The sequence below is a fragment of the Chamaea fasciata genome, unplaced genomic scaffold (assembly GCF_029207755.1).
Source record: "Chamaea fasciata isolate MVZ Bird 193981 ecotype frontalis unplaced genomic scaffold, bChaFas1.0.hap1 SCAF_17, whole genome shotgun sequence".
NCBI classification, from domain to species: Eukaryota; Metazoa; Chordata; class Aves; order Passeriformes; family Sylviidae; genus Chamaea; species Chamaea fasciata.
In genome coordinates this window covers 1,989,844-2,060,536 of record NW_027094102.1, presented here as the reverse complement: position 1 = coordinate 2,060,536, position 70,693 = coordinate 1,989,844, and the positions used below count along the sequence as shown (strand labels likewise).

Sequence of the window (70,693 nt, the reverse complement as noted above, 5' to 3'; positions counted from 1 at the left end):
TATTTCAGTCTTACAATGGGCTGGGATGTGATGAAGAATGCAGATGGTGTCACATGACCTTTATGGATCCAGCCTGCATTAAATGGATATAGTCGTGACCTTGGATCTCAGGAAAAACCGACAAAAAGCTTGGCTTAATCTCCTGGAATCTTCAAAACACCATTTTGGCGCCCACCCGTGCCCTTGGAATACAAGGGAATGTGTATAGAGGGCTGGGTTTTCTCCCACATAACATAAAAGTATTACAGAGGGTGCCGCGGACATGAATTGATGACACTGCTGGGTAATAAGATGGAAAGGGACTTCTTTTAAAGAGCGTGTGATGACAGGACAAGGAGGAATGGATCCAAAGCGACAGGCAGAAGGTTTAGATTAGATATCAGGGAAATACTCTTCTCTGGCACAGAGAGCCCAGAGAAGCTGTGGCTGCCCCGAACCCCTGGCAGTGTCCCAGGCCAGGCTGGAACACGCAGGGACGGTGGGAGGTGTCCCTGCCCATGGCAGGGGTGGCACTGGGTGAGCTTTAAGGTCCATTTCCACCCAAACCATTCCATGTTGGAATGTCTTGAGGACAGAATGTTGTCATTGCCATGGAGCACAGAGCCGATCCCACCAATTTTTGCCATGGCAGCGTGTTCGTTGCAAAATCAAATGCTTTTACTTTGCTAACCTTTGATTCCAATCAAACGCATTACGGTTAGACCGCAGAGAAATCTGCCTTAATTCCAATTTGCTAAACCCGCAAAACGCTTCATAGCAACGGAGGGGATGTACGTGTAAACACTGCCATTATCACTCCGGTGAATTCCGCCTTTTATCTGCTGGTCCCGAGGAGTTTATCAGCACTGAAGGGTGCCCTCACAGCATCGCTGTGCCATCTTGTAAATAACTGAGATAATATAAAAGAATAGAAAGAGCTTTATAACAGCCCCGTGCTTTTTAAACAAGCTGTAATAAATTGCGCCTCGCCAGGTGCATAAACCCTACACAAATGCCTCTCCTTTGCCTCCTCCTGGTGCATACGATTTCGATTTAATGTCACTTATTGCTGAAGTCTATTAAACCAATTGTCTTAATCTCAGTTATTCTGCAGTGTGTTTGCTGCGCGTAGCAGCAGCATTAATAAAAATCCCTCTGTAAACACAGACCAGCTGGAGCGAGCGCCACAGGAACTGAGCGGGGCGACCCAGATGTGCAGCATTACCCGTGTTCTTTTTTTACGAGAGATAAACATTTTGTCTGGTCCCTCTCAGGAATGCCTTTCCCCCCGGTGTCCCGCTCTCCCCAGCCCAGCCAGCAGCTGCACTAAATCAGCCTCTTTCCATCCCACTCCCCAGCGCAGTGAGGAAGGGGAAATTTCTCCTGCCCTCCCCTTTTCCTCTGTGTTCAGCCGGAGGTGATAATCCCCACGGAATGCAGCATTTAGCACTTGTCAGGTATATGGTAATTGCTACATTCCCAGGGGATTAAATCCGTGGAATCTAATTACAGCGGAGGGAAGCCTCCCTATAAGAGAGGAGCTTTGCTGGGTAGAAGTGAAAGTCTCCGGCGGAGCGGCGGGGAGCTGAGGGCAGGCAGGGCCTTTGCCTCCATCCCAGCAGCATCGGAGAGGTGCTGCTCCAGCTGTCTGTCCATCCATCCATCCTTCTGCAGCTCAGCCTGGGAAAGGCTCTGGGGGCACCTCCTGGACAGGTCAGGGCAGACCCATAGCGTGGAATGGTTTGGGTTGGGAGGGACCTCAAAGCCCACTCAGTGCCACCCCTGCCATGGCAGGGACACCTTCCACTGTCCCAGGTGGCTCCAAGCTCCATCCAACCTGGCCTGGAACACCTCCAGGGATCCAGGAACAGCCACAACTTCTCTAGGAAACTCTGCCAGGGCCTGCCCACCCTCACAGGGAGCAATTCCTGCCCAATATCCCACTTAAACCTCCTGCTGTCAGCTTGGAAACATCAGGCTGTGAAAGACCCTGTTAATCAGGGCTCCACCCTAAGGCTGCAGAAATACTTGGAATATGAAGGACAAGGTTGGTTTTGCCTTAAACAGGAATACAGGGCCAGGCTGGTCCCAGGTAGATGGAGATGGGATTGGGGATGGAATTGGGATGGGATGGGGAGGCAGCAGCAGAGCACTGTGACCAATCCCACCTCCTCAGGCACCATCTGGGGTGAAGCCCCTGCACAGCTCCCCTCACCAGGGTCTTCCATTGCTCCTCACAGCTCCAAACTTCTGCATTTCCCCTTAAGTGTCCCTCTCACACCGTTCTTATGTCCAGCATCCTCCCAAGGACCGTGTGCTCGATGGAATGTCCTCCTGGGTGCCTTCACCCTTCTTGCACTGAGGGTGGGCAGCAGCTTTCACCTTTGGCCTCGCTCCTGGGCTGTTTCATAACTTGGTTATCATGGGTGCAACCCCACTGAAGTCAACTGGGATTTTATAATTGACTCGTAGGCCTTGATCAATCACGATTTTGTGAAATCAGATTGCAGAACGCATCCACAAATACACCCCTATCCCCTCACCTACACAGCTCCAGAAAAACTGTTGTTGTGGATAATCTAAGCCAGCCTCAGTTGCCACTCCCCTGTCACCTAAAAGATTTTAGTTCGTTTTGATGTGATGTCAGCAGAGCACTTTGCAAGGGGGAACAAGAAAATCCATTGCAGAGGGGGGAAAAGAAGATTTAGAAGTAGGTAACACGAATATGCTGATGTCTAGATGATAGCAGAAGAGAATGAGGGAGGCAGGAAGAGGTTTCTTTACGGGAGGAAAGATCTCACACACGCAGAGATGAAACGTGTTTTGTCAAGATACTGAGTGAGATTTTTGCTCTGTTTTATTTAGATCAAAAAAAAAAAGAAAAAGAAAAAAAAAAAGAACAGATGCACTGCAAGCCTGTCTGCATGAGCTGTTTTGCTGCATTCGGTTTTCCAGTGAATAATTTTATTTGGAGAATGAAAAAGAAAATATATATGTATATATATATGTATATATATATATATACCACCTTGATAAGTGAAATCAAAGCCCCCTGCAATGGTGTGTGTGCCTGTGCTGAGGAAAGGGCTCTGCCTTTGATCCCCCAACCCAATCTCCTGCGAAGATGAGTTTCAAGGAGAGGAGTTTCTCCTCTGCTCAAATCCCCACCTGCAGACGCTGGAGCTGCCAGGACACACGTGGGGAGATTTGGAAACGTGCATTATTTGTGTCACACCACCAGGGCTGTGTTGCCAGACAACGGTGGAGGAAACAGTCACGGGAGCGACTTTCCAAAGCTTTGGGGTTTAAAAATACTGCCCCCAGCTCATTTGTTTGGGATTTTTGAGACTTTGGGTATTCTCGGTTCGTATCTTCGAGTTTTTGTTTTTCATTCACAAAGATCAAGAGAAATAAAGAATTAACTTCCAGAAAGTACTTGCAGTTCTCATGGAAACACATGAGAACATTTCTGCCTCCCAGAACTGAATCTTAAAAAAAACCCCACCCCAATATTATCAGGATTGGTGAAGTTCCTGGAGTTGACACACTATGCAAAACATCACTTCTGTTGCCTTTGAAATATTATTTATAAAATAAAGAGATGTACAAACAGTTCTGCAATGAGAATATACAGAAAATATCCAATTCCTCCTATTATCCTTTCTGGAAATGTTTTTATTTTCCTGATTTTGGGGAATGTTCAGTGTTTAAGTCCCAGTGGCCACGGTTAAACAGCAGCAAGAAAAGGTTAATACGAGGAATGGACAGATAAAATAATTCTTTATTCACTTTATTCATAAATTATTGACCCTGGCACACCTATCAGCTGAGCAGCACAACTAATTTGACACTGCCCCACCTGCTCTTTGCAATTGTCTTTGATTTTTCTGCCCTTTGCCTGTGTATATTTAGAACGACATTTTGAGATGCAGCAGTGTCCTTTTGTGGTTTGGTTTTAAATATTTCATCTTTCGTGTTTTCCCGTGGTCACCCTCTGTTACAGAGAACACCAGTTTTAGACGAGAGGATTCACGGAAAACAGAGATGCTCATTCAAACCCAGGCAGAAAAGCAGGAGTGTGTCACAACCCGATCTCCATTAGCCCACGAGTGACAAATTGCGCTGCACTCACCCAGAATTTCCACTGCTATTGCACTGATTTTTTTTTTTTGCCTGTTATTTATGAGCTGTTGCATTCGACTCCAGAAAGTGGCTGCACTTCCCTCGATGAAGAATTCACTGCGCAGTTTTGAAAAGCTCATTAAGTGGGTTCCCATTTATTTGGTCTTTGCTGGGGGCTTGGACTGGGTGTAAAACACCAGTGAGGAGCTGGGACTGGTCCAGAGGGTGAAGGATGGTTCGGGAGAGAGATGCCGCACCAACAGAGAAGGGGCTCTGTGTGCTGTCAGTCCACGTGAAATCCCATGTCCTGGGGAGGGGCTGGGGGATGAGAGGGAGCAGGGGCTGAGGGACACGGGACAGGAAGGATCTGATGGGCTGAACAAAGCCCAGGGGTGGTCGGGTGGTGCTGTGCAGGTGGAGACAGGGCAGCTGCAGCTGCAGGAGGGGCTGGGAGGGCAGGAGGAGGCTGGTGACATCCCTGCAAGGATGGAGAGAAGAGTGGAGAGCAGGAGGAGGCTGGTGACATCCCTGCAAGGATGGGGAAAAGAGTGGAGGGCAGGAGGAGGTTGGTGACATCCCTGCAAGGATGGAGAAGAGTGGAGAGCAGGAGGAGGCTGGTGACATCCCTGCTAGGATGGAGAAAAGAGTGGAGAGCAGGAGGAGGCTGGTGACATCCCTGCAAGGATGGAGAAGAGTGGAGAGCAGGAGGAGGTTGGTGACATCCCTGCAAGGATGGGGAAAAGAGTGGAGGGCAGGAGGAGGCTGGTGGCATCTCTGCAGGGACAAAGCAGAGCGGGAGGGCAGGAAGAGGCTGGTGACATCCCTGCAGGGACGAGGAGCCAGGTGCCGTTTCCCCTCCATCAGCCCCTTCTGCGTGTGCCCCGCCCCAGGTGTAAATTTTGGGGTGGTCTCCATGCTCTCCATGCCCCCAGGGCACGGGGATCTCCAGCCTGGTGCCCTGCCCGGGTCTGTGCCGGGCTCTGCCTCAGCTGCTCTCCCTCCCCAGGAGGATCCCGCTGCTCAGAGCAGGGCTCTGGGTTATGGAGCTGCTCCTCCGACAGCTCCTGATGTTTCTCACACTCCCTGTTCTCAGCTCCACACATTTTTATTTTTTATCCCTTATTTTATATTCCTCTGCCATCAGAAGCCATGGGTTCACATACTGATTCTGAGACCTTCAAAACAGAGTAACTCCTCGGAGACCTGCCCGAGTTCAGGTGCTGAAACCCCCTCAATGTTGACACTGTGTTTAACCTGAGTCCTTCGATCTCTGTGGGGTCAAAGCTGGGCAGTGAGAAGATTTTTGTATTTCTCCACCTCAAGGAAGAGGAACACTTAGTAATTTTGTGGATATCTTCACTCATTTTTCTTTCAGGAGATGCACAGCTATTAAAAATAGTGGAGATTATAAAAAAAATAGTAAAATCACATCCTGAGAAATGATAATTTTTTTTCAGGAAACTTTTGTTCAAGCATTTTTTTTTCCTCTTACTTTTATTGACTACTTAGCTGTTGGCTTTGTGTTTGATTGATTTTATTTTTCATTTCATCTGAGTCACGTAACATTTACCATCAGCAGCAGCAGAGCCTGCTGGGGGAAAAGAACTGCATGTGAATCTAACCCAGAGGAATTCTGATTGGAAAATTGTCACCTATTGATGGAATTGGTCTCTTAATTTAGTGGCTGCAGGAATTGCTGCACCTGGAGGCAACAGCGTGGCCAACTTTGCTAGAACCTGGTGAAGGAATCTGGGAGAGGAGATCCAGAAAAAAAAAACAACAAACCACACCAGGATTCGACCTCTCCAGAGCTGCTGTTTGCAGGTCAAAGCTGAAAGCGTTCAGTGTTAAGAGGCATTTCCTCCTTGCTCTATTTTTAGAGAAGAACTTTATTTCTTAGCGTAGTGATGTTTTAATAAGTATCAGACTTTTTTTTATTCTTTTTTTTTTTTTTTAGCTTTTCTTCCCAGAAGATGAAGCAGAAATTTAATATCTGATTACAGATAGCTGGGGACTGTGACCCAGAATTGTGAGAGCAGAGCACTCTGGAGGGGTCCTACCTCAGATGTGTTTTTTTTATCTTGAGGAAGCACTGGGAGTAAATTCCTGATTAATACTGGGAACACAGAGATGAAATTACCAACTGCCTGCACACGTAACATGAATTCCCCACTAGGAAATGAGCAGTCGCTGTTGAGCTCGGGGTGGCTGCGAATTCAGAAGGCAAAATACAGAAAACCTGGTGCAGTCCAGGCCTCATTTACATGGAAAATATGCAGCCGAATGCCTGTTGGGAAACATCTCCAGATTTCAGCAGTTTAGGGCAAATTTGCAATGCAGGCTGTAATTTATCCGGAGGGGCTGAGAGAGGAGCGGCCATCGGGTGTTTAAACCTCAATTTCCAGCCATGATCCTTCACTGGGCAGCTCCAGAAACACCCAAATCCTCCCTCAGAGAATCCCAAGAGATGGATACACAGGATTAGCAGGGAAAATAACAGGGATGAGCAAGGAATTATCCCAGGTGCTTCACGAGCTTTGCTGCTGAGGCTGGAGGCTGGTGCGGGGTTATTTTAATATCCCCAAATTAAACGTCACTGGGACACTGCATCGGGGGAGTTTTATGTTCCTTTTCCTGAAGAGTTCACCAACTTCTTCATCTCATCACAATCCTTTAGAGCATGACAACAAAGGAGGCTCTTGGCTATTGCCAGACCATCCCACACTCTTGCCAAACTGCGAGACTTCTTTTTTTTTTTTTTTAATGCTTGAAAGTGCATTCAAAAACAGTTTTCAATTTAACCTGAGTGGTGGAAACAGGAGGCAAAAGGGAAGAATTCTTTTATTTGTCAAGTGTAGTGGAAAACAACACCACATTCCTGGACACTGGTTATCAAACCCCGTATTTTAGTAGATTTGTTTGCAGCCATATCACTCTTGTAAGGTTAAAACAATTATTTAATAGATTTGTTTTCCATAAGAAGTCTCCCAGCCAGGTTTTTTTTTTCCCATTCTTTCTCATCACTCTCTTAAGTGCTTTGCTGGAAATACATTACTCTGTTTGCAGACTGTATTTCTGCTGATGAATCTGCGGAGACGTTGGCTCAGCTCTGAGCACGATGCACGAGGAGCTGGATGAAATTTCATGTACTGGTTTATATCTAAATTCAGACAATATGGCCCTTATGTTCCTAATATTGGAAATGCTTCACAAATGCTCACGGCGTACCTGAAATGAAGTTCATGGCACAGAAGCAGGAAAACCCTAAAGCTGAAAATAGAAAAAAATTGTGATTGTGTACATTTGGCTTTAGGTAGATATTGAGGCTACACTTTTTTTTTTAACTATACCTTAATGATATTACAATTTCATATCATCATTAAAAAAACAATCTGTATTTTTAATTTCTTTATTCAGTTCTGAATGGCATCTCTGGCAGAGCTGTGGGTATTCACAGCTGGAATCCTGCCGGCTGAGGTGTCCTGAGGCTCCTGCAATCTCCAGCAGGTACAGCAGTTAATTAGTCCCCCAGTGTGAAGTTTGCAATCAGGTGTCGAAGCAGTTTCAGTTACAGTGTTGTGGTGAATCATTTCCTTCTGATGCTTGTGGTGATCAATCATGTGGGGCCCTCGTCTAGATTTTCACACCGGCTTCAAGACAAAAGACGTTCACAAAGAAAAACAAAATATTATCCATCTGTGGGTGCCCAGCGTGGACCTCAGCCTCCCTTTGCTTGTTTTCAAACCGGGAGGTTATCCAAACATTCTTCTTTTTGAAAATTTACATATTAGTCTGAGACAGGCTCCATGAGGAAATGGCCTAGAAAAAAAAAAAATCAGTCTAAAATACAAAAACTATCTTTAGTTTCAAAATGGTGTTTTTTTTTTTTTTTTCTTTAGTTTTTAATTGCTGGCCTTTCAGAGCATTACAGATCCAGCCCATGTAACAGCCAGGAGAATATCCTGCTTTTCCAGGGGCAGCTTTGAAACTGCAGAACACATTAAAAAAACCCGAAATACTTCCATTTTTGGCCTGAAATAAACGGCAGCACAGGCCTGTGCTTGTATGACCAGGCATTTTTCCCTGCGTGCACAGCCAGCACGGATGAAGAATTTTTCACCTGCAGCTATTTCAGAGAGATTGATTTGGATTCAGGAATGCATCCCTGGTGGAGCCCACACTTGGGGAATGCTCCAAGTTGGTCACGCACTTAAATGTGGTCTTGGGGAGGGAAAGTGGTTTCTGCCTCATGGCCTTTGTCATTGGCACCCAAACCTCCTGGCCTGGGTGCTTTAATATCTAAAATAATTCTGTATATATATAACAAAATTGCGTGCTGATGAAGATCTTCGGCTGTGCCAAGGTTCAGTGGGAATTCAGGATGGTTGGAGGTGGTGAAACCAACAGCATTTGCATAAAAATGCGCATGGGGAAACGAGAACATCAGCTAGATCGTAATAATATTCCAAAGTATTTCCAGTGCGTTCTCAATTTTTTTAGCTGGCTGATATGTTCAGGGTGGGTTTTGCTAGAAATCTAAACGAACACGTATTTCTTGAGACATGCTTTCCCCCCCCCTTTACCTGATGGTAATAGATAATGGAAACAATTTTTAACTTTTCCCCATTGTTGCCTCCATTTCCCAGCCCCGTACCCTGGGGTCTGGGAAGATTATTAACTGCGAGGGTTGCTGGCTTTCCAGTGCTACTTATAATTATCAAACGGCTAAATGAATAAAGAATAAGGAACGTGACCTTGTCACCCTGACTCATGAGTGATTGTCAAGTGAGGGATCCCAGTAGGTCAGATGCTGAAGTCTTCATTTATTTGTTTCGTTTTGCCGTGAACCACAAATGGGAATGCTGATCTCCCAAAGACTTTTGTGCGTTCAGACTTTCAAGATTTTATTTTTTTTAATGTGCCTTAAACCCACGTGTTCCAGGAGAGAGAGCCGAGGGAATGTGAAGCCAAGGCCTCTGACTCCAGTGGAGGTTTTCCCATGAAGGATTGCAGCAGGATCGGGTTCCTGGGTGACACAAAGGGAATTTAGGCAGTGCTGGGGGTTGGGGGAGCTCGCCGAGGAAATAATTAAAGTGGCAAGCGAAGTTCCAAACGAGCACTGCTGATGAAAGAGGCAAACTCCGCCAAGGAAACGTGAAGGTTCCTGCTCTCCTCTCCTTTAATTCCCAACAATAAAGATCCTTCCCCAAACCAGAGGCGGGGGACGGGAGCATTTGCATTTTCTGGGGTGGGGGATATCACTCGTGTAGGAGCGGCGATGGTGTGGAGGCTGTGGGATGTCACTGCCACCGCTCCAGGATTTGGGATGGCTGGATCAATACCACTTGGCCGTCCTTGCGAAGCACAACAGGTCAATAAATAAGTTTGTCAGCGTTTTTCTCGCTTGCAATGCCGGGAAATAATACAGGTCACTAAAGAATTGTCACCTTTGATTTATAAAGCTAATTAAACGGAGGTGCGGTGGATTCTCTCGAATCATTTAGCGAATTAAAAGGTACAGGGGGAGAAAATTCTGCAAGTGAGCCCAAGTGAGCCAGAGGAATACTAAGTACGTCTGATTTCTTCTCAGCTCCTGGAGTGAACTGCCCTGAATTCCTGTGACTGCTTTAAATACCTGCTTTGGTGCTGCTTACCCCTTGTCTATTGACGAGATAGAGTTTGAGATTCTAGGAATTCAGCACAACTTCAGTCTTGAAACAACAGATATTTTCCTGAGTGATTTCTTGCTTTTTCTGCACTCCTATTGTTTTGCATGATGTTATATCATCATACTTGGGTTTACATTTTCACTGGGATTCATTTCGCGTGCAGACTGGCTGAACTCTTGTATTAACAAATATTTCAGTTCAAGGCACATCGTAAGAGTGGATTTTGGGAATGCTATAATTTTTGTTGGGCTGTAAATGAGCAGCTCCTGCAAACTTAAGTAACAGTTCTAGGATTTTTTATTTTAAGCAATGGAATTTCCTTGAGCACCTTTGGCTTGCTAACAACGAGAGAATCCCAGACAAGAGTTTAATATTTCACGGCATTAGGATTCCTTTGTTTCATTTAGATTAAAAAATCTGGATTTAGGTTGCCTGCATCTGACTGCCATGGCCCAAATTGTGCCTTTCCCGAGGAGAACAGCCTGGCTGGGGATTCCTGGATAGTGCTGGATGAAGGGGTTGGGATATGTTCAGTCTGAAGGAACCAGGACAATGAATGGGGGGGAAATGAAGCGGAGTGGTTAATGGAAATATCTGCAATTTCCCTGTGGGATTTGGCATTGGGATGACAGGTATTGTCTCCAAAGCCATGAGTCAATACATTCCTGCCAGGCAGCAGATCCCAATCCACTCAGCCCCTCCTTGGCTCTGAGGAGCTGATCTGGGGCTGGTGCATTTCTGCCTGGGATTCCCTGCACAGAAATTCACCTGCTGTGGGATGGCCCAGGGAACAAACTCCACGATAAACCTGGGCTGTGTGTACAGGTGTGTGAGCCAACCCTGCACCCTGTGCTCAAAACACACCCAACATTCCCCAGAAAGCGGCACGAGATCTCCACATCCATTCACAGATCGGGGAATTCGGGGTGTATGGAAATTCACCCAACATCACCGCACAGAAACTCTTAATTGTGCTGCTCCTTTAGCCAGAAATTCCAGCTGAGGGACAAAGGCAGCCTTTGGATCTTTCTTGGATGAGGACAAAAAATTACTTTCTCCATTTTGGTGAATGAAAAGCGAGGTGTGTGCAAATATCCAAGCTCGGAGCAGCCCTGCTAATCCCAGGGGTTTGCATCTTCCCGTTCTCCCTCTCCTTGGGCTAATTACTGCCAGATCCGTGGATTCGGTTCACTCGCTGTCACACGGCCATTGTGTGGTACTCCTTAAAGGTTTTATTCCCTGGCTTCAGTGGTTGTGTCCCACACTCGTGTCTTGGGGAAGATCCTGTGCCTTTCCAAGCGCCTTCTCCATCTCTGAAATGTAAAGTGGAGGTGTGAACACATCGATGCTTCTTTTGTTCCTGCGGCCGTCTCTGACTTTTAATTAAATTATGAACAGCTTTCAGTGAGACTCTAAGACACTCCTACAAAATGTGTTTTTGAAGAGCCCCACAAACTCACATCACCTTGGGCCTGTTCCTGTGTCAGACATGAAAGCCGAGGACATTAACGCAGTGCTCCACCCTCTCTGAGCCAGCACCAAAAATGGGATATTTCCCCAAAAAGTCTTTTTCCTCCCTTGAAAAAGGGTCAAGTAGAAACAAAGGCCGTTCAGGTGATAAATATTTCTTACCGAGAGTAATTTAAATCGATGAAAATATTTATAAAACTGAGCATAGGTGAGTTTAGTCAGCCTGCTGACTTAATGTAACCGGTTATTATATTGAATACAAGGTGTAGTGTCACTACAAACCCATTAACATTCACCGTGTGCCTCCTTGCTCAAAGCAGTTAAGGCAGTTATGAACCTGTAAAAAGGATTAGTGATTTTACTGCCCTAGAAAAGGATCCTTCCCCCTTTATTCCACAAATCGGCGATTTTATTTCCGAAGCTGAAACAAAGGGAAGGGCTGTGCTCCAGCGAGGAGATGCACAGCTCCAGGCTGACAGCTGGAGCACTGGATATAGGATGGCAGCTCTTGATTTGTCAGCATGTTGCTATGGGATGGGAATCTGAGAGTGGAGTAAAACGCCGCTGAGATATTCTGGGATCTCCCGGTGCTCGCTCCAGCCCTCGTCTCCACATTGGCTGCAACTTCCAGGAAGGAAAACAAATCCTCCTGATGAGCGCAGAAAGCACATCCTGCCCTTCCCGTCTTCTCTCTGCCTTTGTGCACTGGGCTAAAAACTGCCAGAGTGAGGGGCAGCACTGGAAAGGAGTTTGGGAAAGTGGGAATGGGAATGGGAATGGGAATGGGAATGGGAAGGGAAGGGAAGGGAAGGGAAGGGAAGGGAAGGGAAGGGAAGGGAAGGGAAGGGAAGGGAAGGGAAGGGAAGGGAAGGGAAGGGAAGGGAAGGGAAGGGAAGGGAAGGGAAGGGAAGGGAAGGGAAGGGAAGGGAAGGGAAGGGAAGGGAAGGGAAGGGAAGGGAAGGGAAGGGAAGGGAAGGGAAGGGAAGGGAAGAGGGGCTCAGCATGCTGGCATGGCCTGGGGCACTGAAACTGGGATCTCCTCCCTTCTCTGTGGGATCCAGGGGCAGTTCTGTGGGATCCAGGGGTAGTTCTGTGTGGGATCCACAGCAGGAGACACGAGATCTCCCTGCAGTAGAAATACACAGGGCACGTACTCTTAGTGAGCTCTTCCCATCTCTCCCGAGTGTCTGTGCAGGTAAAAGCAAATTAAAATTTGCTCAATTAGCTGCTTCCATGTACAATTATCTGGTTTACATACCCGAATTAGAATAATTACATGCCTAAAGCAGCCATCCAGCTCCACACACATTTGCAATACTCCTCGAGTTCCTAATTTCTCTTGAAAAAAAAATCCACCTATTGCTGTCTACACCAGCGTAATTACGGAGCTTTTCTGCACGAAACAATCACATTCACTATCACCTTTCAATGCCTGCTGGAGGTATTTATCTAAACCTACACACACAACACCAGAGGACACAGCAGTAGCAGGTTGCACATTCTTCTGGACTCGTTAAGGGCTTTAATTCACCTCTCAGCCTGACAAAGATACAAGCCCCGAGCAAAGTGCCCCAGCAGCAGCAGGAAGTGTGCAGCAGGAAGGGCTTTTTTCACGTGCAGGGTTTGTAGTGTCACCAGAAGTCCTTGATAAAGCCCCGGTTGCATCTGTTGGGCAAGGATTTTGTCAGCACCGAAAGCTGTTGTGGGAGACCTGGGAGAGAGGTCGGCGATGCCACAGCTCCCCACCGCCCGTGTCCAGATTCTACTCCAAACATTTTGATTTCCTCACCACAGGAACCAGCTGTCCTCACCAAAATTCTTACAGAAACGTCATTGCTATAAAACTAGAATATCCCATAATTCTGGGAGAACACTCTCCTATTAAAAAGCCCCAGATCAATTTTTTTTCTCCTATTTAACCCGACACCGTCTCAGATGGATAAACTGAAAGTGTTTGACATTTGTCATATCATGTCTGATCGTTTAATTTCTGCTTTTGCTCTCACAGAACAAGTCACCTTCCTCTTTGTCTCTTGTTGGGTGTGTTACTGCCTTGTTTGAAAACATGCCTTTTAACTGGACAAAAAAAAAAATTCATTATATCAATTTAAAAAGAAATGCTGTCAGAAACTTCTTTATGAAGTAAGAGCTAATTTCTTTCGAGAAGAAAAAGAAATAGCCATACAGGAAATAATGTAACAATGGTGAAAACGAAGCAAAATCTCATTCTTTACTTTGAATAATATCCTGAGCCAGGCAGGCTGCAGGAAGGTATTCCTGTGTCCCATACACAATGCTTGCATTGTGCAAAGCACCAAGGTCCCATTTTGGATTTCCACGTGTGAGTGGGACTCTGGCTCGTTGATGGACAGGTTTCAGGGGGCTGCAATGTCCCTGCAGCACCGTGCCCATCACACCCCCCACCCCAGCAGAACAGGAGGTTTTAGAGTCAAAACTCCCCTTAAGCCACTAAAATGCTGGGCTGAAACCCCAGCTGCTGGAAATTTTTGTGGCTGCATTAAAGGCAGGAGTGTGATATTGATATGCACCAGCTGAAGCTCTGCTCTAGCCCCAGCCTTGTCATCCTCATCCTCATCCTCCTCCTCCTGCAGGGCCAGCACTGGGAGAGAAGGCCCACAGGGGCAGCAGGAGCTCAGCATTTCATATATGAATTATAACCTGGCAGGTTTGCTGGTATTTTCTGGCTCTCAGGAGTTGCTGAGTGTGATATTGGCAGCGTACTGACCAAAATTCCCTGGTGGGATTGTCTGGGAAGTTTGGGCACAGGTGGTACAAAGAGGCTGCGCTTTGGGCTCGCTATTGAAAGTTACTTGAAAGCTTCTTAGGTCTGGGAACTGTGGGGTTTGTGTTCCCCTCCCCATTCCACCCAGCCCAGAGATGCCAAATGTTCCTCACCTGTCTGCCCCCAGCACCCTCCTGCAGTTGCAAAACCTCATTTTTTGCAAGAGGGAAGCAGAAAAAAATAGAAATCAAATATACTCAAGAAGTGCAAGAACAGAGGTCGGGTTACTTGTCAGTGGTGAAAGGGGAAAAGGAGAACGTGTTTGGAAATAAATGATCCATTTTTCTGGTGCTGGAGAGTAATCCTCAATCCCCTGTGTGTGGGAACAGGAGGCAGCTCTGTCTGGCAGGGCAGGGAATTCCCGTCCCCACTGGCACTGGACACCAGGAGCTCTGGCACACCCCCGGCCCTTTGTCCACTGTCATGCTAATATTCCTGCCTGGAAACAATCCCTGCTCTCTTTTAGCACCTTTCAAATGCACATTTTGTGCCACAGCAGCTCTGCTGCATTCAGGACCCAGAAGCCTCAGGTTTTTCTTCCTGCATTTCTGATACAAGGAGGAAGTGCTGCTGCTGCCAGTACAATGGGAAGAAACAAATGATGATAACAAAGGCCCGAGCTCAGGGAATTCTTTCTGGTGGCAGATTAGGATGAAGGAAAAAAAAATAACCCCAAAAAACTGTTGCAGCCCTCCAAGAATGGTAATTCCACGTCAGGATTGATCAATATTAGCTTTCCATTTATAGAACACCTTTCATCCTGAGGCTCTGTGGTGTTTATAAATTAATAAACACATGTGCAAGAATCCCACCATCCATTATTAATGCTATCAGCACTTTCAGTTTATGAGAGGTAATTATCATTTTTAACAGCGTGAAAAGTCGTGAAAAGAATCACAAACCCACTTTTTGTATCCTCTTCTCTGTAATTTGGGGAATTAAATGCTGCAGTAGAACCACGGCCCAGTGAGGACACGCTCTGAGGTAAATACTTTTGCAAAAGTATATGGCTCAAAAATTAACTGAACTGCCACGTTTTCTGAGGGGTCACACCTGACAGAGCCTGGGTAATCTCACAGCAAAACCTTTACAAAATGAACACCTCCTTAACTCTGAATTAATGTGCAGGGATGCCTCAGTCTCTCTGTTATCTCAAGGCAGATAATTTTGCTTCCTTGCTCCTTAAGGATTTGCCTCCACATCACAATTACCAGGAGCAGTAACTGCCATCTTTAAAGGCAGTTTTGGTCTCAGAATACACTCGGAATATGCCATTGGAAGTAAAAGAATTAATCTAGAAATACCTGTTTCAGTTAGGAAACATTTTGTGTGTCTCCATTTCCATTATTAGAATCTACTTCCATCATTTTGACGACAGACCCTGTAACAAATACAATCGGTGTGCTTGAAATTTTGATTTAAGATCAAGACAAAGAGGAGGAAAACTTCTATAACTGCAGGCAGAATAGAAAACGGCCCCAAAAAGGAGAAGTGGAAAAAAGGTGACATTTGAATTACACATATAGTACAAGTGTCAGAACTGGAAAATGGCTGTAAAATTCTGCTTTATCTGCATGAAGAATCCAGCATATTACAGAGCTCACGAGTCTGGAAAACAAAGTTTTCCAACTGATTTCGTAACAAGCTGGCACTGAGCTCTCTAATGGAGTGAGGAAAATTACACTAACAAATAGAGAATTTAAACATGTCGTCCCATCCAAACAATATATTTAGGTTTCAATTTTAGAACCAGTTCAGTGCACACCTACCTCTGCATGTGAGTAGTCAGCACAGGGTTGGGCTTTTAATATTAGACTTGTTTTTAATTGAAGAATGGTGTCAGGTGCTAATTAGCATGAGTGAATGTGCTTCTATTTTGCCATATCCAAGCCATAGAAAGAAGCAGTTTATAAACTGAGAGTGAAAAGGCTGGAAGCTCGAACTAATCAAGGAAGGGAGAGGATTAACAGCCAGTCTCCAGATGTAACTCTTGATATTGAGAGTAAAAGCCACGTGATACCGGCTAGGACAATTTGGAAAGTTACAACAAAAGTTTGAGGCCTCTGGGGCTGATAACTGATCCATTCTGGGCAGAGGGTTTGACTTCATCATCCGGGGCTGTTTATCTTCCTGAGCAGCTTTTTTCATAGAATTTGTGTTTCACCAAAGCATTTCTCTGCCCTCACTGCCCTGCGCGGATGCATGTGAGGCTCAGTTCTCTTTCCAGAAGAAGGCTTGCATGCTGAAGACATCTTCTCTCTCCTCCAGCCATTTCTCAGAAAAGATTTTACTTCTCCATGCAAATCTTTATTCTCTCTCTCTCACTGAGTAGCAGCAATGCTGCTGTGACTCTGTTGTGATAGAGCCTATCAGACAACAACCCTGGGCTTGGATAAATACCAGGAAGATCCCAGAGATCTTTCACCCCACGAGTTACAAGAAAAGAGAACATTCACATGGTGCTGTGCTGTCATTTTGAAAAGGATCCATTTGCAGAACAAAGTACAGGAACAGAACTGCAGGTTGAGCAAAAAGAGGAAAAAAAGGAGAGGTTTTCTTTGAGAAATCTCTGTGCTGTTGAAGAAGCTTCTGTTTATTTGTGTTTTCCTACACTAGTGCGCTGCGATAAGGGAAAAGAAAGGACGTCACGCTCGAAGTCTGTAAAAGTTCATACGCGGCGAAAACAAAACAAAATCAAGGTCAAACAGAAAATCTTTCATAGCTGGACTGTCAATGCGCCTCGCAGGACTCGAAATCTATGAGTTTACACAGACAGGATGTACAAAACAGGGACAGAACCCCCCCCCGCCGCTCCTTTATCATTACAAAAACAAACTGTTCTACGCTCAGCGTGCTGCTCAGACAGCAAATTTTAGCGGGGCATCAAAACACCTCCAAGCAGCACCCAAACAGCGCGGAGGGCGTCACTAGGGAACAGTTCGGGCCGGAGGGCAGAGGGGGCAGAGCTGATGCTGCCCAGGGAGGCTGGGACCGAACGTGGGCTGGGGACACAGATCGGAGCACACGCCGGAGCCAGGCGCATTCCTGGGGGAGGGAGGGAGGGAGGGCGAGCCCCGCCGCGCATCTCCCCGCGCAGGATGCGATGTCACAGCGCTCCGTTTGTCACCCTGGTGGCTCATCCGTGCCTCGGGAGCCCTGTGGCAGCCAAAATCTGAGCCGAGCCCGCCGGCACAGCAGCCCCTGCACGGGCGTTTCCTGTAAACACGCGCTGCCGCAGCCGCCCCGAGTGCGCGATCCGGGCGCGGGATCTGCTCTCGAAATCGTGCTGAAAGAGGCGATTTGTGCGAAGAAAACCCAACGACAAAACCAAGCCGCGGAAGGCCGATAAAAGCTGCTCACAAGCGATTCCATTCGCTGGCCTCGCTCTCGTCCGAGCGTTGCACAAACAATTTGTTTTGTAAGCGAAGGAGCAACATGATCCTGATTTTGCCAAGCGATGTTGTCGTGCAGAAATGGAGGGTGCAGAATTTTATATCCCAGCTCGTGGCCCAACGGCCCAAACAGTTCTAAAAAGGGCTTCTCGAGCCATTAGGTCACACTCTGAGCGTGCTTTCAAGCTTATCTCCTTCAAAAGCCTAAACACCCTGTATTTACTTTATTTATCTATTCATGCCAGCAAACAGAGAAATTTCATGTAATGACTTGACTGCTGGAGCAGGGGCTTTAAAAAACCCCCCAAAAAAACCCCCCACAAAACGACCGAATTTTGGGACCCCCTGGGACAAGGCTCGCCCAAGATCACGCAGGGAAGTCTGGGGCAGCGCTGGGACTGAGCCCAGCTCCCCTGAATCCCATTTAGTGCCTTAAACCACACGACAGGCCAGATTTAATAGCCGCCTAAATATGAATGTAAAATGAGCGAGTCCCTGTGCAGAAGAATGAAACTTGGCCCATCTCCTGCTGCCAGGGACAGCCCAGGCAGTTTTGCTGCTCAGGTCAGTTGTTTGAGACAAACACCCCCAGCATACCCCGGAAAGATGTTAAATTTAGGTGAAGGCTTCCTGCTGCCTGCTCAGCTCTGTTTTCATTCTCCCTGACAGCGAGGAGGCTTTTCCCTCCTTGTGCTTTCGAGAAGAGCAGGACTCGGAGCCAGATCACAGAACTTCCAGCCCGGATTTTTGCATAATGGAATTGTACTTAATGTAATTTTAAAAGAACTCAGACATTTAAGCAGGAGTTTGGGGGCCCGCAATGAAACCTTTCAGCTTTCAGCGGTGTTATTTTATTTCTTTCTGTTGTTCTGGAGGAGATTATCACAATTTCGGGCGTGCTGCCTGGTTCCCAAAGTCTAGTTTGGGGCTAGGTTGAATATTGCAAGACTGTGGAGTAACATATAGTGCAGAGCAGTAAACACAGCTCTGCCAGGGCCTTTGGTGTCGAAGTTTTTTTGCCTCATACATAAAATATCGACTGGGGAAGCCTCTCCAGAAGGGCAGCAAATGTCCTCAGCTCGGGGCAAAACAGAGGGAGAAGAAAATCTAGGATTTGTTTTTCTCAAGTTGGCCCTTGCCTCGTATCAAACATTTCCAGCGCCATGAGGATAAATCACAGAGGTCACCGTGGCTAATCTATAAAAATAAATCGGATGTTTTAATTTCACTCCTGTAATGTGATATTATATGATGCATTTTGAGCAAGAAGGAGAAAAGTTTCAAGATATTCTCTAAGCCTCTCCTTTTTTCTCCTGAAGTAGGTTTTTTTCTCTTTGTTTGTTTGTTTTTTTTCTTTTTTTTAATGTTTTTTCATAGAGGTCCCGTATCTCAGTGAATAAAAACCCATGTGGCTCCTGTGTTCTCTGCTCAGTCATGTTTGCAGTTATCCAGAGCCCTGGCTCAAGGGAACAGCCCTTGTGATCAAGGAGGCCAGGAGATTTCACATGGGAAAAGTAAAATTTTAAAAAAATTAAATGGGGAGGGAGCAAAGAATTGGTTTTGGTGTGTCATGAGAACAAGAAATACCACACCTGACTCGGGGAGTCTTTGAGGACACCGAGTTAAGAGCAAAAATATAAATTTCATATTTTTATAAGCTTGTGTGCCTTGAATTTGTTTTTAACTGTTCAATACAAAATCTTTCAAGGTCTCTCTAACATCAGAGCACAACAAAAAGAATACATTTTTAACAGATTGTTAAGAGTCATTTAGTGCAGCAAAACCTGGTCACTCCCACACCCATTTCCAGCAAAACTCTGCTTTGTTCTCCTGGCCTGGCCTCGCTGCCATTTGGAGATAATCAATACTTAAACTGCTGCAAACTTGGGAGTGTTTGTGGGATCAGGTTTGGTCACATAGTGCAAGGTGGTGTGCAGCGAGTTCCAAAGAAATGCATTCTGCTCTTGCAAGACAAAGGAATATTTTGCATGCACGGATAAACACCCGGCTCCGATACATCCTACTGCAAAAAAAAAAAAAAAAATCACATTACCACCGGCGGAGATTGTGCAATAAGCTCTCCTGTGTCAATTCAGAACTCCATCCAGGGCAGTGGGGAAGGCGAGGATTTAAACACCTGGAAATCTGTGAAGGTAAATCCCTTTTCCTCATGGCTCACACAGTTGAAGGACAGAGAGATTTTTTCAGCCTTCAGGAAATTAATTGAGGCTGGCCTCCATCAACCCGTTCGAAGGGCCAGGACATAAATATCTGTACTTTAAAAATTTGGCCTTAGCAGGTTTGTCCACTTCATGAAAATAAATCTGCTTCCAGTCAGCGTGAGGCAACATTCAAATTTTCTCAATAAAGATATTTCCCCTTCCAGAATTACCTGGTAAGTATATTACCTTCTTTATATTACACGTTCTGTAATGGTTTTGATTAATCTTAATTTGCCACATAAGCGACCTAAATTTCAGCCTGGGTAGGTTTGCTCATTTTAGACTGGGAGAACATTTTGAGAAGAACTTTAAAAAAAACCCAGATTTAAACCCCCCCCCCCCCCAAACATTTTAGCTGCAATTATTTTAGAAATGTCCTCTATTCAGGCAGGATGGTTTTTTTATTGAAAGAAACAAGCCCCTGGGTGTGATGTAAGCGTAGTGATGTAAACTACTAACTCGACTTTAGCAGGTCTCGGTGTGTCTTTGGGGGAAAAAGCAGCGAGCACATGGAAACTCACCTCCTTCTTATCCCATTTACTTGAAGGAGGTGCTAACCTCGGAGTCTAGCAGAGATTAAACACTTTGCTAACAGCATTACAGATTGCATTTAACTCCTAAAAACCTCCTCAGTGCCAACTGGAGGCACTTGGAAATGTATTTCAAGTCTTTGCCGGCTGCACTGACTTCCTCCGTAGTGTCCATCCCTCTGGAGCAGAGAGCACAGCTGGGTGTAGGAAAAAAATGAAAAACGGATGAACCCTTGGCCTGTTTGGGGCAATTTCCACGGTAAATCTGTGTATTCTGTTCCCCTCCTCCTGATGTGTGCCAGGCTCATCTCTGAGCACTCGGGACCATCGGGGCTCCAGCCACACCACAAGAAGGGATGGGGGGTCATCATGTCCCCAGTGAGGCACCCCAAGGATGACAAAGGTCAGTGCTGATGAGGTGTATTGGCTACGATTACATTTGTGTCGGGGTGACACGGGCTCTGTCGGCACTGTCCTGGGTGACACCGGCTCCGTGGTGCTGCCCTCAGTTTGTCACTCAGGCGATGCCCATCGCCAAAATCCTGCGTCGCGAAGCGCCGAGCCTGGCCCTTGATGGCACAGGGAGAGACGGCCCAGAGGGAGCAGCACGCTGGGAATCACAGAATAACCGGGACCTGGAAGGAACCTCTGGAGATCACCCAGCGCACCTGGGAGCAGGTGACACAGGAACTCATCCAGGGTGGGCTTGGGATGTCTCCAGAGAGGGAGACTCCACGCGGTCCCCGGGGTCAGTCCCAGGGCAGTGCCAGTCGCCACGGGCAGCAGTTTCGTCTCATGTTTGGGAGGACGCGGCCGTGTTGAGGTCCGCGTCCATCACCCCTTGTCCCGTCTGAAGGGACGGGGCGTGGCCATCGCTGGGTGTGGCTCCGGGGGCGTGTCCTGGGGGCGTGACCAACGTTGATCGCAACGCGCCGGGCGCGTGGCCAATGAGGGCCCCGCCCCTTGTGGGCGTGTCCAGGCGCGAGGGGCGTGTCCGAGGCGGGGGCGTGGCCCGGGGCTGCCCGAGCAACAGCTGCCGCGGAGCCGTTTACAAACAGTGCCCCGAGCGCGGCGCGGCCGCTCCCCCGCGGCGCCTCGGCTCAGGTGAGGCAGGGCTGGGGGGCACCTGCCGGGGGCTGCGGGCCCCCTCCTCCTCCTCCTCACCTTCCCCCCGCCCCCCCCGGGGGGCACCTGCGGGCAGGCGCAGCCCCGTCCCTCGGGCTAGGAGCCTCTGCCGTGAGGGGCCGGTTGTGGCGAGCGAGCGAGCGCGGGGGGGGGCCGCTGCCGCCGGATGTCTGACGGGTTCGGGGCGCAGCCCCCCTGCCCCGGTTCGAAGCCGGGCTTAGAGCCCGCCGTGTCCCCGCGCTGTCCCTGGCCTCCTCCTCCTCCGCCTCCTCCTCGTGTGGCCGCGCCGGCCCCGCCCGCGGCCGCAGGTAGAGCGGCCCCTCCCGCCGCCCCCTCCCCACGCGGGGCGGGCGGAGCGGAGCCCGGGGCCCGGAGCCCGGAGCCCTTCCCCAGCTCCCTCCCAGCCCCGAGTTGGCGCTGCCGCCGCCGCCCCCTCCCCTGGCGCCCCCGGCCGGGGCCGCGCCGCCGTCCAACACCTGGGGGGTCGCGGGGCCGAGGCGCCGGGCCGGGCCGGGGGCCGCTCTGGGCCGGGGTGGGGGCGTGTGTGCAGCGACAAGAGACTATTTCTTTGTGAGTCAAAAGATGTTCCTGGAAGAAGGATTTGTAGTAAGTGGCTCATGGGGCGGAGGAGGGGCGGCGGGGGGGGGGGGGGGGGAGTGTTAATGAAAAGTTTATTGATCCGTTTTGGCAGTTTTTTGTTTCGTTTACCTTTGTCTTTCAAAGACCAAAGCCTTCCCGAGCATGTCTTTAGCATCGTGTTTCTTTTTTTTTTTTTTTTTTTTTTTTTTTTTTTTTTTAAAGGGGAATAGGAAGTTTAGAAAATAAATAAATAAGCCTCAACTGACTTCTTAAGCAACAAAAGAGGTTGCCAGGCGAGGACAATAAAATTCTAGAATATCCAGAGATTGGATTTCATTCCTGTTCCGTGATGCCCCCTGGACTTTCTGTTTTGGGGTGTGAGGCTTTTTTTTTTGTTTGTTTGTTTGTCTCCCACACAGAAAACCTGCACCCAAAGTAAGGTCTGTATGTTCTCTAATGAGCCATCCCATAAAATGTGCTTGTGTGACTCCCAGTAAGTATTTGAATTGAAGTGTAATAGTTTTGAAGTGGTGGGGAACAAAAATCTTTCTGTTGGGTTATTGATCTGCTGATGAAAGGCGTTTGAATGTGAAAAGGGTTTAGTTTTAGGGGGGTTGTGTGTTTAAAGGTTTGGTGGGGGTTTTTTTTAAGGCAACTTTTTTTTTTTTCATTTTTGAAATGACCTTGAGAGCTTTAAAACTACATCAGTTTCTACCAGTGGGTTTGAGGGGGAGGCAAGGAGCAGAAGAATCTAGTGAAAATCGAAAATAGAAATAGGAACTGAAGTATAGCTGCAGTGAAATATTTTCTTATAGAAGTACGTGAAAAGGGAAGTTTTTGTAAGAATGTGTGAAAAAGAAGAGAGGGAAATAACGCAGTTTCAGATGCAAGGAGGGGAAGGGGGGGGAGAGAGAAGGGAGCATATCATTCTTCACATTTTATTAGGCCGTGAAATGCAGGAGCGATATGATCTGGAAGACACAGAAATAAAACGCCTAACTACAAGTTGAATAGCAGGCATTGACTTGCTGACCAACGCTTCCATGCTCGGTGGGGGCTGGTTCTGTGCCTGCAAAGGTAGCAGAGCACAGGGCTGTGACAATGGCTTGCAAATGCTTTAACGCCATGTTTTATTGCTCTTAGGAGCTCTTATTAACTGGAGGTTTGGGAATAAGGCTGAGACTTTAATTTGGGATGTCCGCACTGAGGTTTCAGCCTTTCCTTGGATAATGGAAAAGGACAGTTGCAAATAAGTAGGATAAACTGCATTCTTTGGCAGAGGGGGAGGGAAGAGGGAGAGGGTGGAGGAGGGTTTTTTTTTCTTCCCCTTTACTAGTTCTGTAACTGAGTCAATATTTTAAGATCTGTAGCAGGAATGTGGCTTTGTGATCACTGATCTTTCTGCAGCGTGTTTTTTTTTTTTTTTTTTTTTTTTTTTAAATGAGCAATCTCGTCACGCTGAGAAAAACACTTGGATTTTCGATCTCGCAGCTCCTTCCTGAAATCAGCATCTGAGTTTTCAAGTTTTGCCTTTTAAGTTTTTCAGGGTGGGGAATATGAAAAATAACTTTAGAACCGTGGTTATTACAGTGCTTATTGATTGGCTTGGCCTTCAGCCAAGCAACTCTTCTGCATGCACCAGAGTTGCTGATTTAAATTCTGTGGATTCTTTTTCATAAGTTAGCCTTCTTTTTTTTTTTTTTTTTTTTTTTTTTTTTCTTTTTAATCTTGAAGCAACATATCTGGCAGTTGAGGAACAGTAGATCAGTTTTTAGTTAAGGTTGTTCAATTATGTCTTCATCGCTCTGGAGCTGGTTGAATGACTTGACATGAGATTAAGCACAACAAAAGAAAAGGCAGGGGAACAACAGCTGCCTTCCAGTACCAGAGCTCCAGATTCTGAGCACTTCAGCGTTTTACCTTTTACTACTATTACGTGGTGTCAGGTTTAAATGTGATTTTTTTTTTTTTCTGTCCGCCTTTGCAAGAAGCTCAGGCTTGCTGATAACAACATCAGCCACTCACTCAAAGCCTGCCTCTTGGTGTTTTTTGGGGGTTGTTTGTCTGCTCCATTTTTTTTTTTTTGCAGAAAATGATCTGAGGATCTGATAGCGAGCGGTGAATTGATCTCATTAACTTTTAAGACAAAAGTAGCAAACAGTCCCCACTAGTTTGTACTTGTTTAGTTACTGTGTGGTAAGAACTTTAAGGTGTGTCCTTAATGGCAACTGACGATTCTTGCTGCGAAGCCTTGTTTATTTTAGGTGGATGTTTTATACAGAATTTCCAGTGGGACAAATTACTCCGCTGACTGCACTTATTCTTTCTGAAGGCTGAGTTGTGTGAAGCATGAGAGAATGATTTTGCCATGCTGCAATCAGGATATATTTAAAAAATTGAAGCCATTAACTTTGGCTGTGTATTTTAAGGCTTTTCCTACTTCCTTTGTTTAAACATTCTCAAACAGTGCATATCATAGATGAGTTTAAAACATTCTTATGGCGCTGCTGGGGCCGAATTTAAAATTAAAATGAATGCCGACGTCCTTGTTGATCAAAATAGAAAAAGCATTTCTTTAAATAAGTGGATGTTTTCTGGTTTTGAGTGTGGTGAGGAGGCTATATTAGTGTCTTGTAAACAAAGTTTCATATTAAGTAGTCTTTAGAGAATGGCTTCCAGGCTTTGCATTAGAGGATTTCTTTCTTTTCCTCTTGGAGTGAATAATGTTTTTTGGCTTTTGCTTTGTTTTGGTGGAGGGATGGGGGGGAGCAAGATTTAGAGTAGGGGCTAGCTGGAAAGAGAGGAAGATAATAAACTTTAGCACCTTTTTATCAGACTGTCTTACACAAAAGGCTACTTGGTTCTGGTTTCCCCTTTCATTAGATCACACTCCAGAAATTCCTTTTTGAGCACTTCTTTCTAACCTTCAGAAATACCTCCTCTTGCCACTGTATTTTCATTTAGAACCGTGCTGATAGATTAATACCATATTTTACACAAAGTGCTAAGTTATTCCTGTGATCAGGGGGAAATTATTTTAAAAGGGAACTGTGGCTTTCACTTAGACTTTCAAAACAGTGATTTACAGTAAACTTTTAGTTACAAAAAAAAAATAATCTGAGAGTTTGCAATTAAGAAGCTCTGGGGAAACGTTGAGTAAATTTTAACTTCCCTTTGTTCTTTGGGACTTTTTTTGTTGGCCCAGCTCTTTCTAACCTGAATCTTGATTTGGAATGCATTGTCCTAGGAGAAGATTCCATCCAGCGTGTATGTAAATACACTCCCTCTTTCCTGTGTTATGAAATGCTGGCATATGGAAGGAGCAGCCCCCCCCCTTTCCCCAAGGTAGAAATGGGCTGAGCTTTTCTTTTCTTTGCGAGAAGCTGAAAGAAGAGTTTGACCTTTGAACTCGGCCTCACACTTCCACGCCCCTTTCAGGATGATTAAATAACCGAGGATATTTGCCTGCGTCTTACGCTTATTTATCTCACTTCGAAATGTTGTAATACTTAACTGTTGAGGCATTGTCTTTAAATATAGCAAGGAGGGAGCCTTTGGGTTGTGCAGCGGGGCTGCCATGTGCCAGCTCAGCCCTGGCTGGGGCCACTCTGCCTTTCCAGCCCCCCTCGGAGCCTTCCCACATCTCATATCTGCGTTATTTGCAAATTGCTTTTTAACTTTTAACCCACTCGGGGGCCGTCGCTGGTGACCCCCTCCCCGCTTTTCTTAAGGTGACTTTAGGAACAAAAAAAGTTTTTCTTCCTGGTGCATGAATGCGCGGAGGGGATTCTGCTGACTACTGTATGCGTGCTTTGAGAGAGATGTGACTCATTCCACAAGAGATTTGCAACTGAATACAAAAGTGAGGAAAAGGATATGACCGAGCTGTGTAAGATTCTCAACACATGTTGTATTTTAGGGTGAAAAAAAGTCTTTTTCAGCCTAAACTTACCTGGGTTTTTATGTGCTTCCAAACAGAAAGTTGCTGTCTCAATTTGTTTTTAGAAATCAACGTGTTTGTTTGTTGTGTTTTTTTTCTTTTTTTTTTTAAAATGAAATTGCCAAATAATCTCCTTTTGTTGCTGATGAGGCTTGTTTATGCCAAACGTGGGTGTGTGTCAATGGGAAAAATACATTAGAACTTCTGCTGTTATAATCATATGACTTTGGTCAGAGCACAGTTTATAGCTTATCATAAATCTAGCACTCTTGATTCTTCCTCCTTAATTTTTTTTTTTTTGAGGCACTGTGATAAGAGCAGACTTTGCAGTTTCAAAGTAAAACAGTGTACACGCAGGGTAAAAACGAGTTTGAAATTAAAAATATAGGTGACATACGTGTTTGGAAACACAGTGAGACGGAATTGCTTATCAGGCTGCCTTGAGGATTTCAGAAGTAAGCGCAGGAGGAAATGTGGTTAGAACATGCAGGGAGATCTATGTAGATCAGGGCGACTTCAAGATTGGAGCAGAAAAACCATCCAGGCAGAAGTGAATAATTGACTGGATGGTGCTTTTCTATGTGCTGCAGATTTTTATGTAACTAAAAGTATCAAAGTCTGAGTTTGTTTATGCGCAATCGGTACACTTGCATCTCTCACTGTAATAAAGGGAGTGTAGTTTGCCTCTGCCTGAGCTGCATCAGGGAAACCGAGGCCTTTGTGCTGTGCTCACACTTTATTGTGATGGCAGAGGGCTGGGTGGGTGAAATCCTGGGGCTTCTCTTTTGGTACTCAGGAAGAAGCAAATTAGAATTGCTCAGATTGACACCAGGGGCTGATGGACAGTGTAAGGAAAAATGGATGTGAAGGTGGCCCAGAGAAGCCTCAATTTCTATTCACCTTTCCTGTCTGTTTCTAACTTTTTTTGTTCTTAACTCTGGTAAAATTGGGGTCTGAAATTGCCTGTTAGAAAGCTCAGTTCATTGCAGGTGCTGCCCAGGCCAGCTTGGCCCTGTGCAGCCCAGGCCTGTGGATCCATCCTCACATGCATCCCTGCAGCCCATGGGGAGGGATAATGTGAGCCTGGGGAGTTAAAAAGTCTCCATCAGTCTCTGGGAGAAAGGAGGCAGCTTTTGGAAGTGTCTGTTTCTATCCCTTTTCTGTTCTAGTACCTTCAGATGCTGCTCCAGGGGATGACTGAACTGCAAGTAAATGTCTCTTCCCTGGACTCTGTATCTCCTTCCATCTTTTGAGACTGACTTTTGCAAGCACCTGATAGTGGTTGTGTTTGAGAGTGACCAAAGTGCCCTGCAGAGGACAGGGATCAGATACTGCTCTGTTCCTTCCAAGGGGAAGGAGTTTGGACTGTGCTGGGTGAGAGTTGGATTCTGACTTGAAGCCAGGTGAGGGCACATCATTGGCCTGGACAAAGGGAACTCCTTGGAAGTGACCACTTCTCTGAAATTCAGGAGTAGTAAAACAATCTCTTTTCCTGTTCTTTCACCTATGGCCGCCCAAAGGGATGCAACTTGCCTGTAATTGCAACAGAGGAACTTCTGGCTCTTGAGTAATAAGGAATTAAGTCTAATTTGGTAAACTGAATTTACCACTTCTTTGTAGTTGTGGCTGTTGGGAGCGATCTTCTATCCCTCTGCCAAAGAAGTAAAGAAGTCAAATTTGCTTTTAAGGTCTCTGAAAATGCCTTCTTTTAAATGAAAACCAAGACTAAACATACAAGGCAGTCTGTGTAAGGTGAGACTGACTCAACAATAAAAATGTATCACTCATTCCACCGAGAGCCTTTACCTGCTGTGGGGAGAACAATAAACTGTTTTGTAAGGTAAGGGGTCACTGCCAGTTTAAGTGCATGTAACTTCTTGATTTAATGAAGTTGCATCATCCCGCAGCAGTGGTGAAATGTGGCCCAGACTTATTTAAAATAGGATTATTCCTGTGTCTTTCAGCTTCCCTACAACAGGTATTGACCACTTCTGTTGTCGAAAATACACTTTGGTTTTGTGGTTCCTGAGAAATTCTCTCCTAATCAGAGGGGGGGGAAAAGGAAAAAAAAAAATCTGGCAGTTTTAGCAGTCCTTCTGAACTTTAAAAGTCAATACTTGTAGTGCTTCCTCTTTTAATGCCAAGAATTAGTGTCTTTTATATTTGCTCTTGCTCAGTGGAGGAAAAACATGTGCAAAATGCTGCAAGCTTATAGTTCCCTGCTTTAAAAGGCCTAATTACATCTTTTGATAGAAGAGGCATTCAGTTCTCTGAGGAGACACACTCAGCTCATCCATCCTCTGCCAAAACCCTGGTAGACATATAGCCTTCAAGAAAAAGGGACTCCACAGGAAAAGGTTTTTTAGAGAAAGAGGATATCCTTTGTTTTTATTAGTATAGATGTCTGAGATGGGGGGGGAGGGAGTTTTCCTAATATTGTTCATTATTAACCATGAGTTATTTTCCACTGGTGATTAAAATCCTGTTTGCGAGACTTCAGGGGGGGAAAATGACTCGCATGTGTGTCTGTTTTATCTGACTACAAAAGGGCTTTCAACACAAAATCTTTCTGAAGTGTGTGTGTGCAGAAATGCTTGGGTAATAACAGTCTCGGGTTCTGCGTATGTCTCACTCCGGTTGTGTTTTTGTGAATTGTTTCGGGATCTTTGTGTTGGAAATCTCTGTGGTGGTGTTGGAAGGGACTGGAACTGAGCGTCTCTCTTAGGATAAAAAGGATGAGCCATGAAAACCCTCCGAAGAGTTTAAGTTTAGGATAATAACTTTGAAATCTTCAAGCCTGAAGGATGAAGACTAACGAGGAGGACTTAAATTTGCAGATGGAGGGAGTGGAAATTCCAGTTTAGGGTCATCTTTTATGTTCTCTTTTGAACCTGAACATCTTCGTTTTTGATCTTTCCTGCAACTGAAACAAACAACTCTCTTCCTCCCCTTCCTCCCCCTGAATCTCCATTTCCTTTACAAGTGCTCGCGTTAGTTCTTTATCAGGCTGAGCTGTTAACAGAGTATTAAAAAACAGTTTTGTGCTTGCGCAGTTGGCGTAAAAGGCTCGGTGTGGACCAGGAGCAGCCCTGGGATCACTCACGTGCTCCTCCACCAGCACAGCATACTCTGGGAAGTTGTGTGAAATGATCTACTGTTCAAGATGGGAGTAGCTCTTTCCCTCCCTAGAAAGCAGCAGAGTGCCCAGTAATGAGGAATCATTCTTGGCTTCTGTGCTGCTCTGCAGAATCAGGTTTTTATCTGGGCTGCCTTTGATAACTTTCCAGCGTTGTCACTTGAGTCGTAGGCAATGGACACTTGTGTTCTTTGAGGAACAAGGTCATGGTCTGTGGAGCAAATACTGCATCATCTTCCTGAAAATTAGGGATTATCCCTCGCTCAGCCTGGGGTGGCAGAGGCATTTCTGCCTCCTGGAGGAAAGCCCCTCCTGGCCCGGGGTGACACAGGCGCGTTTCTGCCGAAGCGCCGAGAGGAACTTCCGCGGTCGCCGCAAACCCCGGCTACCTGCAGGCAAACCCCAAATTTCACGCCGTGGATTTTGGAAATCTGACTCACCTTTTGGGACAGCTGGTGAGTGAGAACCTCACGGTGACACTTGGCTTTGCCTTCTGGCTGAGCGTGGGAGCTCGGGAATGCCAGGGGACACCAGAACCGCTCCCAGCTCTGGGCTCACTGGTGGCTCGTGCAGACACCACGCTCAGCCGGGACACTGGAGGGGCATCCCAAAATCTGGAGCCCCTAAATATTGTTAGGAACTATTTTAGGGTGCTGTTTGTGCTTAATTTTGTGGGTGTGGTGCAGCTGCCTTAGCTTGATGCAATGCTGTGTATGTATATTAAAAAAAAAACAAACCCATTCTAAATAAGTTTTAAGTTCAGCCTCAGCTCAGGTTTTATTTGAGGATTTGAAGCTGGATTTATTTATGCGTGAGCTGCTCTGCTTGTGATCTGTGTTAACACCTGAACACAGCTGTGCCCAGACAAAATAGATAACGTACAGAAGGTTTTATTTGTGGTCCCAGCGAGGTGTTGTTCAAAGTGACGTTAACTGGTTTGTTTTATCTGTAGTCCTTAGGAGGACTGCAACAACTGCAGTAAATCTTTGAAATTGGAATGAAAAAAAAAAAAAAAGGTGTTAAAGTTGTAATTTCCAATAAGCAATCAGCAGTGTAAAATCTATTTCCCAGCAATCTGTTCTGGGGCATAAAGACACCAAGAGGAAAGAACAGTTCATGTAAAATGACTCTTAATATCCTGAAACATGAGGAAAACTGCAGGGTTTTTTTTAAGTGGAAATGAGAGTTGCATATAAATTTCTCAAGTCCAATAGACCCAATAAAAATTAAGATGGTTGATTTGCAGCAGCTGGAAGAAGCTGGTCAGTGATAATTTTGCTGCTAGCCTTGAATTTGATAATCTGAGTTTGGTGAGGTAGTTGTGTCTGAGTTTTTATCTGCTAGAGAAGAAAAGTAACTTCAGTGTCCTGGAATTAGCTGTAACTCTTCAAGTTTTCTCACTTCTCTTTTTCACAAAGTGTTGCAGCAACTGCTTTAACTTCTGTAATTGTTCCAGGTTGCTTTTAAAAGTTTAACAATAGTTCTGCAGCACAGAATTAGCAAAGAATAGTTGTTTATCCTGAGACTTGCCATGCAGGTTTTATTCCCAGTGCCTCTGTAATGTGTTTAAAATGGGAAATTCAATGGTTAGACGTTGCTGTTCTCCGAAAGGTGTGTCTAGAGTTTTTATTACATATTCATGGAAATTTTGAAATGCAGGAAGTAGAAATGCAGTAAAATTACTCCTGATAGGTCATTTCCCAAAGAAATCTTCAGGACTGTAATACGTTGTGCAATTGAATAAAAATAAATTAAATTTCTCTACAGGCACTTAATTAAACTTTTCTCTGTTTTAATAGTGCATTTAACATGCAGCAGGGTTTTGGTGTGGTTCTTAGGCTGCGTGGCAAGTGCAATGAAAACAAGATGTTCCCATCTGTCCAGTGGAATCTTTATGGGTGTTCTGTGGTGTTTATAAAAATAGTGGGTGTTGCTGCTGTGAACCTGCTCAAATACTCAGCCAGGGAGCTGGAGTTTGCTAGATGCTCAACCTGAAACTTCTCCAGCAGTTTTGTTCTTTCTTCTCAGCTGAAAGGTCTTTGTAGCTGCATCAAGTGCAGTAGGCGGCACCCTGGAACTGAGATGAATTGGTTACTCCAGGAAAAGTCCAGGGGAGCTGAGCAGCTTCCTCCTGCCCTGCTCACTCCCCTCGGAGCATCCCTGGAACTTACGGGCCCTGGGCTGGGCAGGAGGGACAGGGGGACATTCACAGATGTGTCACAAGTGGCATTTCTTGACCTGCTTTGTGAGCAGGATAAGTCATTCTTTATTTGCAGCCTTGAGTTCATCTGTAGCCAGTTTATCGCTTTTCAGCTGTTGGAAGGAAGGATTTCCTGTTTTGTTCTGTTCCCTTACTCAGTTTCTCTGACATTGCTGTCTCCTTTTGTCTTCTGAAAGTGAAAGGCAGAAGAAGGGCAGGTACTGTATTTAATTTGTTGAGCTCCTGCACAGACCTTCAGCCATAGTCACAGTGCTGCAGGTTGTCCACTTTTCCAAGGAAGCAACAGAATTGAGGCAACTCTGGACAGTTTTCCTGCTGCCTGCAGGGTTTTGAATAACAGGAATGTAATTAATCAGCATTTTTGGTCCTCAAATCCAAGGCATATTCTCTTCAGTGGGAAGAAAGGTTTGTTACTAATGGATAAAATCCTGGTGGGGATGTTTGGGTTGTAGTTCTGGCATGTGTTGGCTTGTCTGAACAGGAGAGCATGAAATCCTGCCTACTTGTAAAAGCCACGGGTCTAATCAGAGTGAAGTGTGTAATCACCAGATACAGAATCAGACCAGAGCTTTCTAACTCACCTCCTGACTCCAGGACTTGTGTTCTTCCTTCTTCTCAGCTGAAATACATTCCTGTCTAGTTCCATCTGCACTTTTCCTTCAGAAATGCTACCTGCAGTTTGTTGTTTTTTTTTTTTTTCCCCAGTCTGTAGGTGCTCTCTGCTGTGAATCCAAGAGCAAGAGCTGCAGAGAGGCATTTCGGATTCCTGGAACAGGAATATCTTGCTCTGTTTGCAGTCCTGCCTAGAGGATGAGCTGTGGCTGGTTCTTAGGGCTGTTCAGAGCCTTTATGAAAAGCAATGAGAGCACTGAGCAGCCGGCACAGCTTGGTGGAGGGTGCAGAGTGCTCTGATGAAGTCTCCAGAGGGCTTCAAACCTACTGAGAGCCACCAAAATTGGCTCCAGGCTCCTGTTGAGCTCCTCTCGTGGCTCAGGTGTTGGTTGTACACTCTGTATTTGTGTGGCTGTGGGGACGGGTTGTGTTTGCCAGACAGCTGAGATGGGATTGAAGCAGCCCTGTTTGCAAAAGACTTATCAGAGAAAATGTGATTGATTGATTGATTGATTGAGGTGGATTTTTTACCCATCAATGACCAACCTGGGACCTTCCCTGGGTATGATCTTTGCCGGTCGCTTAAATCGAAATTAAAAATTAAAAAAAAATTAAATAGAATTAAAATAAAAGTCCTGGAGCTGTGGCTGTCTCAGTGCTGGTTTTACCCTAGGCTGGGTTTGGGTAGGGCCACGTTAAAAGGAACTCTCTTGTCCCTCACCTCACCCCACAATGCCACGAAGGACGGTGCACACTGAGGGTGGATTCTGCTGCTCCCCAGCTGTTTCCTTTCTCCAGTGACTTCATTCTTGTCGCTCCGTTGCGTGTTTGTTGTAGTGGCACCGAGTGGGAGCGTAACAAACCTTAATTGGCTTTTTCTGTTTGTGGACATGAGCGAGGAGGCAGTGGCTGATGAATCCCAGCAGTTTGCTTTGTGGGAGTCCAGGCAGTGCCCTTTGGATCTGCCTTCGTGCCCCAGAAATGTCTCTGGCCTCTCTCTAGCCTGATTTTTACTTCCCTATGGCTCTGAAAGCAAATTATTAAGTTTGTTCCGCTTTTTTAATCTTGCCGGGATTATTATTATTTTTTTTTTTTATTTGAAACTTAAGTGATTTTCAGGCAGATACTCACTGAGCTTTGCTGTGGCATGTTGGGTAAAAAAAAAACACACCTCTTAAAACTCCAGTAGAAATAGAACGAAAAGGCAAGTTGAAACATGAAGTATAAAACATGCTAACCAGCAGCCTTTGATATGTTGTTTGTTTTTTTTTTTCCTGATGTTTTACAAAAGGGAAAAAGTTTGTTTTTGAATACTTGAGCTTCAAATTTTGATTATGGCTCCTTCACGTGCCTGTGGGGAGTGAGGGAAGATCTGAGCTGAGTGCGGAAGGGAGGAGGGAAGAGGCTGCAGCAGAAGTGTCACCCCACAGCCTGAACCTGCCTGTTACAGGAGATTCTTGAGCTGCTCTGCAGAGAGGAAGTGTTAATCATGGCAGTGATAAAACTGAAAATGGGGATAAAGGGCGTAGTGAGAGAAGAGACTTTGGCTGCAGAAAACGCAGGTTCTGTCGCCATCAGCAGTAATTTGTTCCCTCTCACACTCCGCCTCACCCTGCAAGGTCCTGCATTTGTGTTTAAGTCTTTGGCCCAGGCCTGGAACAACTTGGGATAAAAACGCCATGAAAATTCTTGATCTTAATTGTGCTGATTGTGTAAGGAAGGGTTAGAGGACTGGGCAGTGAAGAGACTTTAAGCTTTAGAGAAACAGAAAAAAAAAAAATGAAAGACAAACAGCTGGTAACAATAATTTTCTTCTGTTACTGGCATTCTGGTGTGGTGGTGTTTTATTTCCTATTTTATTTTCTATTTTTACCCACGTTCATTAGGCCCCAGGATCTTGCGGTCTGCCTGATGGGAAAGGAGGTGCTGACTTTTCAAGTGAAAAGCAAGGAGTGTTCTCAGGGCAAGGCTGCAGGAAGTGGATATGAAGTGTTGGAGATGCTGGATCCACGACTCCTGCCAGTGTGTGCTGAGGTTTCCTTGCCCAGCTGCTTCTCTTGCCTGGGCCGATTTCTACTGAAAATGATTTAAGATTTAATGGCTCAAGACCACTTCTGTCCAGCCAGCTCCGATCAGAAATAGCTGAGAGTCAACTGATAATCACATTTTTATCATGGAAACCTCACAGCCTGAACTATTGCAGGGCTCCGGTTGAATTGTTGTCCATAGAAAAGAATTGTTTTTCGTAGCAAAGCAAGGCAGAGGTGGAAATTGAGGTGAATTTAAAACCCCAGTTGTGTCCACGCTGTTTTCTGCTCTAAAGAGTTATAGAGCATAATGTGATTTGGGGCATATTAATTCAAGTCATGTGGTCACTGGCCAGCAGGCTCTTAGGAAATGATTTGCCAGAGTTTGAGTCAGATTTTGAATGAATTCTTTTCATTAGCTATTACTTTATTTGGAAATGTCTCGGAATGATTCTTCTGCAGTTTATATTAGTCTTGTGTTAGTTTGCTGGACTTTTCCTTTACCCGAAAATTTCATCAGCCGGAGTCCTGAACTGCACAAAACTGCAATTTGTCAGCCCAGAAGGTGGCCCATGAGTTGCTGCTAGCAGGCATTATAACTCAGTAGACTCAGAGATTTGAATTAACTATATTATAACCCTTTTTTAATCTTGTGGAATCTTAAACCTTCCTTTGTGAGTATAATCAAGAAATCATGTTTTTGTTTTGTGCCGCTTTGAAAGTAGAAGTATTTTGTTTTTATAATGTAGTAGTTGGCTTCTTGGGTGGTTTAAATACTTAACCACTGTTCAAGAAACAGTATCATTAATTCATGCAAAATTTTGAGATGTTCTTTTTGTGCCAGCCCAGAATCGTCACAGATACTGTAAATTTGTGGGTGATAGGGAAAGCTTTGAGTAGTGGGACTGCTGAATGGTTCTTAATACAAAGATTTGTGCTGACACTCCCTGTGTACCAGAACTATAAAAGCTGATTCCAAGCTGTCTGTTTTTTTTTCTTCCTAAAAAAAGAAAACCTTTTGCTTAGCAGCCTTTAGAGGACAAACAAGTGAGTCTGCTGTGGTTTTACAGGTTCAAGGAAAGGTTACTTGGGCTCCTCGTTTGTTATGAATTCAGGAGTGCACTGAAATATGATTTCAACAGCTTTATATAACTGGGTAGGAGCAGGTTTAGAAGGGACAGACAAAGTCTTGCAAAGAAGTAACAGTTGTGAACAGAGGGATGTTCAAAACCAAACTGTTCCAACCGTGGCAGGTAGAGAAGTGACCCAGGTGCCTTTTACCTGTTCCTCATTGGTTCTTAAAAATACACTTTGTTCTAAAGCACTTGATGGTTCTCAGCCCTAATATTTTCATTATTTGGGGGACAATACTTCTCTTTTGAAAGGTCTGACTAATTCTTTTCTCTCTTCCCCAGGTGCTGGAGTTCTTTTGTGGCACTGAACTTGGCCTTGAGTGTATTTTACCCAATGCAACTATCTGAAATGTCTGTGCAACAAAACTAAGTGCAACTGACTGTATCTGTAGACTTGAAAACTCTGAAGAAACAATTAAAAAAAAAAAACAAACCTCATCCCATCACCGAGCAAACCTTTGGATGCATTTGCTGGGATGTGTGAAAGCACATAAAGCTGACGAAGAAATAATTTTTTTTTTTACCGGCAGGGGGAAAAAAAAAATAAATTAGAGAAATCATTTTCCAGCTGAGTAGAGTTGCAAGCACATGTTGGAGAACTCCGCAAGTGTCCTTACTGCTGTCGGGGGGCACCCCCAGGGAAGTGCAGGCTGCCACTGAGGGATGTGAAGGGGAGCAGGAGGGAGGAAAGATGCCCACGCAGCCTCTCCTGGCATACATGGACGGACCCGAGGGACTGGCCAGCGCCGTGGGCGCCCAGATGGAGACCAGCGACGCCCCCGTGACCATCAAAGGCACGAACACCATCTCCTACAAAAGCCTGCAGGAGAAGTTCCTGCTGCAGGCCGAGGGCTGCATGCCCCTGGACTGCATGTTCTGCGACGAGACTTTCAAGCACCCCGAGGAGCTGGGGAAGCACGTGCTGAGCCAGCACAGGCCCACGCTGTGCGAGCCGGCCGTGCTCAGGGTGGAGGCAGAGTACCTCAGTCCTCTGGATAAGTGTCAGGTCAGAACCAGCTCCCCTTCGCCCAGCAACGAGCAGGACAGCGAAGAGCTCAGCTGTAAAGTTTGCGGGCAGACGTTTGATAAAGCTTTCGACATCGAGGCGCACATGAAGAAGCATAAAGATTCTTTTACCTATTGGTGTAACGTTTGCGGGCGAAGATTCAAAGAGCCCTGGTTCCTCAAAAATCACATGAGAACGCACACTGGAAAACCTGGCTCTAGAAACAAGCACCAACAAGGTGCTGAAGGCCCCGTAACAATAAATGAGGTGGTGCAGGAGCATGTAACTGAAAACGTAACGTCACCTTACAAAATTTGTATGGTTTGTGGTTTCCTATTTCACAATAAAGAGACTCTAATTGAGCACAGTAAAGTGCACACCAAAGAATCAGTTCCCAACGGTGAAAGCCCCCAGGTGACTGCTGAAGTCAATGCAGAAGAAACATCTCAAAACCAGGAGTTTTTCCAATTCTTGAACTTAAGGCCAAATTCGGTTCCAGAAAAGGACAAACTGCAGAAACTTGCAAAGTGGATCGCGGAGCTGGATCCCTTCACCACGTATCAAGCATGGCAGCTGGCTACCAAAGGTAAAATTGCAGTTGGCCATGGGCAGACTAAAGAGCCAGGGCAAGAAGGAAGTACAGACAACGATGAGTCATCTTCAGATAAAGAAGAGCTCTGTGAAATTTGGAATGCAAATAAAGGTAGCCAGGCTGAAACTGCAGGGAAGTCGAAGGTAAATAAAAACAGTTTCGCAGGGAATGGTAACTTAACCCAGGACAAACTGAAACATCCCTCCGGTGAAGTGCCTTCTATGGACATGGATTCTAAATCATCCCAGAGCAAAGAGAAGCCAACCCACTGCTCCGAGTGTGGGAAAGCCTTCAGGACGTACCACCAGCTGGTCCTTCACTCCAGAGTGCACAAGAGGGACCGGCGGGGTGACGGGGAGACGTCCACTGCTGCCAGGACCTGCTGTGCCGACCTCATGGCCAACCTGGAGGAGAACGGGGCAGCAGAGAGGATGGAAGGAGGCTCTGAGGATGGCTCTGAAGATGGCCTTCCAGAGACAATTCCTTTAGGTGAGCAGCTCTGGGAGCACTTCAGTTTGGAGTGGCTCTTACTGAGAGTTGTTTAGGAGCTCCTTAGAGCCGAGGAATGCGTCGTGCTTTTCTGTTATCTTCTCAGAATGTGATAGGGAATGGTAAAAAACTAGATTGGGAATGTTATGGCGGGGGAAAGGGAGCAGAGGGAGATGAGAGGGTAAGGAGGGTGTGGATGCTGCCATTTTGAGGTCTTTGAAGTTGTGTTGGGGCTTCTTGCAGTTACTGGAGTTGACTGAAGTAGATTTCGTAACAATCAGTTTAACATGACGATCAGAAAAAATTACTGTTTGCTCACCCCTTATCTCTAATTTAACTGGATGCTTTGGAGTGTTCCATGTCCCTTCTCATCCAGTCCATGTTTTTACAAAGAGTGTTTTATAGGAAATAATTGCAGTTTCACTTTCTTCCCCCCTTTATTTTGTAAGTGCGAAAAATGTTCAGTGCTCAACACCAGCAGTTTTTAAGGCTCTGAGAAGTGAAGAATAATTTAAAACTTTCTTCTGCCTAACTGCAAGCTCAGTGTTTGTTTTGAACAGTAAATTGAAAGCCTGAATGTCAGAACCAGCATGTTTGAATCTCTTGCGTAAGGGCACAGGCTGTTAATGTGTGGACCTGTAAGTAAGAGAGGTGTGCATTTAACTCCTGTGCCTGGAAGGATTGCTGACAGCGTGGATGGGCTCCATCTGTACATTACCCAGGATTAATTCTCCATGTCACAGTGTCTTAGAGAAAGCAAGTGATACTGAATGATTCCTTAATTGAAAAAGATTGCATGTCAGGGGACAAAAGGCCTGGCAGAAAGTCTGGCAGCTAATCTGCCCTTCTCTGTGTGACACGCTCCCAGCCGGCTCTAAAGAACAGACACTTGCATAATCTCAGGGCAAGACACGACGTACAGAATGTCCTGGCACCCACACAGGGCTGACTTGGCCATTTCTGGTAATGTGCAGCCCTTTCTTTTGCCTGCAGGAACAAAGGAATGAAGTGATGACCTAATGTGAAGTTGCTTATTTTGTTTCTCAGCGCCTTATCCTAAAGCAGAGCAGATTTTGGTGTGAGCTGCTGAGTCACACCTCCGGAGACACGAGCTGTTTGTTTAACTCACCAGGGCTGAGCATTTCCAGGAGAGAAACTTTCCAGCGGGCTGGAACCTCAAACAACTCTTTTAAGTCTGTTCTATATCCGACTTCTTAGTCTGGCCAAAGGTCTCCTTCCTCCTCCTGGTGTCCAGTCAGCCTTGCCCTGGGTGTCAGTGGGGTTGTGTGGAGTTTCAGTGGAGCTGCCGCTGGTGTTCGGGTGAATCCTCTGCCGTTCCTCTGTCCCTGCCGCCCTCCTGTGGCACCTCCTGCCTCTGCACTGCTCTGCAAACACTTGGTCATCTCTGGATTTGTTCCTGGAGTACCCGGGGCACCCACTGGGACCCCCTGGCACTTCCTCACTCCGTGTTAACTCAGTGGAATGCTCCTCGTCAAATCTAAGGAGCTTCTAGGAAATATTCCTCATCAAATCTGAGGAGTGTCTCTCTGCAGGCATTCCATTGATTAGCACCTAAACAATACCAGTATTAGAATTAATTTAAAAGAAAAGGCATATCTGGCTTCCTTCCCCACCTCTCTGTGTTTGGCTGTCGTGCCCAGAGCACATTTTTAGCCTGAATCATCCCACTCACACGAATTCAAGCATCTCCTTTAATAAAATAATACAGTTTATACCTGTGCGAGTATTTGAGATGAGCTATTCTCCATCAAGGTCCTGCAGGTCAATAAAGAGAGCTTTTTTCTTCTTCTTCTTTGAATCTTGTTTTGCATCTTGTTTGTTCTCTGTGCTTCTTGGTCACTGTCACAAACCAGTGTTCTGGACAGAAACCTTTTTAACTTTTGTGCCCTCATTACTCAGAGTGCAGCAAAACAGAGCAAAAGTTACTTGCAGAGTGTAGAATTTGACAGCAATTCATAATTTTATGTTTGTCTGTATTTAAAAAGTTACTGTTTTAAACAAGACTGCAAATTAGCATTTGCTCTTCATGCTCTTCTGTTATTTTCTCCCAAAGATAAAAATGAAGACAGTTTGGAAAGAGCAAAAGTTAAAACCCTCGGAACCTCCAGAGAATGCAGCTACTGTGGAAAGTATTTTCGCTCCAATTATTACCTCAATATTCATCTCAGAACTCATACAGGTAAATGAGGGCTGCACCTTTCGGGGTGGGGAGGGAAATCTGCTGAATCCACTTGGATGGAATGTTGAAAAACAGAATGTGCCTTCAAAATTACTGATATTAAGAACAAAGTTTTCTCCAATTCTAAACAAAACGAAATAATCACAATTAACATTTGTTTGAATTATTTACATAAGTATAAATGTTTTTGAATAATGCTAATTACATTAAGTATTGTTAAAACCATATATTTTAAGGCTTTAATTTTTTCTACTTTTAGCAGTGTAGCAAAAGTTTAGGGTTTGGTTTTCATTTAAAATGCAGCCAGTTTCTCAAGCGTTAAGTTGGTTGTCTGCCAGCTGCTGCTACCTGGGGAAAAGCTGAGTCTCTTTCTCAGCTCAGCTCCTTGTTTTGCATAGCCAGACAAACCCTTCCTACTCCTGCCCGTGTGTCTTTGGGCAGCAGCTCTGCGTGCAGCTGAGCTGTCCCGTTTGTGTGGGGAACAGGACACTCGTGTGATGATCAGGGGCTGCAGCTTGTTGGGGTTGACCCGGAGTTCCACTCCTTGCTGATCTGTGCCAAACACGTTGTCAGCTCCCATCTCCGTCCGTAGCCAGCGTGTGGAAACACCCCAGCACAGCCAGAAGATGTCACTGTAGTTAGTAAATGCATTAAGATCCCGTTGTTTAAATGTTTTAGAGGAGTTTGGGACTTAGGAGTGTGTGGAATGGGAGAGAAAAATCAGTTTTAGTGTTCTAGGGTTCGCGGTATTTCCCTTGCGTTTGTGATCAAGCCTTCAAATCTCAGACCGGCTTACTGATAAATCTGTGTTGCAGGTGAAAAGCCGTACAAATGTGAATTCTGTGAGTATGCAGCAGCCCAGAAAACTTCCCTGAGGTATCATCTAGAGAGACACCACAAGGACAGGCACGGTGACGGCGCAGCGGATGGGAAGGGTGACAGCAAAGGTTCCCTGCGGGGTCAGGACGCGGCGCTGTCGCTGGCTGCTGATGCTGCTCCAGAAACCAAAAATCTCAAGAGGCTTTTTGATGGTGCCAAAGATGCTGAGAGCTGCCCACCTGCCAAGCAGCAAAAGGAAGTTCTGTCCTTGAGCAATGCAATGGGCAGCACAGTCTTTTTAAAAGTAAAGAACAATTCCAGGGAATCGAACAAAGGTTCTGTTTGTAGCAGTTTGAATCAAATACCCGAAAACGTGCCCGCTCCTTACCTGGACAAACTAAAGGCTGAGAAGGAAACCAAGGAAGCTCAGCCTAAAAGAGAGAGAAAGGCTTCTGTGGCATCAGAGGAAGATGATGTCCAGTATATCTGTGCTTTTATTGGTGGGAAAAATGTGAACAATATGCAAGAATGCACTGAGAACTACAAACGCCGAGCTGTCGTGGACTGTCGCGAGCAGCCCATGGACTTATCCAGTAAGACTTCCCAGGAGTGCTCAGTGGTTGCAAGCAGAGGCCTGCTGGCCCCCAGCACCTGCCCCTTCTGTACCTACAGGACATTTTACCCCGAGGTGCTCATGATGCACCAGAGGCTGATGCACAAGTACAACCCCGACACGGTTAACAAGAACGGCTACAGGAGCAAGGCCGTGGCCAAGGCGCGGCGCACGGGCTGCCCCCCGGCCCTGCTGGGCAAGGATGTGCCTCCTCTGCCTCTGCACCCCAATAAAAACAAGGCTGCCACAAATCCACAGCAGAAACCACTGCAGGCAGGGAAAGCCAAGCAATGTGCCCCCCCACAGAACAAAGCCCCTCTCTTCTCCGGGAGCGAGTCGAGCAGCACAGCCCCGAGTAACCTCAAGTTTCACAAACAGCAAAGTAATCTTGGAGCTCAGGCAAACAACTACAGACAACCTCAGCAAGAAGTGCACTCCAGTTCCAGTATCTCTCCAGTACTGGACAGAGTAAAAAGATCTGAATCTAAAATCAGAGCTGTGGGTGCCCCAGTGACTCAGTCTGGTCTGATCAGCAGCAGCGTGAACGGGGTTCTCGAGTCTCACCTCGGTGACCCTGGCTGGCCTTGCCACCGAGGGAGAGACTATCTCTGTAGTAAATCTGGGAGCAACGCAGCTCTGGACTATGGGGAAACCTCTTCCAAACGGATGAAACCCTCTGTGGTAGGTGTGGAGCACCTGGACTCTCCTCTGGCTAATTACAGGAGATACGAAATGAGCAGATTCCGTGTTGCAAACAGATATGCAAATCTGCTACCTCAGGAATACCCTCGCACCAAACCCGCGCCCTCTGTCCTGCCGGGCAAACAGGGGCTCCTCAGCGCAGACGATGTTGATCCTCCCAATGTACTGACTGCCCTCAAACCTTACGAGCCGTACAGCTCTGGATCTCTGTATGCCTCTTGTGGATCTAGCAATGGCCAGGTCACCAGCTCGACAGGAGAAGGTACAGTCAGCCCCTCCTTCCAGCTCTGACACAGGGAGGGGAATGGGATATGAATGTGTGTGTGCCCACCTTGAAACGCTGAAAATACAGCTGTGCTTAGCGTTTCACCCAGTCCAGTCAGTGCTGGGATTTTAAACTTAAAATCCAGGTTCAGCACACTCCTGGCTTGGGGAATTAGGTGTTGGAAGGGCTGAATTTTGAAGAGGGATCTGATGTTCCTCAAGGTCCCCCCTTCCCCTCTGCCCTGGGTTTCTGATGGCAAACATGTATTGTTTGCTCATCAGACCACTCCAGACATGTTGACTAATCCAGGATATGGAATGAGCCTTTCTGCTTAATGTGCCAGAAGTCTTGGACCATCTGGAATATTAATAAAACTTTTACAAAATAAAAAAAAAAAGCTGCCGTGGACAATAGTTCCCTTCAAGAGCAGCAAAGGATGTATTGCAGATCATAAAACTGATTTGAATCTTAGACTTGTGCTCTTCAGTAAGTTGTTTTTTTTTTTTAATGTTTAACTTTTAGTAGGAACAGAATACTTTGTTAAATCAAGACAACAGATTTCTGCTATTCTAATTATGGTGTAGTAATGCCCCGTGGAAAGTTCTGGGCCCAGCAGAGAGAAATGATTTGTGATGTGTTGGGAGAACTCTGGTACCTGTACAAAATACATGCTTTTTGTGTTTTGTCCTTGATGAACATTTTTGAAAAGTCAGCAGGAGGCCAGGATTAAAAGGTGCTGGGTGATGCTGAAGCAGTTGTCTGACTATTTGAAGAAGGTGGTATTTATGGCTTGAAGCTGAGGTCAGCATGGACTTAGCTACAAACACAGGACTTTGAATTTTGAGACGAAGATCCCATTATAAAAATGAACAGCCTGTGTTGGCTGTGTACTCTTAAAGTCTGTGAAGTTCCTGAACTCTGAATGCTCCCATTCTCTGGAAGCAGTAAAGCTGCTCCTCTGGAGTAGTCGGGGATGGCAACAAGCAGGGGTGTGTTCCCTCAGGTCAGAGGAAACTGCAAATACTGAATCCACATTTAGTTATGAGGAAAAAAAAAGTGTTTGCTCACTCTGTTCTGGTTTTTGTTTGCTTGTTTTAAGGTTATACGCTTCAAAATGTATCACATATAATTTATATTTATGTATAAACATGCAGGGTTGCCTGGTGGGTTATAGGGAGAGGTGAGGGGAAGTGTCACAGCTCTGTGCCCAGGCTGGGCAGGGCGTGGAGAAGGAAAAGCACCAGGGCTGAGTCACTGGAGGGGTGTGGAAATGGGGCTCGTTCCTGGTTTCATTCCTGTGCACCCCGAATTGCTGTGAGAAATGCAGATCGGGCACTGGGTTCTGCACAGGGCTGGCCAGGAACACCGAGGTGTTGCTGTCCTTTGATTCCCGGTGATGCGGGAGGATGAGGTGACAGAGGGACCAGTGAGGGTGTGCAGGGATGGGGAAGTGTCAGCACTGTGAGCTGCCTTCTGCTGAAGAAGGAGCTTTTTTTTTAAAACCACGACTTCATGGAATCCACCTGGTTCTTCTTTTGGAAGCTCCACCTGTGCCAGAGAGATCCCAGTGGTGGGCTTTGCTTCCTCTTCCTTTGCTGCCAGCCTGGAGACACTGCCTGGCAGTCAGGAACTTTTCTTTTCGCTGGTTTTTTGTTACTTAGAGCTCTCACAACTGTGGCTGCAGCTAATTTGACAGCATTGTTGTCATGGAAATGAGGATTTCATTGTTCATTACCCGCTGCTGGCTCAGGGCGAGAAAAGCAACTTTTTATGGCTGTTACCTCCATTGGAAAGGCTCGTGAAACAAGCCCCCCTCTGCTGGGGTTTCGTAGCAACTTCTGTAAAAGCCCTAAGCAGAAAGACGTAGGTTTGTAAGGTTAATTTCAACCAATTTGCTTGGAAGTACCCAACCCAAACCTTGATAGTTATTGAGAAGGGTACAGGGTGTAACAAGCCAAGCAACCTCTCAGTGTTAGAATTTTATTGTGGGTGGAGAGCAGTGATAAAAGTTTCTTTAAATTCTTTATATTTTTCGTTATAAATCTGAAACACAACACTCTATCTACACTGAAGCTCCTCGGAGCTGTGTGATGTGACCCCGTCTGCAGAGTCGTGCAGGTGCAGACCTGCAGCTTCCTGCCCTCTCTTCCTCTTGAACCTTGCTGATTTTGTCAAATACATATTTTATATACATATTTAAATATAAATACTTTATATATTTTTTAAATATATATATTTTATATATATATAAAATAAAAACCACGATGCCAAAACCTTTTTTCCGAGGGCCCCGCGTGCCCTTGTGGCAGCATCCTTGAGGTGCCCCCAACGTGTTCTGTGGCATGTTAAATGCTGGATGGAGTTGTCAGGAGAATATGTTCCACTTGGCAAACTTGATTAAAGCACGATGCCTTCCCTTATTGCTTGTAAGCTTTGCCATCCCGTGTTGCCCTGAAGAGACAGAAACATTCTGAAACCGCTCAGTCTGTGTTATTCTCAAATTAGTTGCCTTTGCAATGGCAACATGTTATCAAGGATAACCTGTTGGCTGATTGATTTGGCAGAGGCTGCAAATTAAAGACAATTGCTCGTGACATGCTCCAATGGCTCCGTGGGTTCTGTTGAAATATTAATTTAGCGGTGCCATTTTAATTTAATTAAAGCTTTTTTTTTTTTTTTTCATTGCTGCACTGGAAGCTTTCATGGAATATGGATGGCAGTTGGGCTTTTTGGATCCTGTGGGAGTAATGATTCTGGACTTTTTGCCTTAATTTTATGAAGTGTTTTTGACTGCTTGCCTAAGCTAGTAGGACTTAATTCGGAACAGGCATTGATTTCACATATATAAATCTGAATTAATGGTCTCAGATAAACATGAAACTACCTGTGTGCTGGACTGAGAATTGCTTAACAGAGCTCTGCAAGTAAATGTGTGCTAACACTCTTTCAAGTGTCATGAGTTCATGTAATCCATGATGGCAGCAATGAAATATCCCCACTTTTCCTCCCAAATACTCATTGAAAAATGCAGTTTTCAAACAAATGCAGGGACTGGATTAGGCATTAAGGGTGCAGCACTTACACCTCCTTAGGTGAGGCCTCTGCTGTGGGATGAGTTAAGCAAAGACATTCCTTTCTTGCAAATAAAACGGGTAAAATTTGGAGCTGGACATCACTTGGATACAACTCAGCACAAGGTTGTTAAATTATCTTCTCATTCTCCTTGTATTTATTCTGGATCGTAAATTTCATATAATAGGAATATCAAGGAATATCTCTATTTTTGAGGCCTGATTGTGAGATGATTTGTCAAGGTATTTTGGATTCTGGATGCTGACGTGGACCTCAGAGGAGCGGGAAATAATTCTAACTCCTTTAAATGACTTTCTTCCCAGGAAAGAGATCAGTGTCATCATACCAACACCTACCCAGCAATCTGCTGCAGAAGAGAAGTTACGAGCCCTTCGTGGGGACCACGCCCTTCAGACCCAGTGACAAGAAGAACTGAATCACTCCGGAACGGTAAACAAACCTTCTGAATTAATTTGGGCTTCAATGCTGCACGAGGTGCTGGTGGCATCAGAGGTTCCTGCACAGCCTGGGGAGAGCTTGTGAAAAGTCTGAGCCTGAAAAGATGAAAATTTCCTCCTCCTTATAAAATCACCAGATGCTGGGGTGGCAGCGCTGGTCGTTCGGAGGAGTGGTGATGGTTTGCTTGATGGGTACAGGATGTGCCTTTCGGAAGAGAAACGGGAGGGTGGCACTGGGTAAATACACGAATTGGTTGTAATTCCAGTGGGAAGCGCTCAGTGGAAGTCAAAGTGCAGTCAGGAAGTGGAAGTTGAGTCAGCCCTTGAGGGTGGAAAGGGAGATGTGGAGAAACGGGAGGAGGGGAGGCGCCTGTGACACAGTTCTGCTCTGGGGTTGTGCTGGGTGGGCTCTCCTGAGGATTCTGCCCCTGCTGAGCACTCAGGGCTCCTCAGACCACAGCTCTGGGCTGGGCGAGTCCAGAGGGAAGGGAGGGATTCCTGACAGCTCCTGGGCAGCTTCTCTGTGATCCAGAGGCTATTCCTGACGGTTTTCCTCTGTTTAACCGAGGGGGAGGAGGGCAGGTGAGGGCTGTGCCCTGGTGCTCTGGGTTCCTCTAACTCAGAGCTGCAGATGAATTCCTTCTTAAGGGGAAAACTTCAGGAGTATTTCTGGGACGCTCCAGCACCTGGGCCAGCGCACAGGATTTTATGGAAAGATTTTGGGAGCAGAGCTATCTGACATTGAGTTGACAGCTTTAAAACCTCTTTTATTTCTTGGTATTCTTCTAGTCTTACTGCTCTCATTGCCCCTCTCCTAAGCACAGATGTGTCTGGTTGCGTTGTTAACTTGATTTCGTGCCTGAAATTCTCCTTGGGGCTGAGCATCTTCCAAAGTAGACTTCATTTGCCAGATGAAAGGTGGCAATGCAGACTTCCATGGCAGTGTCAATTCTTTAGCAAGGATTGGAATTCCCTTTGTTACAAAGACACTCCTCACAACAAAGAAGTTGGCTGTACTATTTTAGAGCTGTATGCCCCACACTTAATATTTATTCCTCCTTTTTTTCCCCCCCTCCCCAGGTCTGAGGACACAAGTGCATATTCCATGGAGTTTTACCTGCAGTTCACCCCCTGAGGAAGAGAAAATGGTGAAAGCTACTGAACTAAGCTGTGATTGTACTGTATATAGAAACACTACAGTTTTATAATACTGGTTCTTTTAACATTTTGTACCAAATAGCCATACAAAGTAGTCTATAAACCGTTGGGTTATGAAGGTGTGTGGAGAATGTATATCTTGACCTTGACTTTTTTGAGTATTTTTCATTAGAATTAATCGACCAAATATTAGGTAGGAGTTCTATTTTTACATACTTGAGCGCTGCTGAAGAGTTTCTCTTGGAAAGATTATATATCGTTGCACCTCAGGTAAACTGTAAATATTGAAGTTGAAAATCCTGTTGGCGTAATGCTCCTTTTTTCATAAAAGTGAAAGTTCCTCATCTGTTGGGTTGGTTTTTTGGGGTTTTTTTTGGGTTTTTTTCCCCTGTTGAACTCTGTTAGGTTGTTTTTTTTTTTTTAAACAAGTTCCAAATAAACTGTTTGAAAGTGTCCGGTTTAGAGATGTTGTGAACATTAAAAGCAACGGTGCTGACATTGATCTGCCTTGGCTGGGTGAGGACCAGGACGTGCTGGAGAGGGGCTCTGCTTCTCTGGGGTTCTTTCCAGCTCGGTTTGAAATGCAAGCATGAGGCAATACTTGACATTTTGGATTTCTTGAAATGTGCTTGGATTCTTCTCTTGGCATTGGTTGCTGTTCTGCAGAGAAGCCGCTTATAAAGCACCTCTGCCACCATCCAAACAGAAAATCCCTGGGACTTGCTTGAGAAACAATAATAATCTCCGTGTTTCAAGTGTTTGGTTCTGTGCTGAGCTCCACGCAGTCACGTTTAGAGAAAAAAACAAACAAACAAAAAAAACTCCTTTGCACCTTTGTCCAAAGCTGTAAAGTCTCAACCAACAGCCTTGAAACGTGAATTTGAGTTCTCCAGACTTCAAAAGGGATGTGGCTGTGGTGGAGCTTGCTTGGCTGTGCTTGGAAGCTTCTTGATGTCAGTTTTTAGCATCTAAAATGAGTGGGAAATATCCTGTAAATGGGAGAATATCTCCTTTTATTTTTTTGTGAAGACAACAAGAGTTTTTTCTAATGCACATACAGTTTAATTTTTGTAAAGGGAAGATGGCCAGTTACCAGCCAGTAAAGCAGAACTGTTGCATATTTTTTTGACTTGCCTTCCTCATTTCTTCTCATGAAGTTACTGTAGTTAAGAGTTAATTCCTTCTGTACCTGGCTTTGACTTCCATATATTTTAGTAAAACAAAACAATTCAATATTTTGCACTGTTCATTTTTTCTCTCTACCTTTCTACAGCAAATGTTAAATAGCAAAACCTAGAAAGTCCGTTGGTTTTTTTTTTTCCATTATGCAACTTGAGATGTTCCAGTTGTCTTAGTTCCTGTAAATGGGACTGGTTTTTAATGTCTCTGTAAACTGGCAATGGAATGAAGTGCTGTGTATCAGGAAATTGTACACTATTGACCTGTTTTCCTGTTCATAAGCTGAGCCATATGTACATAACCTAGATTTTTGTTTTCCTAGTTTTGCACTTTTATAGCCTATTTTTTGAAGATGAATTCACTTGGAAAGGGGTTAATAATCTATTTTTGTGCGTGATCTTTCTCTTTCTCCCTGTCCTGGAGGGTGCCCGGCTGGAGCTGCTCTGCCTGTGCCACACGGGGCAGGGCTGCTTTTTTAACGTGTTGTGCAGCAAACAGACCTAAGGCTTGTTTGTTTTTAATCTCCCTTCATGCTGGTACAGTTTCCCTCAAGCCTTTTTTGGGGTTTCTTTTTTTTTTGGGGGGGGAGGGGGGGGAGGAGAATTGGAATGGAAAAATGGACCTGAAGACTCCATTCCATGGCAGCACCACCACACTTTGCCCATCAGTATTAACTATTGGGATACTACTGGTTTTTTGTATGTTCCTTTGGAAATAACAGTGCATATGTAGAGGTACAAATTGTTCGATTTCTTTTTTTCCTTTTTTCTTTTCTTTTTATTTTTTTTTTCATTTTTAAATGTATTTATTTCATTCCATTTTGTTCTATTTTAATTGTTGGGACCGGAAGTCGGCAAGCAGCAGGCACACATTACTCATTTAATTTATGATGTATTTCACTTTAGTTTGAGTATATTATTACATGTGGATGTAAATATAGACTTGGTGTTTTGCAAAACTGGTTTCTGTGTCTTGCTTTTAAGGCTTAGAAGGAGTTGCCTGGAATTTCATGTTCACTTGACCTTTCACCATCCTCGCATTGCTGGGGGAGAGGGAGAAGCTGCCAATAACCAAATCCAAATTCATGTTCACTTACATGAAAACACTGAGTCACTCCCCAGAAAATCTGTCTTGAAATAAGGAAGAAACTTTTGCTTTCTTCTCTTGCAGTTATTTTCCTTCAAGAAAGGAAAATTAGTTACTAAATACATTTTTTTTGAGATAATGACATTAAAAGGAGCATTAATTGTACTTTTTTTGGTGAGACTTCATAATTTGTATTCAATTATTATTAAGTTTTTTTAAACCAAAAACGTTTTGCAAAATTTTCTAGGTCTGTTGGGTTCTTGGAATTCTTCTTGAGGTGCCAGAGCTCACCAGCACCTCTGACCACATCTCAAAACTGAAATTATCAGCTTGGAAGGCAGCTGGGGGGAGAGAGGTCTAAGGCAACTCATCCTTGGGAGAAAGGGAATTCACCTGATGAAAGCCCCATTTAAGGGCACTAATGAGGGGGGCACTAATGAGGGGGCACAGCCTCTTCTTGGTTTGTAGGAACAGGCTGGGCCAGGTTCTTGATTTAATAAAAGCTGGGGAGGGTGAAACCTTCCAAAGGTGGGAGCCACAGTGAAGTGGAAATGAGGTGGTGAGTCCTGCCCGTGCCTGTGGGGCACAGGGGGGCTCTGGGCTGTCCCCGGGGCTGGGTTGGGGTCACTCCCGGGGGGTGGCACTGGCTGGAGGGGACAGCTGAGCAGCTCTGCAGGCAGCTCTGAGCCTTGCCTTGGGGCCTGGCCCCAGGCTGAGCCTCCCGGAGCTGGGTTCACACCAGCCGCACTGACCTGGTTACTGCAGAGACTGAGCTGGTGATGCCTCTGTGAGCTCTGCACGTGGGTAAAACTCAAATCAAAGGGCAGCTCCCAGAGCTGAGGTAAGAACCAGGACAGAATATTCCGTGTGCTCGGTCCCTGTGAGGGCCAGGCTCTGTTTGCTGCCTCCAAGCAGAATATTGATATTTCAAGCCCTGCCCTAAACGACGGAGGGCGCATTGTGGTGTGAATGTTCGGAGCAGCATCACCAACGCTTGTTTGAGGGCTCTTCCTCCTCTGCTTTTACCAAATTACCCCTTTAGATCCATCTCTGACTGCTCCCTGTCCTGAAATTCCAAGGAAGCGACTCGTTCTCTCTTAGGAGGAAGAGCTAATATTAAACCAGCAAACAGTTTCTTCTCCCCCTTTGTGAAAGAGGAAAATATGCAAGTGCTTTCCCGAGCAGATTTCTCTGTTCATTTGCACACACTTGAGAAAAGTGCATTTAATTAGGATTAGCAAGTCTCTAAATTGCAGATGGTTCTCAGGGGAAAAAAATAGTTATGAGTGCATTCATGACATTAAAATCAGTACATTTAATTCAATTTCATCTTAATATTAATTCATAACATCTAAAGTCGTAGTTCCTACTGAAGATATTCATGTGATCCAGGATTACTGGGGAAAATGAGACCTGGCAGTTCCAAACACGCTGCGGCATGATTACCACGTGTAATTATGCAGATGGAGTAATCACGTGCTAATTGCAAGGATGCCCACTTTGACACGTGTTGTCTGGAGCGAGGGTCAGGTGTGCGATCACCTTTATTTAGTGTGGAGTTCTTCCTTGGTGGACACGGAGTCCAGGACTGGGTCAGGTGTGCAATGTGGCGAAAATCAGGAGCTGGGGGAGCAGCTGGAGCAGAGTTCCTTGGAGGAGGCTGCTGGGATGAGCACAGAATGCTCTGGGGTTTCAGGCTTCTCCTCCTGAAGGATCCGAAGGGAAAGGCGAGGTGACCATCCCTCGCTGTGTGATCAGCTCTGTCTGGGCTGTCTCTCACGGCAGCTTTTTACCCTCCTGTGTGTGTGTACGGAATCAAAGCGCCCCAACCCACCCCAGCCCTGTCTGCAGGATGGCAAATCTGGATTTTGGGAATAATATTCCCTCTCCAGAAGTTTTCCCCCTTTGCTTCCCCTCCGGCAGGCAGAAGCCCATCCTGCAGCCTCCAGCAGCTCGCCTGGGTGGTTTTAACACCTCCCAAATGTCCCTGGGCCGCCGGGAGCTGGGGAGCGATTCTCGTGTGTGCAGCATCCCGAGGGAATCCCATCGCTCCGGGGCACCGGGTGCTCCAGGGTCGGGGAAGGGCTCTGGGAACACCATTCCCTGTGCCAGGGCTCTGGGAACACCATTCCCGGTGCCAGGGCTCTGGGGGCACCATTCCCTGTGCCAGGGCTCTGGGAACACCATTCCCGGTGCCAGGGCAGAGCTCTGGAGCAGCATTCCCAACGCTCGGCATTCCCGATATGCGGCATTCGCTATATTCAGCATTCCCGATGACGTTCAGCATTCCCGATGATGTTCGGCATTCCCGATGATGTTCATCATTCCCGATGACGTTCAGCATTCCCGATGACGTTCAGCATTCCCGATGATGTTCGGCATTCCCGATGATGTTCATCATTCCCGATGACGTTCAGCATTCCCGGTGACGTTCAGCATTCCCGATGATGTTCGGCATTCCCGATAATGTTCAGCATTCCCGATGACGTTCAGCATTCCCGATGATGTTCGGCATTCCCGATGACGTTCAGCATTCCCGATGACGTTCAGCATTCCCGATGATGTTCGGCATTCCCGATGACGTTCAGCATTCCCGATGATGTTCATCATTCCCGATGATATTCGGCATTCCCGGTGACACTCAGCGTTCCCGGGAGCAGCAGCCCGGCATTAGGTGGCGGTGTCGGCCAAGCAGCGGAGCCGGAGCCGCGGCGCGTCCCCAGGACGGGTCAGTGTAAATTCCCCAATTATTCCCAAACTACACAAAATAACCCCGGAGCGGCCCCCGCCCGGGAAAGGCGCTGACCCGGGCAATGATCGGGAACGCGGCATTCCCGGGAAGCTCCACGGGCAGGGAGATGGACAGGAGCAAAGCTGCCCATCCTGGAAGGTTATCCCGGATTTTCCCTCCTCTCCCCATCGCTATTTCCTGAAATGTGTTGCCACCGAGAGGATTTAGCTGCTGGCAAAGACTATTTGTGACTGCTGGAGATTTTCCACTTATTGAAGGGATGGAGCGTGGGACACATCACCAGGGCTGGACCTTTTGCACGAGCAAACTCAGTGCGATAAATAATCGCGGAGCACGCTGGCATTTAAAACTCATTTTGCGCGTGTAAAATGTTTTCATTAATCCTCTCTGAAAGGCATGACCTAATTACTGATTTTTTTGTCTTGTTGAATAATTACAGAGAACTTTCCTGTGATTTCATCCCTTCAGTGGAACAAGTGGGAAAGAGCCTGAGTTATCCACGTGAGCCAAGGAAACCACAGGCTCCTTGGTTTACTGATAATTCCGGAAAATCAGGAAAAGAGCTTGCACTTAAAGAAAAAAAAAATTTAAAAAATCACATTTTGTCATGAAATATTATTTCAGTTTAGGGTAGTTCTGAATTTTTAATATATATATATGTGTGCTCTCAAAAGTCTAATTAAACATTGCTAAATAAAGTAGATCTGAGCAAACCCAATGAAATTTTAATGTCAAAGTTGAGCATAAATAGTTTGGGAAAAGAGAAGATCAGAACTGAGTGAAATGGTAATTAATGCTGAAATGCATTTTCACCAAACTTGATTTTTTTTTTTTTTTTCCCTTCTGTTTCTTCAAGGCTCCTTCCCACCAAAACCTCTCGAAACCTCCCAACTTTCCAGCAGCAGACCAGGACATTTCCCACCTCTGGGATGGCTCCTGCTCTCCGCTGGTGGCTCTGGATTCTCCAGGGAACATTTCCAGGCTCAGTTTTTGGGTTTTTTTCCACCTTTGGTGGAACACCTGCCCCGTGTTGGTGTTGGGGTCACTCCGTGTGTTCACGGAGGGGCTGAGGATGAGACTTGGCATTGTTAAATTTCAGTTTCCTTTGGGCTCCCCCTCAGTGCTGTGTTTGGGGCTGGATTTCTGCTCTTCCCTCCAGCTGTTCAAAGGTAATTGAACTCAGCATTTCTCTTCAAACTGGGTCTTGTTAAAGTCTCTTTTGGCAGAACCTAAATCTGGGCCCTTGACGTTTTGACAGAATCTTGTTTGCAGGTTGAAAAATCTCTTTCCTGATAAGATTTTGGGTTGTTTTCCTGTTTGACTCCAAAAGCCTGAGCTGATCATCTTTAAAGCATTAGCACAATTGCTTACAGATGGACTTCTCATATAAAAATGTGATTTCCCCCTCTCCAACCCGGCGTTATTGCTGTTTGCCTGAGCTCAGGGGCTTCTCCTTTTGTTAATTTAACCTCAAGATGTTCTGCATGAGTTTAGCCAGAGCTATTGGTGTTTTATTAGTTTGGAAAAACAAGCAAACAAAATTCTTTAACGCTTGTGACACTGTTCAGCTTTTGTCGGTTAAAGGGGAATATCGAATATACCCGTGCACGAAATGCTTTGGATTTGCATTTCCTTCTGGTTTTTTATTTTTTTCAAGATTTGTTCATGATTTTTGGCACTGGATTTATTGAGCTCAGTCTCAGGACACTTTAATCCCACCTGAGCTGCCCCACACCACTGGCCTGCCCACTCAGCAAGCCAGATTCAGTGAATTTGGTTGTGAATGCTTTGAAAGTAGAAATAAATGATAGCTGGACAGCAAAAAGCACCTTTTGGTGGAGGGCCACGACTGGTAACCAAGGAACAGTAGCTGTACTTACATCACTCTAAATTAAAGTTGGGTATTAACGTAAAGCTGGCATCCAGTTCTAAAAAAAGAAACGTATTTAAGGTGGATTTCTCTGGGAAATCTGTCCTTTGTACGATTTAACGCTTCCTTGGTGCAGTGCCACCTGAAACGTCCCACCCCAGTGGTGCACCCTGCTCTGGTCACTGCAGAGCATCCAGGGGGCCAAGGCAGCAGATTTCCTGTTTTGGGGTTTCAGGTGTATTTTGTGGGACAGCCAGAGGAGGTGGCACAGGCCTCAGCCCAGGTGACCACTCAGGCTGCAGAAAACTCTGCCAAAGTCCTAAATTTTACAGACTTACAAGGTCTGGACCTTGCTCCATGAGCCTGGCGGGGTCTGGAGTGCTGAGAAGAAATAAAAGCAGGATTTTTGGGGTGTTTGCCCCAAGCACAGCTTGGCCAAAACTGCCCCAGAGCACTGGGCAGGGGTTTGGGTACCGGGGCCATGGGGAGGTGGGGACCCTCCGAGGGCTTTTTATCCCCATGAGGATGGAATTCCATAGGAGCACATCCCTTTTTATTCCCATTTGTGGTGCCAGGTGTGCTGCTGGTCACCAGGGGACACGGGCAGACAGGGCCCTGCTCAGGCCTCGTGCACCTGCAGGTGACATTTGGGACATTTCTCTTTGGCTGTTTGTCCCTGCTGGGACAGAGCCCTGGATCTGTGGATGGAGGGGGACAAGCCCCAGCCCTGTGTGTGCTGCCCCCCCAGGAGAATCCCCTTGAGCATCATCCTCAGGACTGCACTCCTTCCCTGAACAAAGATCCTCCCAGCAACAGGGGCAAAGTGGATGATGTTTAATGCTGAATTCTGGGTTGGGTTTTCGTGATGTTTGTCGCTGCTCTCTCCCTGAGGGCAGCCCGAGGTCTGGAGCCCGGTGAGCAGCTCGGTTTGCTCCAGCCCTGCCTCTGAGTGGGGCTGAGGGGTCGCTGTGAGCTGGGAACAGGCGCTGAAGGGTTTGTTCCTCTCAACATTCGTCCTCCCAGGCAGAAATGTTCCTAAGGAACTTCCCTGAGTGACAGAGCCCCTGTGCCGGGTGTGGTGTCCCAGCCCGGCTCTGGAGTGTGGGGCTGCAGCTCCTGGGACAGCTCAGCCGGGCCCACCTGGAGCTGGGGAGGGGACAGGGACGGGGACAGGGACAGGGACAGGGACAGGGACGGGGACAGGGACAGGGACGGGGACAGGGACAGGGACAGGGACAGGGACAGGGACAGGGACAGGGACGGGGACAGGGACAGGGACAGGGACGGGGACAGGGACAGGGACAGGGACAGGGACAGGGACAGGGACGTCCTGTGTGTGCAGGGCCACCAGCTCCAGTGACACTTCTGTGCTTGGAGATTGCACAAACTGTGGGTCACACGGAGTGGGACTGGAGTGGGATCACCCAGGGGACACACAGGAGCTCATCCAGGTTTGGGATGTCTCCACGCAGGGTGATCCACGGTAATTCCAGAGGATTGGCTTTAAGGCATTTACAGCATTGTGGGGCAAAAGCTGATAGGCCAAGAAACGCTTCTGATGGATTGGAATTAGGAAGATTTTTGGCTTCTGATTGTGATGGCGTGAATTGTAACGTCTGCACTGTCTCACCCTTCTCATGAGACTGGAAATAAAATAGAAGTTTTTAAAACGCTTCTCAGCTGCCCCATCTCTGTGTCAGAAAAGGGGATAATCCGGCATCCCTGGAGCTCTTCCCAAGCTCTGGCACCCTCCACAGAAGGTTTGTCCTGTCTGAGGTGGAACTCGTGTTTAGTTTATGTGGGCTGTTCCTCATCCTGTCCCTGGGCACCGCTGGGAGAGCCTGGCTCTGCCCTCCTGCCACTCCTGGGAGATATTTCTGTGGATTGATGGGTTCCCCTCGCTGTTGTCTCCTCCTTCCCATTCCAGGGGCCTCAGGAAGGTGTCACATCTTCCCCTGTGCTGTGTCCCAGCCCCGGTGCCAGGCTCTGCTCCCCGCCTGTCCCGTGCCCGGGGCTGTCCCCCCTGAGCCCTCCTGCCGTGACCCCCGTGCCCTCGGTGCCCTGGGAGGGCTGAGCTGGAACAGAGACTGGACACAGCTGGAGGATAAAGTGGAGATTTATTGAGAGGCCTTTAGGGTCCACCTTGGGCAGGACAAGAGCCTGGCCAGGGCTACACCCAAGGTGGACCCAAAATGGGCACAAAATGGTCACAAAATGGTCACAAAATGGACCCAAAATGGACACAAAGTGGACCCAAAAGGGCTGACTGGTCACAAAGTCTCCCACTTTGATAAGTTTTGGTCCATTTGCATCTTGGGGTTGAATTGTCCAGTTCCAGCTCCAGGCTGTGAGGTCCCATCCTGCTTGTTCCTCCCTCCAGCCCACCCTTGTTTGTGCTGTTGGGGCTGAGAGTTGTCCTCGGTGTGCAGCAGGAGAAGGATTTGTTTTGTGTCCCTGCTGTGTGCAGGGCTGAGTGACACTGACTGTGAGCTCAGAGCTGCACCCCTGGGCACCACAGAATGTGAAAAATATAAAAGCTGCATCTTGAGGCATCACCCTCCTGGAGCCAACGGGTCCCTCCTCAGCACCCGGCCCCTCTGCCAGCCCATTTCAATTGGAAAACACTCAGCCAAGGTAGGCAGAATCAAATTTATTCCTGAATTGTTGAATAATGTAATATTCGTGTTGTACATAAAAGAATCACAAACCACCCAGCCTGATTTTCCTATGAAAACATTTAACTTTTATTAAATCAAGACAGTTTTAAGGAGCAGCGAGGAAAAAAAAAAAAAATGAAAGCAAAAGAAACAACTGAACCAGCTTTCAAAGTTGCCCTGTAGCCAAAACATCCATCTGAGAAGCTGAAGGGTTGATTTTATTTGTTTGTTTGTTTGTTCTTCTGCTGGAGTGTATCACCAATAATTAAAAAAAAAAAAAAAAACAGAAAGAAGGGAGAGGAGCGAGTTCAAACCCTCGGAATAAATCAGAGTTGTCTCTTCAGGCTGCCTCCAGCTGGTTTGGGGTCTGCAGGATTTGGGAATGCCGTGCTGGGGGGGCAGCAGGGCTCTGGCACGGGGGGGACGGGGATCTCTGGGGATCTTTGGGGATCTCTGGGGATCTTTGGGGATCCCCGGGGGTCCCTGCTGATCTCTGTGCATCCTTGTGGATCCCAACGCCAGCCCCCAGCCCCGGGGGGAACCGAAGGCAGGTGAAATCCCCTCCCAGCCCATCCGATTCCAGCTTTGTGGGGCACTGAAACATTTGGGGTCAGCGCTGAGCGGGCTGCAGGTGAGCTTCCCTCCAGGCAGGATTTGCCCCCGTCCCTATAAAACATTCCTGAGCCATTCCCGGCCCTACAAAACATTCCCAAGGCATTCCCAACCCCTCCCTGGCAGGGGCAGAGGAGCTGGAGTTCAGCCGGAGAGGCGAGACAAAGCCCAGGGGAGCGGTCTGCGGGGAGCAGACCTGGATTGGCAGACAGCAAGACAAATTGGATGATCTAATAGTCCTTTTCCATCCCCAAGTTTTATGATTCATTTGTTATTTTAGCCGTCTATATATATTTTTTTATTTTACCCTAGAGGGGTTTCTTGAAATGTGTGCAATATATTCCTTTTTTTTTTAAAAAAAAAAAAAAAAAAAAAAAAAAAAGAGGTCGGTGTTGCAGGATGGGAGGCACCGCGGGATGTGTTCACCACGGGGATGGGATGGGTGTGTCCCCCCACCCCATAAATAACCCCAGAGCCACAGGAGGGACAGGGAAAGCTTGGGAGAAACCAGCGCAGGGTGGTGGTGTTGCTTCCCCCCCACCTCCTTTTCTCACTTTAAGCGATTATTAATGAAGGGAAAGGAGCCTGCGAGAAATCCTGCCTGAGTTTTACTGAAACAGGCACATTCCTGTGGTTTTTTTTTTTTTTTTTTTTTACTCCCACAGCCTCTCCAGGTCAGTCTTTTTCTTTCTCTGCAGAGAAAGAGAAGGAAAGAAAAGAAAAAAAAAAAGAACTAAAGAAAAGAAAAACCCACACAAAAATCAATCCATCAAATGTCATTACAGATTTATTAAGCCTGATGTAGAAAGACTTTTAACAGTAACATCTTCAGAAAGCATAAAAAGAGCACTTCTGTTCAGTCTTGTGCTTTGAAAATCTAAATATATTTTTATCATATAAATAATTCTTTTCATGTTTTAAGTGCATCTGTTTTTTTTTTTCTTTTTTTCTTTTTTTTTTCCCTTTTCAAATTTCCATTTTACAATTGGCCAAAAAAAAAACCCCAACAAAAACCCAAAAAGTAATAATAAAAAAAACCTGAAGTCTGCATCGACTGAAATGAAGCCATTTGCAAAGCTAATGATGTTGTGAAGCATGTCTGTGGTGAGCCGTATCAGCTAGATTTCAGAAAGGTAGTTCAATGAGTGCAGCATTAAAATGAGGGACAGCCTCCAGCAAAATCATAATTGAACACACCCAAGTCCTTAAATGTCTGCAGTTGGGTTTCCTGATGCAAATTACGATAACATTTCAGATGAGAGCAGTCGCTTTCCAGTAGCTGCAGTGGAAAAGAGACATTTTATGCCACAAAGGGAAGAATTACCATGTTTAAAAATGTAAATAATATATGTATAGAAACCTTTTTTATGGAAATGAGGCATTCAGGATTATGTGAACAGTTTGGGCTATTTTTTTTTTTTCCCTTTTAAACATAACAGATAAAGATGTGTGATCTATTATTCAGGGCTTTAATTACAGTTCTAAAACTGCAGTGATTTTATTTTAAAAAAATCCCTGGGCATAAAAAGTAATGTCTTCTGTGGGAAAGTTGAGGGATTTTTTTTTTTTTTTAAAGTACAATGTATTTACCTTGGTGAAAATACAGAACAACAACAACAAAAAAATCACCGTTAATAGATTTCAATGCTACAAAATCATACACAGAAATACATCTTAAATGCTCCGGAATGCAGTCATCTTCCTGTAAATCAGAAAAGGCCTTAGATAAATAGGTTTGACCTGATTTAAATTTAATGAGATACATAGTCCTGATTGTTAATAATTGGTTTGGGGGAACCCAAAACAATAAAAGCAATAATCTCCTCTAGTATAAATTATACGAATTTATTTAGCAATCAACCGAAGGGAGGAGGAAGGAAGGGGGGGTGAAGAAAAAAAAAAAACAAACCAAAGGCCATTAACATTATCAATTTGTTTAGTTGAAGTTACTTATAATAAGCAAATAATTGGAAGCCAAATTGCCAGGCAGGCTTGGAGAAAGTGAATATTGGGAAGACGCTTGTGTGCGATGAAGCTCTGGGGCCACTAGATGGTACGGTCCTCCCGGCAGAAAAGGGCTTTTCTCCACGCAAGGACCATTCATAATCATCCAAACCAAGTGAAACATGGTTTTGATTAAAGCAGCCTGTTGGCTCAATAATCTCGGTAATTTTAAAAACATCCTTAATGTGGAAGAAGAACACTGCAATGTCAGGGATGGCCTTGGGGCCCATTATAAAACAGCAACAAAATAAATAAGGAGAAGAAATGAGGGGGTCATGAAAACAAAATTAAGCTAATGTTTCAAATTTTGACAATTATGAATCGTTCCTTCAAGAAGACATTAAAAAAAAATAATAATTCAGGCACTATTAGATAAAATACAAAGAGAATAATTGTACATGTATGAGTTTCCCGTGGGACTAAGCATGCTTCAAAAGCAAAACTTGACTTAGATTTCCCCTCTTCCCCCCGCCCCCCTTTTCTAGCCAGCAATTGGGCAGGTCTCATGCAAACACAGACTTGCTTCTCCGAGTTCCTCCAAAAACTCCTCTCTAATTCCTTTATGAGCCTTTAAAAGGTGAGGACCGAGAAAACGAACAAACAAAAAAAAAATTACAAGCCTATTTTTCTATGGAGAAAAAAAAAAAAAAAAGAAGAAAATAATATCCCCCGTTATGGACCATTTTTTTCCTTTTTTTTTTTGTAGGAAACCGAAACAAGCAAATATAACAAAATCTGTGTTCGTAACATGGCAATATAGTTAATATATACAAATATGTACAGTATAAAAATGCATCAAAGGCGCAACTTTTCATCCAAACAAGCTGCAGTGCCCGAGGAGGAGCAGCTCGGCCCCCTCCTCTCTAAGTTACAGGCAATATGTTCTGTACAGCATGCACTGGTTACAAAATGAGTGCAGGAGCACCGAGACATTCGCCAGGGAAAGTTCCCTCTCGCCAGGGAGTCCCGTCTGCGTTGTTCGTATAAAAAATGGGTTTAATCTCGCCTTTTGGCCTTTTGGAGTATATACATTTGTGTGTGTGTGTGTGTGTTGTTGTTTTTTTTTGTTTTTAAAGAGAGCTTTTGATTCTTTACTTTCTTGATTGTTTTCGGGACAGAATCCTGACACCACGGGTCGCAGGTGTAACCTGAGGGTGCTGCCAACAACAAACGTGAGACGAACCACGAGCGCCGGGGCAGAGCAAACCCGTCCGAATTCACCGGATTTATAAATTTATAAACCAATTTTATAAATTTACCAAATTTCCTGTGCTCCATGGCTGAAACGGGGGTGGGCCCCTCCTGATTCGTGCTGACATGTCCCAGGTAGTGAAACCCAAAACAAACACACAGAGTGAAAGACCAACAGAGGATTAAGAAGAGGTGCCTGAGCACGAGACAAAAGGGCGCATTGTACCGGAGACATAGGACAGAGAAGTACCCTGAGCCAAATAGGAACTGTTGAGCTTGTCAGCTTTTTGCAACCTGTATTGCACATTCCAGCGGGGTAAAGCCGAGACCCTGCCCTGCGCATCCTGCAGGTTCCTGCTGCCAGCAGCGCCCAGCTGCTGCCTCAGCCCCGGAGCTGCTGCTGCTCCTGAAGGGATGCACAAACACACACACACAGCTGTGTGCCCGTGTCTGGTGGGTGCCGTAGGGAAATGTCCGCGTGCACCTGGATGTCCTCCTGGATACACGCAGATCTGCCATTCTTAAAGGTTAAAGTGAAAATATCACCCACAGAAATCTCCCACGTTTCAGATGTGAGGATGAGGATGTGCCCTGTGGGGATGGGGAAAGCGTTCGCTGCCTTTAGCGTAGCTGCGTTTTTGCAAGATGCTATTTTCATTTTCTTCATGAAATACTGATCGGGTCCCCCCCCCCCCCCCCCCCAATCTCATCTAAGTAATCTAATGAAAGAATTTGTTGCCTTTACTTAGATCAAAAAAGGAAAGGGAAAAAAAAAGTTTGCTCAGCTCGATGGTGTGAACTGAAGTGGAGCTGTGCGATCCGCCAGGATTAGTGTTTAATCTGTTGTCTCAAACAGGGCTTTTTACAAAGGCCTGAAGACATTTCATGAGCTGAGAGGGATGATGAACTGGAAGTTTATTACTCTGCAGTTAAGTCCAGTGGTACAGCAAGTTCACTCTTAAAAAATACTCTCCAAGAAAAAATTGTGCAGACATTTTGGTACAAGAAGTAAGTGTCACCTGAAACTTCATCTACTCTTCATGTCTCTTCTGGCAAAATCAAAGAAAAAAACACCTCTAGACTGAAGGATACTGGGATAAAAGTGTTTGCACTGGGATAAAATGGTCCTGCAGAGCAAAAGGAGCTGTACCAGTATAAAATGCTTTATAGTGATACAACTGGTGTTACCTCTACAAGCATCGATATCAAAGTTTTGCAATCACCTCCCTGCCATAACTAAAAACCTTCTGAAGTGCAGGAGATTTCATTTGCCTGGAGCTAGAGACTGAAGTTTGCTGGACTTGTTTTCAAAAATGCTTCAATGCTTTTGGAACCTGAGGCTGGGACAACGAGGATGGTGTTTGGATCTGGGAAAACAGAGGGTGGATCTTGCTGGATTTGAAAGGGTGGCTCTGGATTTACTCAGGAATAAATGCATCCAGAATCTGGCTTCTGGTTTTCAGACATTGGACTGAAATGGAGGGAGGTGGCCGCAGGGAGGATCGAGGGGGATGTGGCACAGCAAGTGTGGCGTGCAAAGGTGAGTCAGCTTCCAGCCCCACTGCAAAACCATTATTTTCATTATTTTATTCTTTTACTTTCCTTCAGAAGACAATTGTTGAATAAGAATTCTAAATTCTGCCTGCTTTCCACTACAGGAAATAATGAAGGAAAAAAGAAAACCCAGGAAGCATTTCTGGAGTAACAACCCAGTGGCTCACCCAGAGCCATCAACCAACAGGCTGATCGCGAGTTCAGGGGCTGACAAATCAAGGCCTCATTGATGAACTGTCACTGAAATCTGCCTTTAGATGCATGTCCTTTATTCTTTTGCTGTGCTCAAAAACATGACACTTGCTGTGGTCCAAACTGACACAAATGGCCAAAGGTTGGACTCGATGATCCTGGAGATCTTTCCCAACCTAAATGATCCCGTGACATAAAAAAGGCTCTGTTTGCACCCACAGTGTCCGACTCAAGCTCTTCAGCACCACTATGGAAACGTTCTTAGTTCTAGTGAAATTCAAGAACTTCTTGCTGACCATTTCCAGCTGAGGACAAGAGAAGTTGTGACCTGTGGGACAAACTCTGATGGGGAGCAGGAAACCCAGGTGAGGAAAACCACAGTGTCACTGACCCTGCTGTGAAACCCAACGAGGAGCTGCTCTGGGGGCTCTGGGGTGGTCAATATGCAGGAATTACAGCTCCATAATTCCTAACCCAACCTCCTAGGAGCAGCAATGACACGTCAGGCCATGCTGGGAGAAGACGGGCAGCACCAGCAGCACTCGCTCACAATCTATGGAAGTGGCTCTCTTGGTGCTCCTGCTCGGGGACAGATGGCCTTTAAAGCCTGCTGTAATTGCAACGTATTGATCTGGAATCTGTGATCAATACCGTCTTTATAGAGAGAATTTTAAATATAAATTGCATCGTATATCTGTTGGTGAGGACAAAAGCCCTGTGTGATGGAGATCCCCCTCCGCCAGCCCCGGAGTGATGATGGAATACAGAGTGGGGACAGGGGACGGCCCAGCCAGAGCCACCTCTTCAATCTCTGCCAAAAATCAAGCTGCCTTCCTCATTCCCTTGTGCCCTTAGCAGGTTTCATCCCAAAATAACGCCCACAGCATCACCCTGTCTGGGATGTGGTTGGATCAGGCCGTGGGGAACCAGCACAGAGCCAGCGTCCCCTCAGCAGCTCCCACCCAAAACTCCAATATTCCTTTTTCCTGGTCACCAAGGGCAGCTCGTTTTCCATGCAAATCCTGCACGGGGCTGCTTCCCAGTGGGAATATTCCCTCCTGGTTTCGAAGCTGAACTGTGGGCATGAAGTAATCAATAAATATGGCACTTTTCAAAACATGATTAAGGAAAGAAAAAGAGGCCAAAAATTAGCGAAACAATCCCTGCCATTTGAATGCATGGGAGTTGACTCAATCGCCTGTAAAGCTGGCTTGGAAAGGCTTCACCTCCTATCGTGCTAATATATAATTATTGATTTTTAAAATGACTTTTTATATCCTCCCTGATCTCTAAAAAAGCTAGGGAGGTCAGTCTTGTAAATACTTTTACAAGTAGGTAATAAAACCCATGATAACTTGCATTGACAAGTAATTACTGGGCAGGTTTGTTAGCAGATTCTCAAAGATTTTTTTTTTTTAACCCAACAATTATTATTGTCCTAATGACAGCCATTTTTAAAGTTAAGTGTCCTTCTCCTTCTCAGCTTAAGCAACAAAAAACCTGGAAAAAACACCTGAGACTGATCCACTGAAATTCTTCTACATTAGGCCCCAAAGGGATGCTAATTACATCTCCCTGTTTTAAAATAGAACATCTTTTTTTTTTTTTTTCAGGTGATATGGCTTATTTTGACATGGATGGTGGCGGGAAGGGAGCTCTGGTTTCTGAATAAATCTTTCAAAGCAGTGTGCAAGGGTAACAATTCTCCCTGCTTTATTTCAGTGCAAGAGCATAAACAGCTTGGATATGTGGTGTATCAATATGCCACTTGTTAATAAGCAAGGACGTGAATCATAAATATTCGGCTGTTTGATCACCAGGCTTTTAATTAATGTTTTGATGATCTCCAATAAGAATAAAAGTCAGAACGAGAGGTACTGAGTAGCGGCGGCAGAGAAAAGATGCAATGATTTTTTGTGTTACCTGATTTATATGACAGAAAAACTATCAACTCATCCAGTTTCATACAGAGGAAAGAGAGACGTACATTTTCCTTTTTTTTTTTTATATCGTATTGTAAAAAAGAAAAAATAAAAATCACTTAATTCAAATGTGTACCTAAAACGTTCCCCGAGGACGGCGATGCAGGCAAAATGATCAAGCTTGAGCACCGTGTGGTGAGGGTTTGTGGCCAGATTTTTAAACAGAGTACCTGCTGCCACACAGTGAAGGCTCCTGAGCAAAACCTGACCTCCCTCAGGGGGTTTGGCCTTTCCAAAATCTTCCCCAAACCTTTGCAGCTCCGGGGTGGGGCCGTGTGTCCTGTGGTCACCCTGAGCTCACAGGCCACCAGCAAAGCCCCTTTCCTGCCAGAATGGAGCAGCTGGTGTCCCAAACAACCTCAGCTCCGGGTGCTGAGGGCTGGCTGGGGACTCCAGGACTCCTTTTTGTGGGAAGAGGCTCCCAAGAGCTCCCCGTGTGGGAATTCCTACAGCTCGGCCTTGCCACAGGTGCAAACCCCCGCATGGAGAATCCTATTAAAGAACAGCCAAACTCCCAGCTGTGACAGCACCAGGGCTGGGAGCTTCACCTGTCAGATGCTGAGAGCAGCCCAGTGTTTTCTCCCTGCGCCCAAAAGCTCGGGGAAAGGAGCCACACGTGCAGTTCCTAGGGGGAATTTTCCGGAGTGCTCATGGCCTTTGGGTTGGCACCACAGGCCCCACCTTGAGCAGCTTCACCTCATAACTCCGGCCTGGGCTGTGCGATTTAACAGCTTCTGAGGAGCTCGATGCTAATGCATTGATTTTGCTTTAATAGAATTTTGTTGTCAATGGCCGGTGCTCAGCACGGCGCAGGCTTCAATCTTAACCCATCTGAAGGCTCTGCTCGTTTCCAGTTGAGCTCCGTTCATTTCCAGTTGAATAGGTTAAGCAAAGACAGACCTCACTGTTCTCAATTCACTTTATGATCCTCCCATCATAAAAAATAATATCAGCACCTTGCTTTTCATGTCAGAACTACATTTGAGCTGCTATTCCCTATGCCCATGAGTAAATCCCATAAAAGCCGCCCCGTTGTACTGTCGCTATTTTTCCTTGTGGATGATTGATTGATGGATGAGTGCTGACACTTCAATGAAGCTATTTCGACTGCCATCTCAATCCGATGATGTGAGGGGTATATTTTCTGTCCATGCCTCATTACTTCAGAATGACATTCCTGGAACTTCATTTACTTTTTCCCTCCTTCCCTCAAGCGCCATATTTTTTCCCATCTAGGTTATGTATGCCATAAAAAAAGCAATTTGCTATTATATGTGGCATAAGGGCAACACTTTCCCTAGGAGGTAAATAAGAAGGGCCTTTTTTTTTCTCCTCCATGTTGAGTTTTAGGGATCATGTCAAAATTTCCCGAGCAGTGCCAAAACAGGCCCTTCTGCGCAGGCCACAGGGAATGCAGGGAACACGCTTGGTCTGATTTTGTGACTGCTGCACTTCAATTATATCCTCGAACATCGCAAACAAAACAACAGGAACAGACACTCCAAAGCCCTTTCTGATTTGAGAAAGAGCCTCTTCTCCACTTGTGCCTCGCATACTTTGAATATTTCATTTGCCACGGAGTAGCGATTTACAACTTGATCCAGACTTATTTTTCCTTGGAGAATAGGGGGAGTTCATCGTTAAATGCAGAGATGGATTTGTCTACTGGAGGTTGCTTTCTCTGCGCGAGAGCAAACAGGGCTGCGCCTGGATTTCCAAGCAGTGCACTAGGAACAGTGGGACTCGTGACATTGGCGTATCCTGGAAGAGTCTGGGAGTTGACTTGGGACCCGATTTTAATCTGTGTAATACAGTATTCCCGTTAATAATCACGTATAATTAAGACATCCGTTAAAAATCCATAACGTTAATTTAATGGAGAAAATCTAATACAGTTCTATTGGAATTTTTACGTTAAATTAACTTTAACGGGCTTTTAATGGATGTCTTAATTAGATCTCATTATTAACGTGAATATTCCACAAATTAAAACTGGGCCCTCCAAGTTTTAATGAAAAAAGTTACAAGCACAAATTTGAAGTTGCCATTTTCGTTGCCCCCTTCTCCCAGGTCGGGGCGGGTTTGAAGGCACGGCCGGCGGCGCTCGCCGGGCCGGACACAGCTCGGACACCAGATTCTGATCCCAGTTTTGGTGGCACAAATCCAAAGTCACTCTGTTGACCACAACAGAGTTTCAGATTTACACTCACCTAACTGAGAAAGGAATTCTGCTTTTATTCTTTTATATCTATATATAGATATTTATATAGTGATATTTATATATAGATATATCTATATTTATATAATGTTCAATAATCTAACAATAGTACTTTTGTTTAAAAATCCCTCCATCCCATATGTCTCGTCATAAACCGTAATGGAGATTTAAATATATATATATATCTGAGGAATAAAACAAACCGAAAATAATCCATTTAAAACAAATCTTTGGCAGCAACATGGTTAAGCATAACTATTTGAACAACTTGCACAGAAGATTAACATTGTTCAGAGGTTTTTTGGCTCAGAATCTGTTTTAACTTAATAATTCTTGTACTTACTGTGATGTATTGATCCCTAGTGCAATGACTGGATTGGGCAACCCAGGTGCAACAGTAATAGCTGCACAGAATAGAAACATTTCCTTTAGACAAACTATCCCAAAGGGGTTATAAATAGGAAATGGACATTACCATGAGAAGTAAAGCTTCCAATGTGACTGCATCTTGTGTTGCACACTTGGACATTAAACTATGAAGAATTTTTTTTTTTCCTGTCAAGTGTTACAAATTGACGAAATAAGTACATCAATGTTCTCAGTCATTATCTTACTTCAGTGGCACTTTGTTTTAGTGACAGCAAAAAGGGACAGCGGAGACCAGACAGCCCCAGTGCAGTTTATCAATGAAAATCTAATATCGTCCATAAGCAGGGGAGTGGAAATCAATACTTCATTACCAAATTGTTAGTGAGGATGAAGAAGAATAGCAGGAGTTTTTTTGGCAGCCTCCTCGGTCCGGGTTGCTGTGAGTTCAATGTCAGGGCCGCGGTGGCGAGCGGGGCCGGGCGGAGCTGGGCTGGAGAGCTGGACTAAGGCATTCGTCCTGCAAGCACAACAACAACAACAAAAACACAGCCACATTACACGGTCTGATCACGGCCACGCCACCGAGCAGGCACTTCCAGCCCTGGAAATGGCTGCAAGTGTGCTCTGCTTTATTTTCTGCACCCACAGGCTTACTACAAGCAAGGACACACACAAGTGTGGGTGGAATCCTGGTGTCGCCCTGATCTTTTTCAGCCTTCTGGTGTTTGCATGTTTGTAGTGGAGTTTCTCACAGATTTTCATGTAAACAAAGGGATTGTTTTCATTCCTCTCTTGAGGAGGGACAACTGATGGACTTCTAGTTTGACCAGTGCAATTGGAGAGGTGGCAACCTCATCCTCCAATCCATGGTCATTGTCCAAAATCTATATAAACCGAAGTAGAAAAATAAACTTCCCTCTTTTTGCCCTGACAACTTGACTCTGTCATTCATTTCGTGTCCTATAGTGACAATCCTGGTTCCACAACCATGCATGGATCAGTGGGTGAACTCCAACTGGTGCTGAGGCTCTGCCTGGTCACTGAGCCCCTTATTCAGCTTCTCCCCCATGTTCCTTAAATTTGGTATTCCTTCCTCCAGGCAGCCAAGAACATGCTCTAAAATCCTCGTGGAGAGCTGGACATCTCTGTACCCACACAGTGCCCAATTCCCCCACTGTTCCTGTGTTATTCCTTCTTCTTGTGGCACCTCCCCAGCATTAAAAGCCACCTTCCAATGGGCCTTTTCCATCCTGCAGCTGCTAAAAGTGCTAAGTGACTCAAGTTGTGAAGCTGCTGCTACACGGAGACAGAAGGGGCTTGTTTTATTTCATTTCAAGATGTGGGTTTAAAAGTTCAGCCCAAAGCTGGGTTCTGCTTTGCTTACAACCTGGGAGAAAGATACTGTAGGAAAAAAAAAAAAAACAACTGGAAAAATAGGGTGAGAAATGAGGCAGGCAATAAGTAGAGTGAAAGTCAATCTGGAGAGAGCACAGAGGAAAAAAAAAAGAGCTGCAGTGGGCAAAGAGAAATATGTTACTGAAAAATATATTATCTGTTCAAGGCCGTGGATATTTCAGCAAACACAACTCAAATCCTGCAGTGTGTTCTCTGTGTTCTGGCTAAATCAACTGGAAATTCAGTAGCAGCTTTATTTAAAGTAAAATAAACTCAGCTTTTCAAAAATTCCATATGAAAACAAAAAAGTCCATTGACTTCATGCTCGTTAGTTTATAATTTGGTTTGGTTTACAGTATCTTCACCTTTTCAGTTTTCACAGTGATGCTGAGTTTTGCATTGGCAACCCAGACCTGCTGTGGAGAAACTGTTGGAAGGGAAGAGGAGGTTTTGGCAGCTGAACGCAGCGACTTTTGGCAACTGAGGATGCATGGAAGGCAGTTTGAAATTGTGGTGAATACCTTGGATCATGATTCCCACTTAAAAGATATTAAAAGCAATCCATGTTGACATTTTAAGATGTTGCCTTTCGGTTTCAGAGGTAACACTCCAGAGCATTTCTCACTTTGCAAAGCTATTATTTTTCACTGCAAAAGGGCAGAGCTGTGCCAGTTTTATACCCTGCTCAAATCTTAAAGAAATCCAGAAGCATTGCTGTTGTAAGGCCTGGAGCTGACACACAGCAACGCTGCGGCCAAATTCTCACTGTGGAATCACCTCCGCAAATGATCCAGGAGTGGGGATGGAAGAGGCTTTGCTCTTCCAAGAGGTTTCCAGGATGGAAAACTCCCTGTGACATCGCACCTGAGTCCTGCCTGGCATCATACCAGGCCCTGCAGCACCTCCTCCCTCATGGAGATGGGACACAGGCACCGTGGGCTGTGACAGTGGTGACCCAGCCGAGAGCAGGAGTGGTGACCCTTCACTAGGTCAACTCTGCCTCCAGAACATCGTTAGGATAATTAAGCCAAATTAGTGTCACTGAAGGTGCTAAATCTGGGGCGGAGTCCTGAAGTTACTGCGGGGCACTGGTTCCCTGCCAGTGGGAGGTATTTATAAAAGCTTGGATTGGAAAAACGAAAAACCAAACTCCTGCCTCCTTTTCTTTTTGTGCCACTGTGAGGAAGGCCCCGAGAGTTTTTAACCAGCAGAGCAATATTCCTGCTCACTTCCCTGTCGCAGAACAACACTGAGGACACTGTTAGCCCTGGGCAGACACTTCAGGGGCACATTGGTCAGGGGGAAGGTCCACAAGAAACTCTTCTGGCAACAAATAAACTTTTGAGGCTCAGTGTCCGTGTACTTGACTAATGGTAACATCTGTGCACAAGTCAATTCAGTTGGGACTTGGCATTGATTTCCCTGGGATAAGTATTTCACCCCTAAGGTCTTTTGGCCAACTGAAGTCTCCATCCTTGTGGGTTTTGTTGGGGTTTTTTTTTTAAGTTTTATTGATACCACTGCAGGCTGGGACAGGACTTTGGGAAATTAATTAGTGTGAGCCCTGATCAATAAGGGTCATAGTTTATGTATTTCATTATCAAGTCTGGAAGAGATTCAGGGAGTTTGTGGGGAGCTTGTCACCTGCAGTCAGTGCAGAGCAGCCCGCACATTCCAACAGCACTTGATGGGCAGAGTCTGGTGCTTCCTGGGCATTTGCTGAAATGTAGCTCACCCTGTGCCACAAAGAAAACTCCATCATTGAAATCCCGTTCTGAAAACGTGGCTGAGGGGGTTCATTATACGGATGTCTTGTACAGCATATGTGAAATATCAGTTGCAGATACTGAAGCTTTGCTTTTATTTAACACTAATTATCGAGCCATCAACAGATGTAAAAAGTCGTATCTATTTTAACGCGGACGTGCCAGGACTCAGCATTCCTCCCAACAGCCTCCTTCCCTCTCCTTGTCCATGGCACAGCTTCCCTCTCCTCATCCGAGCGCGGCCAGGAAAACACAGCTGTGAAACCTCTGAAATGGGAGCTCTCAAACCCGTCTGCAGCCCCAGACAACTGTCAAGTGTGTGTCAGCAGCTGGCGGCACGCCGGGCCCCGGCGGTGACACCGGCACTGCCAGCCTGGGCTCCACAGGGCTCCCACAGCTCCCAGGGCAGGCTGAGCTGGGCTCCCAGCTCACACAGAGTGCCCAGCTCGCCTCCCACCCCCCAGTGCTGCTCTGCTCCCTCCAGTGCCCCCTTTTCCCTTTTCCCCACAGCCAAAAGCCACACCAACGGGGTGACGCCGCTTCCTGGGGGTTGCCTGCTCATGGGATGGGTGTCAAGTCATGGAGTCCCAGAATGGGTTGGGTGGAAGGGACCTTAAAGCTCATCCTGTTCCACCCTTCCACACCTTCCACTGTCCCAGGTGTCTCCAAACCCCATTCATGCTGGCCTTGGACACTTCCAGGGATCCAGGGCCTCCCCACCCTCACAGGGACGGATTTCTTCCTGATACCTCACTTAAACATCCCCGGTCTAACTTTGAAGCCATTGTCCCTTGTCCTGTCACTCCCGTTCCTCCTGAAGAGCCCCTTCCCGCTTCCTTGAAGGCCCTTGCAAATCCTGGAAGGTGCTGTGAGGTCCTTCCAGTATCTGAAGTCCTTTTCTTGGGGATTGCTGCCACCATTTGATTTTTGGGTTCTGCCACCTCTTCAGTGGCACAGTCTGAGGTGGGATGGAACTCCAGAGCCAGGCAGATGACAGCAGCTTCATGTATTTATAATGTCTCCCCTGTATTTCCATGTCTTTGCTGATATCAATTCACCAGCTCCTGTTTATGCAATGGGATAACAAAAATGCCAATATTCCTCTGTGATCCACCCACCGCAGCCCATGGGGGCCTGTGGATGAAAACTTTTCCAGGCTGCAGCTGTACCTATCACAATAAATTGCAGGACTCTTTAAAGGCCACATAGAAAGACACAGACAGGCCCTTTGTGGTTACCAAACAAGTTATCTCTAGATGTCATTTTTGACCTACTTTTGCTAGATTTTTGCAGCAGCACAAAATCTGTTCCTTAAAGAACCACGCCACGTGCACAGTACCTAGAAAGGGGGAAACAGCAAATCCGGATATATTTTATTTCATTTAGGACTCCTCTCACCATGAATTACAATGTTACAGCCTCTAAACGCCTTCTCGTTACCCATAATTATAACTAAAATTATATCAATCTAAACAGTAACTACTGGAATGATTCATCCTGATTGGGAGGAGCATGCTCCCTGGAGTTCTGCC

The 70,693-nt window shown here is 45.8% G+C and overlaps 2 protein-coding genes across 6 annotated transcripts in view; one reads left to right on the top strand and one right to left on the bottom strand.

Moving 5' to 3' along the window:
- Nucleotides 1-19,807: 19,807 nt before the first annotated feature.
- ZNF217 (zinc finger protein 217) lies at nt 19,808-48,471 on the top strand. Of its 5 annotated transcripts, none has more exons than XM_066198662.1 (6): nt 19,808-19,830; nt 35,243-37,047; nt 39,122-39,247; nt 40,063-41,643; nt 45,042-45,168; nt 46,257-48,471. In XM_066198662.1, the coding sequence occupies exons 2-5, from the start codon at nt 35,652-35,654 to the stop codon at nt 45,152-45,154; spliced, it is 3,216 nt and encodes a 1,071-aa protein (XP_066054759.1). In that variant the 5' UTR covers nt 19,808-19,830; nt 35,243-35,651; the 3' UTR covers nt 45,155-45,168; nt 46,257-48,471. The 5 variants fall into 5 exon arrangements, with proteins under 5 accessions (XP_066054759.1, XP_066054755.1, XP_066054756.1 ...); XM_066198658.1 differs by lacking the exon at nt 19,808-19,830 and adding an exon at nt 21,186-21,291; XM_066198659.1 differs by lacking the exon at nt 19,808-19,830 and adding an exon at nt 21,693-21,918.
- A 17,301-nt stretch (nt 48,472-65,772) lies between these two features.
- Nucleotides 65,773-70,693, bottom strand: part of TSHZ2 (teashirt zinc finger homeobox 2) — a 206,334-nt gene continuing 201,413 nt past the window's right edge. The window contains exon 3 of the mRNA XM_066199195.1: nt 65,773-66,517. The gene's annotated coding sequence lies outside the window, so the exon portion shown is untranslated. The remainder of the gene's footprint in view (nt 66,518-70,693) is intronic.

What these genes read in the sequence shown, in the direction of transcription:
- ZNF217 (XM_066198662.1), top strand. Translation starts at nt 35,652, where the DNA reads ATGCCCACGCAGCCTCTCCTGGCATACATGGACGGACCCGAGGGACTG. An exon ending in TCCAGAGACAATTCCTTTAG is followed by an intron (nt 37,048 to 39,121) that starts GTGAGCAGCTCT and finishes TTTCTCCCAAAG; the next exon opens with ATAAAAATGAAGACAGTTTG. An exon ending in CACCAGCTCGACAGGAGAAG is followed by an intron (nt 41,644 to 45,041) that starts GTACAGTCAGCC and finishes CTTTCTTCCCAG; the next exon opens with GAAAGAGATCAGTGTCATCA.